Source organism: Aegilops tauschii, chromosome 6, assembly GCF_002575655.3.
Source record: "Aegilops tauschii subsp. strangulata cultivar AL8/78 chromosome 6, Aet v6.0, whole genome shotgun sequence".
Taxonomy (NCBI): Eukaryota; Viridiplantae; Streptophyta; class Magnoliopsida; order Poales; family Poaceae; genus Aegilops; species Aegilops tauschii.
This window is the reverse complement of record NC_053040.3, coordinates 157,775,221-157,847,161: the sequence shown is the minus strand read 5'-3', so window position 1 is coordinate 157,847,161 and position 71,941 is coordinate 157,775,221. Positions and strand designations below refer to the sequence as shown.

The window sequence follows — 71,941 nt, the reverse complement described above, 5'->3', positions numbered from 1 at the left end:
TTTACTGTTTCTTCCCCCTCTTCTCTCCGGTAGACTACGAGACCGACACTGCTGCTGCCCAGTTCGACTACGGAGTCGACGACCCCTCCTACTTGCCAGAGCAACCAGGCAAGCCCCCCCCCCTTGATCACCAGATATCGCCTATTCTTCTCTATACTGCTTGCATTAGAGTAGTGTAGCATGTTACTGTTTTCCGATATCCTATCCTGATGCATAGCCTATCCTTGCTACTACTGTTGATACCTTTACCTGCAATCCTACATGCTTAGTATAGGATGCTAGATTTCCATCAGTGGCCCTACATTCTTGTCCGTCTGCTGTGCTATACTATCGGGCCGTGATCACCTAGGCGGTGATCACGGGTATATACTTATATACTACATACATGACACATGTGATGACTAAAGTCGGGTCGGCTCGTAGGAGTACCCGCAAGTGGATCTTTGTGGCGGAGCGACAGGGCAGGTTGAGACCGCCTAGATGAGAGGTGGGCCTGGCCCTGGTCGGCGTTCGCGGATACTTAACACGCTTAACGAGATCTTGGTATTTGATCTGAGTCTGGCCATTTGGTCTATACGCACTAACCATCTACGCGGGAGTAGTTATGGGTATCCCGGCGTCGTGGTATCAGCCGAAGCCTTCTTGACGTCAGCGACTGAGTGGCGCGCGCCGGATTGGACTGGAACGCCACTAGGCTAGGTCTGCTTCCGGCCGCGTACGCAACGTGCAGGTGTGCATAGGGCGATGGGCCCAGACCCCTGCGCGCATAGGGTTAGACCGGCGTGCTGACCGCTCTGTTGTGCTTAGGTGGGGCTGCGACGCGTTGATCTTACGAGGCCGGGCATGACCCAAAAAAGTGTGTCCGGCCAAATGGGATCGAGCGTGTTGGGTTATGTGGTGCACCCCTGCAGGGAAGTTTATCTATTCGAATAGCCGTGTCCCTCGGTAAAAGGACGACCCGGAGTTGTACCTTGACCTTATGACAACTAGAACTGGATACTGAATAAAATACACCCTTCCAAGTGCCAGATACAACCCGGTGATCGCTCTCTAACAGGGCGACGAGGAGGGGATCGCCGGGTAGGATTATGCTATGCGATGCTACTTGGAGGACTTCAATCTACTCTCTTCTACATGCTGCAAGATGGAGGCTGCCAGAAGCGTAGTCTTCGACAGGACTAGCTATCCCGCTTTTATTCTGGCATTCTGCAGTTCAGTCCACTGATATGCCCCTTTACACATATACCCATGCATATGTAGTATAGCTCCTTGCTTGCGAGTACTTTGGATGAGTACTCACGGTTGCTTCTCTCCCTCTTTTCCCCCTTTCCTTTCTATCTGGTTGTCGCAACCAGATGTTGGAGTCCAGGAGTCAGACGCCACCATCGACGACGACACTTACGACACTGGAGGTGCCTACTACTACGTGCAGCCCGCTGACGACGATCAGGAGTAGTTAGGAGGATCCCAGGCAGGAGGCCTGCGCCTCGTTCGATCTGTATCCCAGTTTGTGCTAGCCTTCTTAAGGCAAACTTGTTTAACTTATGTCTGTACTCAGATATTGTTGCTTCCGCTGACTCGTCTGTGATCGAGCACTTGTATTCGAGCCCTCGAGGCCCCTAGCTTGTATTATGATGCTTGTATGACTTATTTATGTTTTAGAGTTGTGTTGTGATATCTTCCCGTGAGTCCCTGATCTTTGTCGTACACATTTGCGTGCATGATTAGTGTACGGTCAAATCAGGGGCGTCACAAGTTGGTATCAGAGCCGACTGCCTATAGGAATCCCCCTTTCCACACTCCTTGGCCGAAGTCGAGTCTAGACATTACAAAACCTTTACTAACATGGCTGTGTGTCTTATGGGCCCACGTCGCCATTGGGTGGTACTAGTATCTTTTACTCCTCGACCTTTACTCTGGGACTCTGAACTCTCTTCTACTCGGGTTAAACGAATTTACTAGCTTTAACACTAGGATCCCGTGACCGCATTCACCCCAAAGTTGGATAAGCCATAGTTGTTTCTTAGAATAGTATTTTGAACAATTCACACACTGTCATTTGACTCCTTTGAAACGTCTTTGCTTTCAGATGGAACCCACGAGGCAGGTCGTTCGCCACACGACGGCCATTGGTGCCTCGGGATCACCTACGGTGCTAGCTGAGATGATGACCTATCTGGGTTATCGCTGGCACCCTGAGTACACCGTCTACGAGGAGTACCAGGACTTTAACCAGGAGCAGTACCATGCCATCGTCCACCTCTACTCTCGGGAGTACGACTCCACTACTGTGTTGCACACCGCACATGGTGTTGGTGTGACCATCGATATGGTTGTCCACGATGCTGCCTATGCTGCTCTGACACGTCTTCGTGGAGAGTATCAGGAGTTGGACACCTCCCCTTTCAGGCACATTGCTATCGCATCTGATGTTGGTGCGGAGGGATACTATACTGCTGCCTACTCCACTGTCACCCGAGAGCCCTTCTACCATCAGCACCTGGTTCTGCTTGCTGATGGGCTGGATCGAGCTAACCGAGCTCTTCGCCACGAGATGTACACCACCCGTCAGCACCTTTACCGTGCTCTGACGCTGCTGCACCCCTTTGTCCGATCTGGACAGGTACCGCGTACTGCGATCTACCCAGCCAGGACCGTGATGCCCCACGGTGTCGGTTGGCCAGAGGTGGGAGGCTACTCTCCCGCACTTGGCCCTCTTCTGCCACCTGAGCGTCGGGCTCTACACCTGAGTATCCGCGGCCCCCAGTCTGCTGACGTCGAGGGCTATTCGTTGCCTCACTACCAGCTGTCGGGCTACGACTACCTCCACAGTACCTCTTGGGACTGATGTAGGCTTGCTTGTAGTATTAGTTGCAGTCGCCGCGAGCCTGTGTGCCGCCTATGATGTTTTAGTCTATGTACTGAACTCTATGCATGACCCCTTTTGTAAGTTATGCCGACTACTATGTAGTAGCTATCGTGCTCCTTTCATTATGCATGTTTCATCATGAATGATTCTTGTCATTGCAAATTTCTCAATGCTGAACTACCCCTGTTATATAATAGCAGGATGGTTAGACCAGGTGGTCGTGGTCGTGGTGGCGATGCCCCACCACCACCTGAGTACATGGCTGGTATGATCCAACAGTTTGAACTGAACCGCCAATTCATGGAAAATATGATGGCTCAGTCTCCTCGCCCCAATATGAATCAGCAGCCAGCTCAAGTGACTCTTCAAGATTTCATACGCCTCAACCCAACCATCTACCGCAGCTCAACTCAGCCTCTGGATGCTGATGACTGGCTCCGTGACATCACCTATGAGATGGAGTCTGCTGATGTAGCCCCTGCCAGCTATGTCACCTTTGCTTCCTTCTTCTTGAAGGGACCCGCAGCTCAATGGTGGGACAGCCACAGGCGTACTCTGCCAGCTGGAACAATCATCACATGGCCAGACTTCCAAGCTGCTTTCCGTGCCCGCTTCATTCCTCAGGGAGTCATGGACCGGAAGAAGCGTGAGTTCCGCAACCTCACCCAAGGCAACAAAACTGTCGAAGCTTATCAGCGGGAGTTTCTGGACTTGTCCCGCTATGCTGAAGAAGACATTGCAACTGATGCACGCAGACAGGAGAAGTTCCGTGATGGCCTTCAAGCTGACATCAAGCTCGCACTTCTAGTGCATGCCTTTGCTGATTTCTCCACCTTGGTGAACAAGGCCATCAATGTCGAAACTGGTCTGCAGGAATACCAGAGCTCTCACAGGCGCAACCGTGACACGGGCTCATCTTCGGGCCCGCCCTCACAGAAGCGTAAGATATGGATCCCGAACAGCATGTACCGTCCAAATGCATCTGCCCCAAGGCAGACATATGCTGCACCTCGTCTGCCTCCACCACCATCTAGGCAGTCAAGACTTCCAGCTCCACCATCCCAAGCTCCTGTTCCCACTCCGAATAATGGCTTGTGCTTCAGGTGTGGTCAACCAGGACACCGTGCTAGAGAATGCAACCAGAACCAGAATCAACTGGCCCTTCCAGCAACTGGCCGTGGTAACAATCAGCCCCGCAACAACAATGCTAAGTCTTATGGTCGTGCTCATGCCAACCACGTTGATCTCAACGAAGCTCAAGACCAGCCTGCTACTGTGATGGGTACACTCCTCGTAAATTCAGTACCAGCATCCGTTTTATTTGATACAGGTGCATCGCATTCATTCATGTCAGAAGATTTTGCATACAAGCACGACGTTAAATGTGAGGAGATGAACACTTCGGTACTGGTCAAAACCCCGTGGGACAGTGTCAAACCTCCTTGGTTGGCATCGATGTCCCCGTGGAAATCGAAGGGCTGGAATTCTATGCCTCTCCCATTATCCTGAAGTCGTCTAACATCGACCTCATTTTGGGTATGGATTGGTTGAAAGCGCATACTGCTTCTATAGTTTGCGCCACTAAGACCGTCCATCTGCTACACCCTTCAGATGAGATAGTTACTTACCAAGCCCATCTGGTGCAAAACGCCGAGGCAAGGCTCTATGCATTGAATGCATTGAACGCTGCACCACTCGAGGGCATTGAAAACATTCCCGTCGTGCGTGAATTCCTCGACGTCTTTCCTGAAGAACTTCCAGGGATTCCCCCTACTAGAGCTGTCGAATTCATCATCGACTTGAAACCAGGCACCACTCCTATAGCCAAGCGACCCTACAAAATGCCGCCGCATGAACTCCTTGAGCTTAAGGAGGAAATCGACAAATCTCTTCGCAAAGGATTCATTCACCCAAGTTGCTCTCCTTGGGGAGCACCTTCTCTCTTTGTCAAGAAGAAGGATGGGACAAACCGGTTAGTTCAAGACTACCGTCCTATAAACCAAGCTACCATTCAGAATAAGTACCCTCTTCCTCGGATCAATGATCTGTATGATCAACTGGCGGGTTCGTCAGTGTTCTCTAAGCTCGACTTGAGGTTGGGCTACCATCAGATCCGTGTTCGCGAAGAGGATATCCCAAAGACCGCCTTCGTGACTCGCTATGGTTCATACGAGTACACCGTCATGTCTTTCGGTTTAACCAATGCTCCAGCCACCTTCTCTCGTCTGATGAACTATATATTCATGGATTACCTCGACAAGTTCGTCGTGGTTTATCTGGATGATATCCTGGTATTTTCCAAGAACAAAGAAGAACATGCCGAACATCTTCGACTTGTGCTGGAGAAGCTACGAGAACATCAACTATATGCCAAGTTCTCCAAATGTGAATTCTGGCTACCGGAAGTAACCTATCTTGGGCATGTCATCTCTAAGGATGGTATTGCCGTCAACCCCGAGCGAGTTCAGGCTATTCTTGATTGGACTCCTCCCAAGAACGTTAAGCAAGTCAGAAGTTTTCTCGGTCTCGCCAGCTATTGCCGTCGATTCGTCGAGAACTTCTCTAAGATCGCCAGGCCTCTGACTGACCTGTTGCATAAGGGTGTCAAGTTCCAATGGACAGACAAATGTCAGGAAAGTTTCCAAGCACTCAAAGACAAGTTGACTTCTGCTCCAGTTCTAGCTCCACCTGATACTAAGAAGGACTTTGTCATTTACTGCGACGCTTCCCGTCAAGGATTAGGCTGTGTCCTAATGCAAGACCGCAAAGTGATTGCTTATGCCTCTCGGCAATTGCGCCCTCACGAAGAGAACTACCCAGTTCACGACCTCGAACTTGCTGCTGTCATTCATGCGCTGAAGCAGTGGCGACATTACCTTCTCGGTAATCGTTGCGAGATCTTCACTGACCACCAAAGTCTGAAGTATCTGTTTACTCAGCCAGATCTGAACCTCCGTCAACAGAGATGGATGGAGCTTGTTGCAGACTTTGACTTGGGTATTTCCTATATGCCAGGCAAGGCTAATGTAATGGCTGATGCCTTGAGCCGCAAGTCTTACTGCAACCACCTCCAGGTTCACAAAGTTCAGCCCTCGCTTGTTGAAGAATTCAGGAAGCTGAACCTCCATATTGTTCCTTCAGGTGCACTCACTCCCCCTCCTAAGGAGTTTGGCAAGGTGAACCTCCACGTTATTACCCAGGGTTCCCTCAATACCCTAGTTGCTAAACCAGATCTCGTGGATAGCATCAAAAGGCTACAGAAGTATGACTCTGAAGCCCACAAGATTAAGCGCTACCTCGCAGAAGGAAAGCCCTCATTCTTCACCATTGCTGAAGATGGCACCCTATACTTCAAGGGCCGCCTAGTGGTGCCATGTGTAGAGAAAAACCTGGATATGACACAGGAAGTTATGAAAGAAGCTCATGATACACCTCTGTGTATCCATCCTGGTAGTACAAAGATGTACCAAGACATCCGTCAGAGATTCTGGTGGTCTAATATGAAACAAGCCATTGCTCGTTATGTTGCTGAGTGTGACGTTTGCCGTCGTATCAAAGCAGAACATCAAAGGCCTGCTGGAACTCTGCAACCTATCTCTATTCCTGAATGGAAATGGGACCATGTTGAAATGGACTTCGTCACTGGATTTCCCAAATCACAGAAAGGTAATGATGCTATTCTTGTCGTCATTGACCGGCTTTCCAAAGTTGCACATTTTCTGGCAGTCAAAGAAACGATCACTGCTAGCCAGTTGGCAACGCTCTATATGTCCAGGATTGTTTCACTCCACGGTATTCCATTGGTTATCAGCTCAGACCGTGGCAGCTTATTCACTTCAAGATTCTGGGCAAGTTTCCAAGAAGCTATGGGAACTCATCTGTCATTCAGTACTGCATTTCATCCTCAATCGCAAGGGCAAGTTGAACGCGTCAATCAAGTTCTCGAAGACATGCTTCGAGCTTGCGTTATTTCCTTCGGCAAGAAATGGGAGGAATCTCTCCCGTATGCTGAGTTCTCTTATAATAATAGCTATCAAGCTAGTCTGAAGATGGCCCCCTTCGAAGTGTTATATGGATGAAAGTGTCGAACCCCTCTGAACTGGTCAGAAACTGGGGAACGTCCACTCTTCGGCCCGGATATTATCCAAGATGCCGAAGAACAAGTCCGCATTATTCGCGAGAATCTCAAGACTGCTCAGTCACGTCAGAAGAGTCAGTATGACCGTCATCATAAAGACATGGTCTATCAACCTGGCGAAAAGGCTTATCTTCGAGTCACACCTATGAAGGGTGCTCACCGCTTCGGGATCAAGGGCAAACTAGCTCCTCGCTATATTGGCCCATTCACTATTCTCGAAAGGCGTGGAAAAGTGGCATACCAACTGGAGCTACCGCCGAACCTTTCTCAGGTTCACGATGTGTTCCATGTGTCACAGCTCCGCCGTTGCTTCAAGGATCCAATCCGAGCTGTGGATCATGAAGTGCTCGAATTGCAGCAAGACCTCTCCTATAAGGAACATCCGGTCCGCATTCTCGACCAAGCTGAACGCCGCACACGTCAGAAGGCGATCAAGTTTCTCAAAGTCCAGTGGTCGCACCATTCTGAAGATGAGGCCACTTGGGAACGAGAGGATCGTCTGCGCGAAGAATACCCCGCACTGTTTCCTTCTACCTCCTAAATCTCGGAACGAGATTTCTTGTAGTGGAGGAGATTTGTAACACCCCGAGAATCATGCTACAGTAACTCTCTGAGATTAAGCTAATCATGTTGTTAAACAGGGCTTGATCACAATTGCATCAAATTTCTTTTCAAACTCCTAGTTCAAACTTCAATTAAAATCAAAGTGGAAAATAAAAGTTTTCAAAAATTTAAACAAAAATGTTCGGTGGGTGCCAAATAATACACTGGTAATTATGGTGGAGAAAACACATTTTTATAAAATTTCTAAATACTTTTAAATGAAATAAAACAGAAAAGAAAATAAACAAATAAAAAGAAAAGGCAAAAGAACACAGAACAGACAAAGAAAAAGAAAAAAAATTGGGAGAAGGCCCTCCCCCCCACTGGACCCCTGGCCAACTGGGCCGACCCCCGGCCCAGCCGGCCTAGCCCATCTCCCACCCCCCCTCGCCCCCTTCCCTGTTCCCCCGACCGGGGTCGGAACAGGGGCCGTCCCCGCCGCACCCCCTCTTTGGCGACGGGGAGGATAAGGACGCCAGCCCCCCCGCCTCCTCGGGCCTCTCTCCCACTCACCCCGCTCACCTCTCGGCCCCTGTGCCTCCCTCTCCCCCCCCCCCAGATCCGCGCCGCTCTCTTCTTCCCCACGCCCGACGCGCTCGCCGCCGTTCCTGTCGTTCACACGGCCACCGTGCCCCAATCGCCACCTCGCCGTGTCATACGCCGTCGCCGCCCTCGACTACACCACCTCCGCCTCTCCGTTGAAGCTCGGAGCCACTGCAATGGCCTCCCCGAGCTCGTCTTCAACTTCGGACGCCGGCGACCCCCTTCTTCCCCAGCGCCGACCTACTGCTCCTAAGCTCTCACCGGCCTCCGTGTGCCGCGCGGTGAGCCTCTCCCCCCTCCTCCCCTGTCCTTTCTCTCTCGCGCGCCCCCTAGCTTCTTCCCCGCGCGCGCCCGAACGCCGCGCCGCGGAGCTCGCCGCCGGCGGGTCTCCGGTGACCTTTTGGTCATGGGCTCAAGCCCGCAGCACTCCCCACCGCACGTAGATGCTCCCCAGCTCCTCCGCTTGCCCGATCTCGCGCCGAACCAACGTTGCCGTTGCTCGCCCGAAGCACCTCGCCGCCGGCGAGCTCGAAGCGCTCGCCCCCGCCCGTTCCAGCCCCTCCGGCCACCACCGTTGGACGCGCGGCGCCGAGCCGCGTCGAACGCGCCCCGCCACGACCCCGCAGACCCCCTGTGCGTGAAACCCGCGCCCCTCCCGAGCCGCGCCGCCGCGTTTGGCTCGTCGGAGTCGCTCCGGCGCCGGCCGCCGACGTGGCTGGCCTGGGCCCCCCCCCCAGTGCCACTGCCAGTGGGCCCGTGGGCCCTGTTGACTGGGTCCACCCAGTCAACGTGCTGACTGGGCAGGCCCAGGCACTGACATGCGGGCCCCGCCGCAAAAAGAAAAAAAGAAAGAAAAGGAAAATGTTTTATAAATAAAAATAATTAATTAATCTAATCACTCACTGACAGGTGGGCCCAGTAGTTAATTAACTAAATATTAATTAGTTTAATCTTCTGTTAACCCACTGTCTATGACAGGTGGGTCCCCCGTGTCAGTTTTGACCAGTCAACCGGACTGTTGACCGCTGACGTCACTCATACGTCATGCTGACGTCATATCCCTTTTTTGTTAATTAAATAATTCCAGAAATTCAAATAATCTTTGAAAATTCATATCTTTTAAACCGTAACTCGGATGAAAATGTTTTCTATATGAAAGTTGCTCAGAACGACGAGACGAATCCGAATACGCAGTCCGTTCGTCCACCACACCTCCCTAACCTATCAAACTAGCAACTTTCCCCCTCCGGTCCGTCTGTCCGAAAACGCGAAACATCGGGAATACCTCCCGGATGTTCCCCCCCTTCGCCGGTACCACCTACTGTCGCGTTAGGGCACACCTAGCACCGCTCATTGTCATGTCACGCATCGTCATGCTTATGTTTGCATTGTATTTACTGTTTCTTCCCCCCTCTTCTCTCCGGTAGACTACGAGACCGACACTGCTGCTGCCCAGTTCGACTACGGAGTCGACGACCCCTCCTACTTGCCAGAGCAACCAGGCAAGCCCCCCCCCCTTGATCACCAGATATCGCCTATTCTTCTCTATACTGCTTGCATTAGAGTAGTGTAGCATGTTACTGTTTTCCGATATCCTATCCTGATGCATAGCCTATCCTTGCTACTACTGTTGATACCTTTACCTGCAATCCTACATGCTTAGTATAGGATGCTAGATTTCCATCAGTGGCCCTACATTCTTGTCCGTCTGCTGTGCTATACTATCGGGTCGTGATCACCTAGGCGGTGATCACGGGTATATACTTATATACTACATACATGACACATGTGATGACTAAAGTCGGGTCGGCTCGTAGGAGTACCCGCAAGTGGATCTTTGTGGCAGAGCGACAGGGCAGGTTGAGACCGCCTAGGTGAGAGGTGGGCCTGGCCCTGGTCGGCGTTCGCGGATACTTAACACGCTTAACGAGATCTTGGTATTTGATCTGAGTCTGGCCATTTGGTCTATACGCACTAACCATCTACGCGGGAGTAGTTATGGGTATCCCGGCGTCGTGGTATCAGCCGAAGCCTTCTTGACGTCAGCGACTGAGTGGCGCGCGCCGGATTGGACTGGAACGCCACTAGGCTAGGTCTGCTTCTGGCCGCGTACGCAACGTGCAGGTGTGCATAGGGCGATGGGCCCAGACCCCTGCGTGCAAAATAGGGTTAGACCGGCGTGCTGACCGCTCTGTTGTGCTTAGGTGGGGCTGCAACGCGTTGATCTTACGAGGCCGGGCATGACCCAGAAAAGTGTGTCCGGCCAAATGGGATCGAGCGTGTTGGGTTATGTGGTGCACCCCTGCAGGGAAGTTTATCTATTCGAATAGCCGTGTCCCTCGGTAAAAGGACGACCCGGAGTTGTACCTTGACCTTATGACAACTAGAACTGGATACTGAATAAAATACACCCTTCCAAGTGCCAGATACAACCCGGTGATCGCTCTCTAACAGGGCGACGAGGAGGGGATCGCCGGGTAGGATTATGCTATGCGATGCTACTTGGAGGACTTCAATCTACTCTCTTCTACATGCTGCAAGATGGAGGCTGCCAGAAGCGTAGTCTTCGACAGGACTAGCTATCCCCCTTTTATTCTGGCATTCTGCAGTTCAGTCCACTGATATGCCCCTTTACACATATACCCATGCATATGTAGTATAGCTCCTTGCTTGCGAGTACTTTGGATGAGTACTCACGGTTGCTTCTCTCCCTCTTTTCCCCCTTTCCTTTCTATCTGGTTGTCGCAACCAGATGTTGGAGTCCAGGAGTCAGACGCCACCGTCGACGACGACACTTCCGACACTGGAGGTGCCTACTACTACGTGCAGCCCGCTGACGACGATCAGGAGTAGTTAGGAGGATCCCAGGCAGGAGGCCTGCGCCTCGTTCGATCTGTATCCCAGTTTGTGCTAGCCTTCTTAAGGCAAACTTGTTTAACTTATGTCTGTACTCAGATATTGTTGCTTCCGCTGACTCGTCTGTGATCGAGCACTTGTATTCGAGCCCTCGAGGCCCCTGGCTTGTATTATGATGCTTGTATGACTTATTTATGTTTTAGAGTTGTGTTGTGATATCTTCCCGTGAGTCCCTGATCTTGGTCGTACACATTTGCGTGCATGATTAGTGTACGGTCAAATCGGGGGCGTCACATGTAAGTTATTTCTAAGTCGTAGTCTGAGATCAACTCGACCCAACGTCTTTGCCTGAGATTCAAATCCGGCTGGGTGAAGATGTATTTCAGACTCTGGTGGTCGGTGAAAATCTCGCAACGATTACCGAGAAGGTAATGTCGCCATGTTTTGAGTGCAAGGACTACGGCTGCAAGCTCTAGATCATGTGTGGGATAATTATCCTCATGTGGACGCAACTGTCGGGAAGCGTAGGCAATCACATGACGGTCTTGCATGAGTATGCAACCTAGTCCTTGTCGCGAGGCGTCGCAATAGATAACAAAGTCCTTAGAAAAATCTGGTGGTACGAGTACGGGGGCAGATGTCAGGCATCTTTTCAGTTCCTGAAAGCTGAACTCGCACTGTGGGGTCCACTCGAACTTTTTATCTTTCTTGAGGAGTTCGGTTAGAGGTTTAGCAACCTTGGAGAAGTTCTCGACGAAGCGACGGCAGTAGCTCGCTAAGCCAAGGAAACTCTGAACTTGTTTAACCGTTTCAGGGGGAGTCCAGTCAAGGATGGCTTGAACTCGCTCGAGATTGACAGCAATACCTTTACCAGAGATCACGTGGCCTAGGTAGGTCACTTCTGGCAACCAGAATTCACACTTGGAGAATTTAGCATAAAGGCGATGCTCTCGAAGTTTCGTTAGTACTAGCCTTAGATGCTCGGCATGTTCTGCCTCGTTCTTGGAGTAGATGAGTATATCATCGAGGTATACTACGACGAATTTATCCAAATACTCCATGAAGATTGAGTTCATTAACCGAGAGAAGGTGGCTGGAGCATTGGTTAACCCGAAGGACATGACTGTATACTCGTATTGGCCATAACGAGTAACAAAGGCCGTTTTAGGAATGTCCCCGTTCTTGATTTTGATTTGATGGTAGCCCAACCTCAAATCCATTTTAGAGAAGACTAAGGATCCAGCGAGCTGATCATACAGGTCGTTGATCCTGGGAAGCGGATACTTGTTCTTGATTGTGACTAGGTTGACAGGTCGGTAATCTACAACCATCCGATCCGTACCATCCTTCTTCTTGACGAAGAGGACGGGGCAAGCCCACGGAGAAGAACTAGGACGGATGAAACCCTTTTTCAAGGACTCATCGAGTTGTTTCTTAAGCTCGGCTAGCTCTAGGGGTGCCATCTTATAGGGTCTTCTAGAGATTGGGACGGTTCCTGGAACGAGGTCTATCACGAACTCAACATCCCTGTCAGGTGGGATACCTGGCAGTTCTTCAGGGAAGACATCCGGGAAGTCACGGACTACCGGCACATCTTCGAGGTCTGGAAGAGGGTTGGCATTTAATGAGTAGAGCTGACGCTTAGACACTCGGATCAAAACATTGACTGTCTTGCCCGACGGATGGGTAAGTTGAACAGTGCTAGTAGAGCAATCAATTTTAGCATAATGGGCTGACATCCAGTCCATACCCAAGATGATGTTTATGTCCGAGGACTTGAGAGCTATTAGTGATGCAAGGAAGACCAGTCTGTCAACAAGAATTTCATTGCCATGGCTTATCTTAGAGGTTTGCCACTTAGAACCAGGGGTTTGGATTACCATGGAAGTGGGCATGTCGCAGAATGTGGTGTTGTGTAATCGAGCATAGCTCTCAGAGATAAATGAATGAGATGCTCCAGTATCGAAAAGAACAGTTGCCGGATGGCAATTAACAAGGAGCGTACAAAGGACGACGTTGGGATCCTCATGAGTTTCTTCAGCTGAAACATAGTTGACATGGCCACGTGCAGTGGTGGCTAGCTTGGCGTAGTAAGTCTTTCCTGCTGGCTTACCACGGCCAACGGACTGTCCAGGTTGATTGAGGTTGTTTCGGGGGCACTCGCGCAGATAGTGACCCGTTTCTCCACACTTGAAGCATGTCACAATATTGGGGCGTGGAGCAGCATTAGCAGCGGGGCCACCATAAACCTTGGGCGGTGCATGCTGCTGGTTGGGGCGAGGCGCCTCGAAGGATGGCCTCGGAGTGAACCTGGGTGGCAGAGCAGTATTTGGAATCCAGACCCGGCGCTTCTGGGGTCCGGAGCCAGATGAGGAACCAAAATCACGAGAGTGCTTGCGTGTAGCGTCATAGTCAGTTTGTCCTGTCTCGGCACTGATGGCCTTATTGACCAACTTCTGGAAAGAGGTGCACTCATGCAGACGGAGATCACGGCGAAGCTCGGGGCTAAGTCCCTTGCGGAACCTTGCCTGCTTCTTGGCGTCGGTGGATACCTCTTCAGGAGCATAGCGTGCTAGATTTCCAAACTCACGGCTGTATGCATCCACGGTCAGTCTGCCTTGGGTGAAGTTGCAGAATTCCTCCCGCTTACGATCCATGAGACCCTCCGGAATGTGATGCTCACGGAAAGCCTCACTGAATTCAGCCCAAGTAGTGATTTGGCCAGCCGGGCGCATAGCCTCAAAGTTCTCCCACCAAAGGCTAGCAGGGCCTTCGAGGTGATAGGCAGCGTAGGTAACCTTATCAGCTTCGGCTACGTTGGCAGAACGTAGCTTGTGGGTGATGTTGCGAAGCCAATCATCTGCATCAAGGGGCTCGACGGAGTGGTTGAACTTCGGTGGGTACAGCTTGATAAAGTCATTGATGGACACCAGGTCGTTCCTCTGGTGACGTGCAGTATTCTGCTCAATTCGCTCTAGCAAGCGGTTAGTCTCACGCTTGTTTCTTTCTGCCTCCAGCATAACTTCGGCTAGTGAAGGCGGTTGGGGCAGATCCTCCGCCCTGGCTGCATTGGCTTCATCCTGCGCCTGGACAGCAGGGTTGTTGCGGGTGTTAACCATCCTAGGAGAAACAAAGCAGCGGTTTAGACGAGGATGGCTAAATCTTGATAGGGAAAAGCGGAATGTAATGGATAACACGGAATGCAGAGATGACCATCAGTATGACATGGTAGCATAGCTACATACATACACCAATGGTCATACACGCCATACATAGTTTAGTACAAGCCCAGGCTAAGGTACAACTACGATGAAAGACGATACATCTCATCAGAGGCATTCCAAGCTCCTATACATTATTTTTTTCTACACCTCCGGAACGTGATACACACCAAGTCGTATCCCACAAGACACGCAGGACTGTGGAGATTACAACTGTTACATTACTAGTAGAACTACTACCAACTCAGACGTCCCCGTAGTAATCCTCATAGAAGTCACCGCCATGTCCTGGGAGCTGAACATGATCATCCGGAAACAGACGGTCCTGTGGAGCCTGCGGTCCATAGGGACTCGGGTGTGGCCTTGGTCCAACAAATGGTGGCAGACGGGGTCCACGAGGAGGGGTGATGCCTCCTACATCACGCCATTCCATACATTCTGGCAGACCAGATCGCACGGGGTATATGTCCCTCATGTCCATAAACCCAGCTTGCACGGCAGGTGCAAACCGTGTCAGGGTGGCCCAGTGATCAGCACGAGCATTAAAGAGCTCCATTCGCAAGGCACGATTCTCACGGTCCTTATCCTCAAGCATCTCGGTGGTGGTACAGAGTAGTGAGCCCTCATGGGTAGAATCACAGTAAGTGGCCTGATAGTACCCCTGTGCCCCAGGGAGTGCTGCTGGCATATAGCAGAAGTCGGTGTTCTGAAGCAAGGCAGTTCTGGCTCGCATGATAGTCATCATTGAGTAAGCTGCGTCCTGCACGGACATCTCGACAGTAACCCCAAGTCCATAAGAGCAATGGAGGGGTTCAGTGGCTCCAGGGTAGGATGGGTAAATCCTGACGGTGCAAAGATATTGACTTTGATTAAAGTCTCGGAACTGCTCCTCGACGGTATACTCGGGATACCAACGATAGCCTGTCTCAACCATCACTCGGACCAACATGGCCGTGTGACCAGGTACGCCGATGCACCGGGTCAGACGAACCACTTGGTTCTGGGAACGGGTGGCCATCTGAAAGCACGAAATAATGCAAGGCATTAGTATTTCTAGGAGAATTTGGACAACATAACGGTTGTAAATGCTCGAAAAAGGATTTGAGACATTCGCAACAGTTTGCAATACCACTCAACAACATCATGTCAAGGTTCTGGTTCAACCGACAACATACCAAGGTAATAGAAACTGAACCGAAGCATGGAACCAACAATCCTATAAGTTACTACGGACTAGTAACACGTGAACCTGATAGAGAGGAGAGAGCCTAGTCCTTAACCCGCGTAGAATGAGAAGAGTATGACTCAGATCAGAGGGCATGAGGTAAAGGAGTAAAAGCACCTTACGTTCCCTCCCACAATCAATTCCCCTACATATAACTAAAGCATTTCTAGACTCGACATCGACCAGTTTGGCTTATCGCACCTACAGGCAGTCCGGCTCTGATGCCAACGCTGTCAGGACCCCGATTCCAAATCACACCGATCTAGCCTGTAACACCTCATATAACATTGCGGCCTCACGCACGGTACTCCCACGGGTGTCGCCTTACCATGGCCCGGGACCGTTTGTGCCTTTTGGCTCACGTATATGATAATGTCGCTAGCATCCATATGACAGAGAACCTGGGCCGACATGGCTAGTCGTGAACCCAAAGCGGCACTAACGTATGGGGACAGGCATACATGAATCAACATCGAACATGTCGGTCAGCAGCGTGTGAGTCCGGGCTGTAGCACTGGGCTAACAGGACTCCGGGAACCCGGGCTGTAGCAGGCTAGGCAGGACTCCGGATGTCACCGCGTGACATTTCCCCAAAGGGACAGACACAGGAACGATATGATTCACATGCCGGCCAGTCAGGTGTCCAGAGCAGTAGTGCTGGGCTAGCAGGACTCCGGTGAACCGGGCTGTAGCGGACTACTATGGCTCAAGGAGGCACCAGACTACATTTCCCCATAAGAGAGGCTGCTAAAGATAAACAACTAGATTGTCGGATCCCACACATACCAAGCATTTCAAACATACACACAATATGCTCGATATGTGCAAATACAACATGGCATCACAACAAAACTCTACAACTCAAGTACTTTATTTAAAGGGCTCCGGAGAGCCTTACATAACTTGTTCATACAGATAGGGGTCACATGACCCGACACTCAAGTCATACAATCATACAAGCACATGCGGAAGCAAACTGTCTGGGTACAGACACTAGAAAGAAAGAAGGCTTGACAAAGCCTGTCTATCTACATAGGCCCTTCACAAGCCTAGATCACCACCTGGGTGGCGCGTCACTCGTCGTCGTCGAGTTCTACGTAGAACCCGTCAGAAGGGGCGGTGTTGTCGTCTGAAAACAGTAATTAAAGCAACATGAGTACAAAGGTACTCAGCAAGTCTTACAACAGATCCTACTATACATGTTCATTCTCAAGAAGGTAGTGGGGTTATTGCAGCAAGCCAGCTTTGACTCTTGGCTAAGCTATCCTACGATACACCACTTGTGAAATAGTTTTCGCACACGAGTCCACTAATCACCATCTCAATACTCCACCGTGGATCCTCCCTCGTCATCCAACGAGAGGGCCATCCGCGGTACTCACACTTATCTTGAGGCTTTTAGTAGTATCCATTTACTTGTCTATGAACTGCATAAGCGACCAAGTAGTCCTTTACCGCGGACGCGGCTATTCGAATAGTTTCATACCCTGCAGGGGTGTACTTCGTCACACACGCTCTCACCACTTATCGTCGCTACACGACGTGTACTCGGCAACCTTCAAGCGGAAGCCCAACGTGGGTGTCGGCCACAGCCTACCTAAACACTCGAGTCTCTAGTCCAGGTTTATCGCCTATTTAGGTTCCATCTGCAGGGAGTCCGGCCGAGGTTTCCACATACGGCCCCAAACGATGTGTGCAGGGTTCCCGGACACCAAATGGGCGACTCGGTACACCGTGCCACGAGCCTACCACATCACAGCCCACCCCTTGGTCAGCGCTGTCCATGGCCTCCAGCTTACTACAAACACCAGAAACTACGTGCAACTCCTGGACAGAGGACAAGGGTGAATAAGAAGCCGAGGGGGTCCATTGGTTTCGGGCCCAATGTGTAGTAGTAGCTGAATCTTAAATCACGCATACAGATCTCAGTTCTTAGGGACGGTCTCAATGAAACAACCCACCATGTACTCCTACATGGCCTCCCATCGATACCTTTACCAAATCGTATTCAACACTTTACTCCCTTTACCGACACACACACTTTCACTCTAGTTCATCACCCTGATGAGCCAGACCTGACACAACTCTAAGCATAGCAAGCATAGCATTGTAGGAACACACAACATGGCTCAATCAACTCCTACACATGCTAGTGGGTTTCATCTAGTTACTGTGGCAATGACAGGTCATGCAAAGGAAAGTGGGTTCAACTACCGCAACACACAGCAGTTTGAATCGTGTTGTCTTAATGCAGTAAACGAGAGCAGAAGCGAGAAGATGGGTTTGTATCGAAATGATCAATGGGTTGCTTGCCTGACGGAGTGGTGGTGGGATACTGCCCTTCAGTTGGATACTCGTGAATATCCTCGGAGGCAGGACCTACCACGATGAGCATACCGAAGCACAATCAACACCAAGCAAGTGCAACAATATGATGCATGCATGAGACATGGCAAGATGGATGTGTTGGGCTAATGCAACTAAGACCAGATGGGTTTGGACTAATTTGAATCAAAGATTCAAATTCCAAGTTCATGAATGGCCCATATTAATGCTTTATCTTGTTCTGTATAAAACAGTAGGTTAACTTGCTTAATCATGCATGAAACCAGTACAGATGGATAGAATGGATTTTTCTGATCATTTTTCATATATAAATCTTTTCATTCTGAGCTATAGATTATTTTCTATGATTTTTTGAAGTTTGTGATAATTTCTGGAATTTCAGCCTGACGTCAGTGTGACGTCAGCAAGTCAACGGGGTCGTCCAGGTCAAACCTGACGTGTGGGTCCCCTGTGTCAGTGTCACTGTTAGGTAATTAGTTATTTAGAATTAGTTTTAACTCTAACCCAGATTTATTTAGCAGGCGGGCCCCACTTGTCAGTGACCCTGGGGGGTCAACCCGTGGTCAAACCACGCTGACTCGCCGGCGTTTAGCCGCCGGCGACGTCCAGACGCGGCGGTGGAGTGCGGGTTCCCTCCTCCGGCGACCAAAAGGACGGCGGAGAGTACCTACGTGTAGCTGGGGGCGAGCCGCGTCGACTGGTGGTGGTAGTGGAGCTCGGGGTCGCCGGAATCGACGCCGGCGACGAGCCGTGCGGCTGCCGGGGTACGGGCGTGGTTGAAACCGTAGCTAGAGAGCACGGCGAGGAACGTGCGAGGGTGCTACGGGTTCCTGGCGTTGCGGTGAAGCTAATGGCTACGGTGGTGTGGCCGTTGGATGGCTGGAGCCTCGTCGGCGACGAGCTCGTGCGGCGGCGCGTATGGGTGAGCTTCGTGCGGTGGCTACAGAGCTCGAGAGAGAGAGAGGAGAGGATGGGAAGGTGGCCATGCTCACGGCGATTGCGACGGAGCAGGCGGCGAGGTCGGAGACGAGCTGTAGCAGTGGCGACGGCGGAGGGGATCTCCGACGGTGAGCGGTGAAGGCGAGGTCGGTGGCGGAGCTTCGGGGCAACCGAGCGCTCGGGGCTCGGCTTGCTCGAAGGAGTGGGCAACAACGGTGCTGTAGGACACGGTGGTACGGCGCGAGGTCGACGGTGGGCGCGGCTACTCCGGTGAGGTGGCCGCGGCGGCGTCGGCCATGGTGGGAAGAAGGCGAGGGAGAGGCGATGGGGGAGAATGGCGATGTCCAGGGGCTCGGGGCGCGTCGAGGGAGGTCGGCCAGGTCATCCGCGGCGAGGGCGGCAAGCAGGTGGCGCGGTGGCGAGCTCGCGCTCGCCGGCGTCACCTCTCTGCCTGCTCTAGCGAGAGCAGGCAGCTGACTGGCGCGGGCCAGCACAGTGCTGGGCCGCCAGGTGGGCTGCCAGGTAAGTTTCTCTGCCTTCTATTCTTTTCTCTTTTTATTTATTTCTGTACTGTGTTTTGAAATAGTAAAAATACTATTTCATTTGGAAAAATCCTGAAAATATTCTGGGGCACCTTTGAGATTATTCCCAACAGCCTAAAAATACCTTCAAGATTATTTGGGCATTTGAAAATATTTATAGCATTTAAAATGCCCAAATGCAAATACTTATGGCTTGTGCAAAAATCCAAGATGGCCTCCAAAAATATGAAACCATTTTTGGCAGAGGTTTTAGCCAAGACCAAAGGTGGTGAACATTTATGGAGGGCATTTCAGGTTCATTGAAAAGAATTTTAGTAAACCCTAGTTGTTCCAGGGGGGTGCTGGGGGTTTCTGGCATCCCCATTTCAGGTTTCTGTGAAATGTAGACATGATGCAACACTCTAATGCATGAACTAACTAGGATGTGACAACAGTATCAAGATCTGAAATTCTTAAATGTTAGAGATTCTTCACATAGTTGCATAATTATTTGACTACTCATTGATCTTCACTTGTATCTTTCGGAGTAGTTTGTTGTTTGCTCTAGTGCTTCACTTATATCTTTTAGAGCACGGCGGTGGATTTATTTTGAAGAAATATATGAACTCTCATGCTTCACTTATATTATTTTGAGAGTCCTAAACAGCATGGTAATTTGCTTTGGTTATGAATTTAGTCCTAATATGATGGGCATCAAAGAGGGATATAATAAAAACTCTCATATAAAGTGCATTGAATACTATGTGATTCTATATGATTGTTTTGAGATATGAAGATGGTGATATTAGAGTCATGCTAGTTGAGTAGTTGTGAATTTGAGAAATACTTGTGTTAAAGTTTGTGATTCCCGTAGCATGCACGTATGGTGAACCGTTATGTGATGAAGTCGAAGCATGATTTATTTATTGATTGTCCTCCTTATGAGTGGCGGTCGGGGACGAGCGATGGTCTTTTCCTACCAATCTATCCCCCTAGGAGCATGCACGTAATACTTTGTTTCGATAACTAATAGATTTTTGCAATAAGTATGTGAGTTCTTTATGACTAATGTTGAGTCCATGGATTATACGCACTCTCACCCTTCCACCATTACTAGCCTCTCTAATACCGCGCACCTTTCACCGGTATCATACACCCACCATATACCTTCCTCAAAACAGCCACCATACCTACCTATTATGGCATTTCCATAGCCATTCCGAGATATATTGCCATGCAACTTTCCACCGTTCCATTTATTATGACACGCTCCATCATTGTCATATTGCTTTGCATGATCATGTAGTTGACATCGTATTTGTGGCAAAGCCACAGTTCATAATTCTTTCATACATGTCACTCTTGATTCATTGCACATCCCGGTATACCGCCGGAGGCATTGATATAGAGTCATATTTTGTTCTAAGTATCGATTTGTAATTCTTGAGTTGTAAGTAAATAAAAGTGTGATGATCATCATTATTAGAGCATTGTCCCAGTGAGGAAAGGATGATGGAGACTCTGATTCCCCCACAAGTCGGGATGAGACTCTGGACGAAAAAAAGAGGCCAAAAAAAAGAGAGAGAAGGCCAAAAAAACAAAAACAATGAGAGAAAAAGAGAGAAGGGGCAATGCTACTATCCTTTTACCACACTTGTGCTTCAAAGTAGCACCATGATCTTCATGATAGAGAGTCTCCTATGTTGTCACTTTCATATACTAGTGGGAATTTTACATTATAGAACTTGGCTTGTATATTCCAATGACGGGCTTCCTCAAATTGCCCTAGGTCTTCGTGAGCAAGCAAGTTGGATGCACACCCACTTAGTTTCTTTTGTTGAGCTTTCATATACTTATAGCTCTAGTGCATCCGTTGCATGGCAATCCCTACTCACTCACATTGATATCTATTAATGGGCATCTCCATAGCCAGTTGATACGCCTAGTTGATGTGAGACTATCTTCTCCTTTTTGTCTTCTCCACAACCACCATTCTATTCCACCTATAGTGCTATGTCCATGGCTCGCGCTCATGTATTGCGTGAAGATTGAAAAAGTTTGAGAACGTCCAAAGTATGAAACAATTGCTTGGCTTGTCATCGGGGTTGTGCATGATTTAAATATTTTGTGTGATGAAGATAGAGCATAGCCAGACTATATGATTTTGTAGGGATAGCTTTCTTTGGCCATGTTATTTCAGAAGACATGATTGCTTTGTTAGTATGCTTGAAGTATTATTATTTTTATGTAAATATTAAACTTTTGTCTTGAATCTTATGGATCTGAATATTCTTGCCACAATAAAGAGAATTACATGGATAAATATGTTAGGTAGCATTCCACATCAAAAATTCCGTTTTTATCATTTACCTACTCGAGGACGAGCAGGAATTAAGCTTGGGGATGCTGATACGTCTCCAACGTATCTATAATTTTTGAATGTTCCATGCTATTATATTTTCTGTTTTGGATGTTTATGGGGTTTATTATACACTTTTATATTATTTTTGGGACTAACCTATTAACCCAGAGCACAGTACAAGTTTCTCTTTTTTCCCTTGTTTCAGTGTTTCGAAGAAAAGGAATATCAAACGGAGTCCAAACGGAATGAAACCTTCGGGAGAGTTATTTTTGGAAAGAAAGCAATCCAGGAGACTTGGAGTGCACGTCAGGGGATCAACGAGGAGAGCACGAGGCAGGGGGCGCGCCCTCCACCCTCATGGGCCCCTCGTGGCTCCCCTGACTTACTTCTTTCGCCTATATATGTCCATATACCCTAAAACCTTCAGGGAACAGAATAGATCGGGAGTTCCGCCGCCGCAAGCCTCTGTAGCCACCAAAAACCAATCAGGACCTTGTTCCGGCACCCTGCCGGAGGGGGGGGAACCCTCACCGGTGGCCATCTTCATCATCCCGGCGATCTCCATGATGAGGAGGGAGTAGTTCACCCTCGGGGCTAAGGGTATGTACCAGTAGCTATGTGTTTGATCTCTCTCTCTCTCTCTCTCGTGTTCTTGAGGTGATACGATCTTGATGTATCGCGAGCTTTGCTATTATAGTTGGATCTTATGATGTTTCTCCCCCTCTACTCTCTTGTAATGGATTGAGTTTTCCCTTTGAAGTTATCTTATCGGATTGAGTCTTTAATGATTTGAGAGCACTTGATGTATGTCTTGCGTGGGATAACCGTGGTGACAATGGGTTATTCTATTGATTCACTTGATGTATGTTTTGGTGATCAACTTGCGGGTTCCGCCCATGAACCTATGCATAGGGGTTGGCACATGTTTTCGTCTTGACTCTCCGGTAGAAACTTTGGGGCACTCTTTGAAGTACTTTGTGTTGGTTGAATAGATGAATATGAGATTGTGTGATGCATATCGTATAATCATACCCACGGATACTTGAGGTGACATTGGAGTATCTAGGTGACATTAGGGTTTTGGTTGATTTGTATCTTAAGGTGTTATTCTAGTATGAACTCTATGATAGATTGAACGGAAAGAATAGCTACGTGTTATTTTACTACGGACTCTTGAATAGATCGATCCGAAAGAATAACTTTGAGGTGGTTTCGTACCCTACAATAATCTCTTCATTTGTTCTCCGCTATTAGTGACTTTGGAGTGACTCTTTGTTGCTTGTTGAGGGATAGTTATATGATCCAGTTATGTTATTATTGTTGAGAGAACTTGCACTAGTGAAAGTATGAACCCTAGGCCTTATTTCAACGCATTGGAATAGTGTTTACGCTCACTTTTATCATTAGTTACCTTGCTGTTTTTATATTTTCAGATTACAAAAACCTTTCTCTACCATCCACACTACTAGAAAAAGGCCTACTAGTGGCGCACCAGTTTTGCCTACTAATGGCGCACTACTGGTGCGCCACTAGTACCACGCCACTAGTATTTTTTACTAATGGCGCACCACTGGTGCGCCATTAGTATCTGGTATACTAATGGCGCACAAGTGGTGCGCCATTAGTATATGCCATTGTGCGCCATTACTATCTGACTTAGTAATGGCGCACCACATAGAAGTGCGCCATTAGTAACAATTTTTTTTCAAATATTTTTTCAGAATTTTTTTTTTCAAATTTTTTTTTCAGAATTTTTTTTCAATTTTTTTTCATTTTTTTCTTAATCTCGGGTCACTATGGCTTAATTTCAGGTCAATATGCTTAATCTCAAGTCAAATCGCACTAAGTGGTCAAACTTTCCGGAAGGTCACCCATCCTCACACTACTCCAGCCCGAGCACGCTTAACTTCGCGGTTCTATCCAACCCCAGCACCACCTCACTTAACAGCCACTTATTGATATATCTATCATATCAATCCTATTAAACCTTGTTGATGTCTAGGACTTTGTTCATATTCATGAGTATGATAAAATTTTGAAAAATATTTCAAACTTCCCTGTCATATTACGAATCATTTTTTGAAAAAAAATTCCAAATTTTTTTTTCAAAACCAATATTTTTTCTGTTACTAGTGGCGCACCTAGCAAACGGTGCGCCACTAGTAAGTTTGAAATTTTTTGAATTTTTTTGCCTCTAGATCTTGAAAGCCCCGTATCTTTTTTTCTGTTAGGTTTTTGAGGATGTAACTTTTCGAGTAGATGATTTTTCATATAAAAAACTTTTTCATCCGAGTTCGTATGCAAAAGTTATGCCCATTTTAAGAAATTCCAGAGAGATTTTGCAAATAAAGTCGAAATTCATATTTGTTAATTTTCCCAACAACTAGACCACATATCACATGGGAAACTTATTTTATTTTATTTTTTTGACATTTCCATCATTTTCTTTTAATTTTTTTTAAAACTGAAAAGGCGGTCCAAGGAGGGGTGCATTCGGTGGAATGGGCCAAGTTACTAATGGAGCACCGTGGGGGTGGTCCGCCATTAGTAGTTCAACTAGTAATGGCGCACCACCCCAACCGTGCGCCATTAGTAGTTTTTTTTAAAAAAAATTGAAACAAAATTTGTAACAAAATTACTAATGGCGCACCTGTGAGTGGTGCGCCATTACTAGTTCAACTAGTAATGGCGCACCGTGGGAGTGGTGCGCCATTAGTAGTTGAACTAGTAATGGCACACCGTCCCATGGTGCGCCATTAGTAGTTTAAAAAATAAAAATAAAAAAAATTTGAAAAAAAAATTGAAACATAATTACTGATGGCGCACCGTGGGATGGTGCGCCATTACTAGTTGAACTTGTAATGGCGCACCATCCCACGGTGCACCATTAGTAGTTTTGAAAAAAAAAATTACTAATGGTGCACTGCGGATGTGGTGCGCCATTAGTATTTGCACACTAATGGCGCACCAACACATGGTGCGCCATTAGTATTTAGTAATGGCGCACCACATGTACAGTGCGCCATTAGTGTCCATATTGGCTATAGCTGTTTTTGTAGTAGTGCCATATTGCACTTGTATCACCATCTCTTCGCCGAACTAGTGCACCTATACAATTTACCATGTAGGGTGTGTTGGGGACACAAGAGACTCTTTCTTATTTGGTTGCAGGGTTGCTTGAGAGAGACCATCTTCATCCTACGCCTCCCACGGATTGATAAACCTTAGGTCATCCACTTGAGGGAAATTTGCTACTGTCCTACAACCTCTGCACTTGGAGGCCCAACAACGTCTACAAGAAGAAGGTTGCGTAGTAGACATCATGTATCTTTTGAGTGGGCCCTAACCCACAGGTCTTTTCCCAGGATCTTACCTGACTCTTCTAATTTTCTCGGAGCTATTCCCAAATTCTTTTGGAAGTTTGACGTAAGAATGAATTTTCATCAATCATGTCTTTCTCCAAGATCTTTCAAATTCTTTTTACCCTTCGCTCAACCTTTCTTTATTCATTGCCCCGGAGTATCTCAACAGTTCATGGTGGTGGTTTCTCATCGTCATTCTCTGCATTTGAAGACCGAAGAAGAGTTCCTCTTAAATCCTTACCCGTTCTTCCAAAGATGCGAAGTTCAAGCTTGATGCCATCCTCTCATAATTGTTCTCGATTGTGAGAATTCTTTTCACCCATCCGGAGCAATTCAGGAGTCTTTTCAGTTTGATTCTCCGGAGCCCGTAATCTCAGAATTATTCATTCCAGCTTTCAGCTCTCGTTCTCCAAATCTTACCAGGGCATCATTCAAGTATTCTCTAATCAGCTCGGGATCTCTTCGTTCACTTGTATCTAAATTCTCTCAAGTATATTCGTTAATTTTCTAACTCTTCCCAGTGTTTCGCTATCTTTTCTTTGTTCATTTTTAATTCTTACGGCGGTTTGTTCAAGATTCCTCTTCCTATGTTCTCATATTAATGTATTCGTTGTTTCAATCCTACCGGTAGTCCGTTGATGACCTTCCCAAGTTTGCGCTATATCTATCTTAATCCTTTCTACGAGAATAAGTAGTATGCCAAATCCGTTGCTTGTCATCAATCTAAATTGGTGAAGGATACGCATAATGTAATTCTTATTATTGTTTCATCCAAGTGATATAATTTCTTCTTTCCAGAGTTGTTCATCAGGTCACATTCTCGGTTTGAGATGCTTCATCTTTTCTTTTCCGGAGTTCCAAGTTTTCTGCATTATCTCGTCGCGAAGCTCCATCTAAATCATCGCAAGGCTTCACCTTGTGTTTTCAACTTCTCTTTCTTTCTATCATCCTTTTATTACCGGAGTTCTTTTCAGCTTCCCTTTCGTTTGATCATTCTTTACAGGAGTTCTCACGAAGGCTCTACATGGTGGTTCGTCCAAGATTCCTTTCATTCTTCAATTGTTCTTCAAGATTTCTCTCGAAGTTACGATCCGCCAAGCTTACTGAAAATTAAACAGGGTGCTCAACACATGTTTGTTTTGAGGAGTTCAAGTATTCTTCATCTTGCATTCCGAAGTGCAATTCTTTCTACCTTATCTCTTGAGATGGTGTTATGTCACTCTTGAAAATTTCTCCTCGTGTTTCATGATTCACAAGTCGTCAGGAATGAGATATTTAAATCCATCATTTTCTCTTCGTTCAAGAGATCTTTTCGACCAATCAATCTCTTTGTTGGAGTTATCTTGGGTTATATTTCACCTACAACCTTTCCTAAGGAATGTTGCTATTGTGGTGCTTAACAATGATCCAAGTTATCTCTTTATCATCTTGGTGGAAGAAGTTTTTCATCTCTTTGGTGCTCTCAATCAAATCAATTGTTTCCGTTTGTGGCAGGATTTCACCTCAAAGTTTTGAGATGTTTTCCATAAGCCCACAACAAGTTTATTCTTTTCGTTGTTGATAATCCAATAACTCCGTTCTAGCATTTCTTGTAAGCTTGCTCTTTCAAGATCTTGTTTCCCTCCGTTCATTCCATTCCATTCTTCCATTTCATCCGGAGGCATTGTGATGTTGCTCTCTTCGACCCATCATCTTGTTTTGTCAAGATCATGTTCTTTTCCTTGCTTATCCGTTTAGCCGGAGTGTCGTGTCTTCATTCGAGTTCTCTCATCTTATCAAGTTTTGCCTCTCTTCTCAACCGGAGTGCTGTCTGAATTCTTTCATTCTAATGCCTTCTCTATCTCGTTTCAACCAGAGTGCTTTCAGAGTCTATATTGTCCCTTGAGCTCTTGAGTCATGTGTTTGCAACCTACAAGGTTCTCATAATGTTCCTTGTTCCTCTTTGCTAACGGAGTGTTCGCAATCTCGTTCACCTCCATTTTATTCTTTCTTTCGATTTGTTAAACCTCTCAAGGTTCATGGTTTCACTCGTTTGTCAAAGAAGCAACTTTGTTTTACCTCTTCCTCTTTCGCTTCTCTCCGATGCCATCCTTAGATCTCGAGACGAGATCTCTTGTAGTGGTGGAGTATTGTAACGCCCCGGATGTAACTTTCCATATTTGTAACTCCAACTCTTGCCATTTTCGGCTATGTGATATGATACTTCCATCATGGTTGGGTTTTTGTCTTCGTTTTGCATTTTGTTCATGTCATGCATTTCATCTCATGTCATCATGGGCATTGCATCTACATATTTTCATAAAATTCGTAGTCATTCATAGTTGCCATGCCCCCCTTGCCTCCGTTGACCATTCCGAGACCAACCTTGTTCTTCGTTTTCCCTCTTGCCTAAACCGGAGTCTCTCTGTACAGTGCTCAAACCTCTCGCGCACGTCCGAAAGCTGTCCCGAACCCGACCCGGGCAGTCGTCACCGTTGGATTCGGATCATCCCCAAACATCTCTAAAAGATATCTGTTTCTTATTTAGACTTTCCTAGCCTATCTATTCTCGATCGTCGGATTTTGATCGGATGATCCAACTCCCCTCTTTTCCCATATATATAGTCTACCCCTAGTCCATTTTGGACCAAACCCTATTTTCTAGGGATCCTCCTCCCCGCCGCCACTCTCTCTAGTTCCCCTCGCGATCACCAGCGAACCAACCAGCGCCTCCCCTGGTCTCCTCCTCGTTTTCCCCATCGACCCAGTCCCCTAGCGCCGCCACCTCTCCCTCGGGATCCCTCTCGATCCCCTCGAATCCACCAACCAAACGCCACCACCCACTCCAGATCGAGAGGAGCTCGATCTCGACCTCTCTCCCGACCAGTGCCTCCCCTCGCGTCCGGCCCATGTCGGAGCTCGTCGTCGCCGGCCACCCAAACAGCAACGGCAGCCCCGCCGCCGGCTGACCGAACCAGCATCCTGCACCAAGCCTCCTGCCCCCAGGGACGCGAGTGTCACGACCCTAGATCATAAGGTGACAAATCGATACTGAACAACACCAAATCCATGGATACAAGTGTTCCCAGTGTATGAATATATTCACCAAACAAAGGTTCACAACAGGATACAATTCAGAGAAAAGAATCAAGGATGGGAAGAGCACAGATCAAGGTAGAGTAGCAGGAGAATTAGAGAGATAGGAGACACTCGTCTGGCACGAGAGGGAGGAGGTAGCTGGGGGAGGAAGAAGGCCAAGCTTTTGTTCTGTTCGATACTCTCTCTCATTGTCGACCTTTGTCTTTTGTAGCTGCAGGTTAGGCCTACTGGCCCAAAGTCCATATGACCCACGACCCAACATCCCATGGCCCAATCTGGACTAGGTGCGGGTGTTACACTACCGCCCCCAGAAAACATTGCTTGTCCCCAAGCAATGGATGTTGATAGCAGTTCAGTACTAGAGCTCCCACAATGACATAGAACATTCTTGCTCAGCCCAGAAGTCAGACAACAAGCGCCCCTCAACATTAGTGTGAAACATCCCCCAGGATCCCAGGCCATTCCATCAAGCGTTAGCACACAACATAGTTGAGGAATCTTGAACCCAAACAACCTGTACTGTAGGTGGAAGTAGTATTCTAAGCTGATTGTTTTTGAGCGAGCACTACTAGTCATCCACTGCACCACTTCAAACAGTTCCATTTCTTTGATCAGGCAAGTGCAAACACGAGCCCCGGGACTGAAACCGCCTCTGCTCCGAGGTGGCATAATGTCCATCACAGAGCGAGCACTTGCAATCAATTTTAGCGTGCAAATTGAATGCACAAGGGTTACTTGCCAACCTCCAGGATACCACAATTGTTCCAACCTGGAAAAAAATTCCAGTTGTAGGAATTCTATCGGAAGTAAGCTCTGACATCTCTTTTGAGGTCCCACATATTGTAGACTGCAGTACGTCGGGATGCCAATGCCAGCACATTTGCATATAAGCCTTCACTTTCAGTTCCAGAGTCATGAGATTTCCATGCATATTCTGATCATGCAAAATGACCCAGCTGAACAATTGTTTTGTAGTTGCAGTGGCCACATTATTCAAATTGAAGTCAACTTCGAATGTATGACCTGATACGTATGTTGGCAACACCTCAAGCAAACACAAGGAAGAAAGAATCTGCATAACTTGATCCGTAAGCTGATTGGTGAACTCCATCAGAAAAACAATAGAAAATGAGCATCTGCACCTAAGCATGAAATGGCCGTGTATCTGGACTGCACACTGGGATGTCACATCAAAAATGCATTTGTCTGCTTTGTAGTCAACAACTACCATGCATAAGGATCCTTCATAGATGTGTATATTGTTGCCGAGATACAACTTATGTATCATGTCATCAGGGTTCACTGCGAATCTGAATCTCTTTTGTATGATGCACGTGACATCTCCCAACACGAGGTTTAGCAGTATGCGCACCACAGGTTTGCCAACCTCCACAGTGCACTTGTACAAAGCCAACTGCTTCACTGAAGATGCGTCCAACCTTGCCAGAATAATGGAAATACAATCAACTTTTGCCTCCTTTCTGTACGTTACGAAAAAATGAGCGCTACTAACGAACACCAAGACTTTCTTGAGAGAGCCCTTGATCCAAAACTGTGAGAAAAACACCCTTTCCTCAATTATAAAAGCAAGGATAAGAACACCAGGACAGAAAGCATTGTTGCGCCACACATGAGTGGGAGCAACTGAACCATATTCTTGAATTGCAAAGCAGTTGTACCTAACTGTAGGATCCTTTAGTGTTTGTTGGAACTTCCATATGGCAAATTCTGATGAGCTAACAGTAGCAAGAGTGACCAATATCAAAGTTAGCATGGCTATGCCTAGATCCCAAAGTGGCGTAGCACCCATGGTTACCTGATGCAACACCCATGGTTCCTCGGATGGAGTTGCAAGGCGTAAAACTGATTCCTTGATCCCATAATATTTGCTTCCCTTCCCAGGGTCCCATTGTTTTGTAGCAACATACTGTATCAAGGAAGTGTAGTTCCAACCCATCTCTGAATAAGTCTTAACTACAAGAAGTATTCCTGGATCCCATTTCCTAAGAGCATCTAGGCTAAGTGATAGAAATAGAGGTGGGCCAGTGTCATAACTGCATACCTTGTGGATGACAGACATGGTGTGATAATTCTGTGGCCACATTTTGTTAAACACACAGCGAACTTCTGCCATACCACCTTTGCCAGGACTGAAACCATTCCTTTCCCATGAAGGTGTTATATCCCATACTAATCTGCTCATCACTACTGATTTCCATGAACTGAAAGCTCTACTTCCTGACTGAATCCTCTGATAGATGTGCTCTCCTCCACTGCAGCCATGCAAAGTAATGGTTGGAAAATATGGCCAAGGTTCAACATGTGATCCAGACTCAGCTTGGTTGGGCACCGTACCTAGTTGCTTCATCATACCATTGACGGCATCTGCATCTAGCTGATGCTTAATGTCATATGACATGGTATCTCTTCCATTAATCTGATGATCATCCAGGTGCTCATCCTTGCTACTCAAACTTTGAGCAATGTTTGTTGCTCCCAACATGACAACATCACCACCTTGACCATGATCAACAAGGGCCACGTCTGTGGACACTTGGGCATCCCCACATAGCTCAATGATCAGTGGTGACGATGCTCCTTGCAACGCAGCCTGTACTAGGGAAAGTGGTGCCATCTCACAATCAAAATCAACAACAATTGTCTTTAAGTGGGGCAGCCTGATGACGCTGATGGACGATGGGACGTGCTGGACGTCCAGAAGGCAGCACTCATCATAGATGCAACGTCCATGCAGTGCACCCCTAGCTTGGCTCGCCTCCAACCATGATTGAAACTCCACGAAAACCTCCATGTGTGTGGATTTATGCGACACACACAGATCATGCACCCCATAGGCCCCGAAGAGTTAACCTAGTACCTCCTCTGTTAACTCGTGAATCAAGTGGGTGATGGTGATATGCAAAACGCAGCTACTGGTCGCCTCTGGTTGTATTGACATTCTGTCGAACAGGTGGTGAGCGGTCGAAAGGGGCACAAAATTTGGTGAAACTTTTCTGGGATTTGTGGAGAAAACAACGGGTGGATCGAATGGCTTTGAATACCAATTGTCACGACCCTAGATTAGAAGGTGACAAATCAATACCGAACAGCACCAAATCCATGGATACAAGTGTTCCCGGTGTATGAATATATTCACCAAACCAAGGTTCACAACGGGATACAATTCAGAGAAAAGAATCAAGGATGGGAAGAGCACAGATCAAGGTAGAGTAGCAGGAGAATTAGAGAGAGAGGAGACCCTCGTCTGGCACCAGAGGGAGGAGCTAGCTGGGGGAGGAAGAAGGCCAGGCTTTTGTTCTGTTCGATCCCCTCTCTCATTGTCGACCTCTGTCTTTTTGTAGCTGCAGGTTAGGCCTACTGGCCCAAAGTCCATATGACCCACGGCCCAACAGCCCATGGCCCAATCTGGACTAGGTGCGGGTGTTACAGCGAGCTGCCTCCCGAGCTCGTCCTCCCCTGGATCCCCTCGATCTCCTGCCTTGCCGCGTCTGCCTCCCGCTCCAACCTCGTCCACGAGCAGCTCCGGCCGCCGCAGATGAGCCCCGTGCCGTCCCTTCCCTTCCTTCTCCTGCCTTTCTCTCTGTCTCTCAAATCCCTCTCTCGTCTCTGTCTCGTCTCGCAGGAAGCCCGAGGAGTTGCGCTCATCCCCGACGCCGGCAAGCTCGCAGCCGCCGTGGATCCTCGCCTCCGCGCCCTAGATCCGGCCCCTCCGTCGGATTCCGTCGTCCTAGTCCCGTTCGCCTCCACGCCGTCTCCGCCGCATCTGCCTCGCCGGAGTTCCTCCGCCTCGCCTGTTGCCGACCTCTGCTTCCTCTGTATCGACCCGTTACAGACGCAGAGGAGGACGAGCGTTGACCTCGCCCGCTCGAGCCCTGCTTTCAACCACGCCTGGGCCAGCAGCCTAAGGCCCAGCCGCAAGCCCTGTGCCCCAGCTGCCCCCTCCACCGACTGGGCCGAGGCCCATGGTGAGAACTCTCACCCCAGCGCCCAGACCACTGTTCTGTTTCGGCCCATCATGTTTTTTTTTTCGTGGAACGATCTTGCTATTTATGCCGAGAGCGCCTGTTTTGCAGAAAAACCCTCCATGTTCATGCATACCATATGTCACTAACCCTGCATCGCATTAAAAGGAATTATATATGTAAAATGCCTAGAATTTCATCTAGTTTCATAATACCCAACTTTCATCCATGTTTAAAATGTTGTTTGATTTATTTGCTTAAATGACATGTTAAAATGATTTATTTCATAACTAAATAACCGTAGCTCCGAATTAAATAAATTATATAAGTAAATTGCTTGGAAAAATGCATAGCTTAACATGGTGGTATTATTTTGCATGTTTAACAACAATAAAATATGATTTAGGGCAGAACAGTACCAAATTCAAAATATGCATATGGGGATTTTTCGGAATTGTTGTTTGTTGTTTCGGCCTCATTTAAATTGCCTAGATAGGTAGTTTTATTATGTTTCACCTCTTGCCATGTTAACCAACATTTAATATTGATGAGTAGCATAAACAAGAGCGAACTAAATAATTGAACGTGGCGTTTCGTCAATATGCAACTCGTTGCATATTGAGCTCCATTTAATGTGTAGTGTTGTTTGTTACACTTTGCCTTTCCATGCTCTTTAAACCGGACATGCATCATACTTGATTGTGCATCATGCCATGTTTATGTGATGGTTGTTTACCATGTTGTTTGCTTCTTTCCGGTGATGCGTCTTCTTCATAGTTCCGGTTATGTTGCGATTGTGAGGACCCGTTCGACTACATTGGTTCGTCCACTTCATGGCCTCGTTCTTCTTCCTAGCGGGATTTCAGGTAAGATGACAATTACCCTCGATATCACTTCTATCTTTGTTTGCTAGTTGTTCGTTTTATCGCTATGTCGCGCTACCTACCACATGTTTATCATGCCTCCCATATTGCCATGTCAAGCCTCTAACCCACCTTCCTAGCAAACCGTTGTTTGGCTATGTTACCGCTTTGCTCAGCCCCTCTTATAGCGTTATTAGTTGCAGGTGAAGTTGAAGTTTGCTCCATGTTGGAACATGATTTTGTTGGGATATCACAATATCTCTTATTTAATTAATGCATCTATATACTTGGTAAAGGGTGGAAGGCTCGGCCTTTGGCCTGGTGTTTTGTTCCACTCTTGCCGCCTTAGTTTCTGTCATACCGGTGTTATGTTCCTTGATTTTGCGTTCCTTACGCGGTTGGGGTTATGGGACCCCCTTGACAGTTCGCTTTGAATAAAACTCCTCCAGCAAGGCCCAACCTTGGTTTTACATTTGCCTAACAACCTATAACTTTCCCTTGGGTTTTCGCGAGCCCGAGGGTCATCTTTATTTTAACCCCCCGGGCCAGTGCTCCTCCGAGTGTTGGTCCGAACTGGGCGATGTCCGGCGCCCCCTGGGCAACCAGGGTCTATGCCAACCCGACGTCTGGCCCATCCGGTGTGCCCTGAGAACGAGATACGTGCGACTCCTATCGGGATTTGTCGGCACATCGGGCGGTCTTGCTGGTCTTGTTTTACCATTGTCGAAATGTCTTGTAACCAGGATTCCGAGTCTGATCGGGTTGTTCCGGGAGAAGGAATATCCTTCGTTGATCGTGAGAGCTTGTGATGGGCTAAGTTGGGACACCCCTGCAGGGTATAAACTTTTGAGAGCCGTGCCCGCGGTTATGTGGCTGATGGGAATTTGTTAATATCCGGTTGTAAAGAACTTGACACTTGACTTACTTAAAATGCATCAACCGCGTGTGTAGCCGTGATGGTCTCTTTTCGGCGGAGTCCGGGAAGTGAACACGGTTTGTGTTATGGTTGTACGTAAGTAGTTTCAGGATCACTTCTTGATGACTTGTAGCTTCACGTCTGTTGCGTAGCTTCTCATCTCACTCTTATTTGCGTATGTTAGCCACCATATTTGCTTACTGCTTGCTGCAACTCCACCTCATTACCCCATCCTACCCATAAGCTTAAATAGTCTTGATCTCATGGGTTTTGAGATTGTTGAGTCCTCATGACTCACAAATACTACCAAAACAGTTGCAGGTGCCGATGATACCAGTGCAGGTGACGCAACCAAGCTCAAGTGGGATTTCGACGAGGACCTTGGTCGTTACTACATTTCGTTTCCTAATGATCAGTAGTGGTGCCCAGTTGGGACGATCGGGGATCTAGAATTTGGGGTTATCTTCTTTTCTTTTGGTTTCGACCGTAGTCGGTCTATGTGTGTATTTTAGATGATGTATGAATTTATTTAAGTATTGTGTGAAGTGGCGATTATAAGCCAACTCTCTTTATCCCATTCTTGTTCATTACATGGGATTGTGTTAAGATGACCCTTCTTGCGACAAAACCACAATGCGGTTATGCCTCTAAGTCGTGCCTCGACACGTGGGAGATATGGCCGCATCATCGGCGTTACACATAGCCGCTGCCAGAAACCCTAGACAATTCGGTCTCACCGATCGGGATCTCGGTCTCACCGAGATGGCCCTGCAAACTCTCTGTTGCCTGTTGCAATCATTTCGGTCTCACCGAAATATGCAACCGGTCCCACTGAGTTTGCCTGACCAACTCTCTGGTTTGCTCCTTGTTGAAATCGGTCTCACCGAGTTCATGCAATCGGTCACACCGACATGAGGTTTTTCCCTAACCCTAGCGCATTGGTCCCACCTAGTTGATCATGCCGGTCCCACCGAGAATCCTAACGTTCACATTTTGAACTGAATCGGTCTCACCGAGTTCATCTACGGTCTGACCGAGTTGGGTCAAATGTGTGTAAGGGTTAGATTTTGTGTGGGGGCTATATATACCCCTCCACCCCTTCTCTATTCAAGAGAGAGCCATCAGAACGTGCCTACACTTCCACTACTCATTTTTTGAGAGAGAACCACCTACTCATGTGTTGAGACCAAGACATTCCAATCCAACCACAAGAATCTTGATCTCTATTCTTCCCCAAGTTGCTTTCCACTCAAATCATCTTTCCACCATACTCAAATTTGTGAGAGAGAGTTGAGTGTTGGGGAGACTATCATTTGAAGCACAAGAGCAAGGAGTTCATCATCATCACACCATCTATTACCTTTTGGAGAGTGGTATCTCCTAGATTGGTTAGGTGTCACTTGGGAGTCTCCGACAAGATTGTGGAGTTGAACCAAGGAGTTTGTAAGGGCAAGGAGATCGCCTACTTCGTGAAGATCTACCCAAGTGAGGCAAGTCCTTCGTGGGCGATGGCCATGGTGGGATAGACAAGGTTGCTTCTTTGTGGACCCTTCGTGGGTGAATCCCTTCGTGGACTCGCGCAACCGTTACCCTTCGTGGGTTGAAGTCTCCACCAACGTGGACGTACGATCACTACAAAAAAAGACACATCCGTGACATTTTGGGCCGAACGAAAAAATTTCTGTCATACTTATGACACTTCTATGACGATAATTGTGACAAAACCCGGTATCATCATAGATGTGGTGGGCTCCTACTTCTATGACAAAAAATCATGACAGAAAATGGGCTTTTCGTCCTGGACGGGCCGGAGACGCAGCTGCATGACATTCTTTGGGCCGTCCATGATGGAAAAAACCGTGGTAGAAGCGAGGGTGAGGAAAATATCGGGGTGTTCCCGGTTACGGTGGGTGGTCGGGGCCGAACGATGCGCGTTTCTCTCGTACACGCACGCGCGTGGGTGTGAGGCGTTGGGCTCTAACTGAACCCGAGCGAGGCGTTGGGCTCTAACTGAACCCGAGCGATTGCACTACAGGCTACGCGTTACTGAACCCGAGCGATCGATCGATGGCTGTTAACTGAACCCGATCGAGCGTTTCCTTCGCTACTGCTGCTAACTGAAGCCGATTGATGATGCCTCTGGATGAATAGTGAGTGTTGCTGGGGGAGGGGTTGGATGAACAGTTCCCGGTAGGGGTGGATGAACAGGACCCCATGGTGTTGCCTCTGGATGAACAGGACCCCGATCGATCGAGCCGGTTGGGGCTGGATGAACAGGACCCCGTGGAGGGCTGGATGAACAGGACCACCCCGTGGAGGGCTAGATGAACAGTAGACGGTGGAGGGCTAGATGAACAGTAGCCCGTGGAGGGGTGGTTGAACAGGAGCCCGTGGAGAGGGTTGGTTGAACAGTAGCCGGTGGAGTAGCACGCGGTGGAGGCTGGATGAACAGGAGCCCGTGGATGAACAGTCGCACGTGGAGGTTGGAGGAGGTCGACGGTGGATGAACAGTAGCCCGTGGAGGCTGGAGGGGGTCGACGGTGGAGATGAACAGTATCCCGTGGAGTCCCATTTTGCCGTACGCCACACCCCTCCCGATGAACAGGACCCCCGTTTCGACCGTAGCGCTCCAACACAAGTCCGTTTTCTCCGTTTTGCGGTACGCCACACCCCTCCAATCAACAGGACCCCCGTTTAGACCGCAGGAGGTCCGTTTCCTCCGTTTTGCGGTACGCCAGACCCCTCCCGATGAACAGGATCCCGTTTCGAACGTGGCCGGTCGAACACAAGGCCGTTTCCTCCGTTCTGCGGTACGCCAGGCCTCGTTTCCATCGGCTGTTCCGTCCAAGCCGGTTGGATCCCACGTGTTCCGTTGCCTCCCGATGAACACGATGCATTCCGTTGCCTCCCCATGAACACGACGACGACGCAGTTTCTCCGTTCCGACCCAGCCATGTACACGAGCCCTAGCTGTACGTACGCGTGAGTAGGCGTTCGAGACCCCGCCCGTATGTACGTACGTGGCCGTATTTTCTTTCTTGCACACTGGCCGTTGTACGTACGTATAATGCTACATGCACGCCTCTACTATGATACGTGCGCGCTCTACATCAACTAGTATGTACATACACGTTCGCGACCAGAATGACAACGCTATGTACGCTTCGATCAGGTGGGTCCCGACTGTCAGGCACTTCCTTGCGTGCGAAGATATAGCTGGTGGGTCCCAGCAGTCAGGGGGGGCGAATCGTTTTTTTTTTGCCCGGACGCACTTCCTTGCGTGCGAAGATGTAGCTGGTGGGTCCCAACAGTCAGGGGGAACGGTTTTTTCACGAAATATGGTGGCCCGTGCGGTGGGTCCCTGCTGTCAGGTGGAGGAATAATTATTTTACGTGTAATAAGGAGGCACTTCCTTGCGGCCGCCGTGGACCCAGCTGTCAGCCTCTCCACGTACAGTACTCTTCCGATGGAAGTCGTTCCTTGACCACGTTGACCACGCCGCGCCGGGAGCACCAGGTCGGTGGACGACGGTGAGGCCTAGGAAGGGGACGACGCGGAGTCAGGGAAGACACGATAGTGGAAGCCCGCGCGGAGAGGAGTACGAGGGTTCACTGGTTCGGCTACAGTGTGAGGCTGCCGTCGCCGTAGAATAACAGGGGGTGTGGGTGAGTAGAGGGATGGCCTGGCCAGCGGTGGGAGTAGTAGGGGGCGGTGAGGCCTCCGCGGAATCACAGCCGGCCACGGGAGGCAGGAGCACGCGGCACGACCGGCGCTGGTTTGGGCGGCTGGAGCAAGAAGACCAGAGGTTGAAGAAGCACTACGGCCGTTGGATGGACATCGTATGGTCACTGGAGCTAGAATCATTCATATTGACTAAGTTGACGAAGTCCTCCGTCCCCATCAACTTAGTAGGCCCACAAGTCAGCCTCCCACCAAGGTGGGTCCCAGCTAGCGGGGGGAGTATTCATTTTTTTCTGCGTAATAAGGAGGCACTTCCGGTGGGTCCGAGCTGACAGCGGGGGGAACATTTTTTCGCGAAATACGGTGACCCGTCTGGTGGGTCGCAGCAGTCAGGGGGGAAACATTTTTTTTGCAAAATACGGTGGCCCGTCCGGTGGGTCCCTGCTGTTAGGTGGAGGAATCATTATTTTCCACATAATAAGGAGGCACTTCCTTGCTGCGGCCGTGGACCCAGCTGTCAGCCTCTCCACGTACAGTACACTTCCGATGGAAGTCGTTCCTTGACCACGTTGACCACGCCGCGTTCCATTGCATGCATGCGTCCATGGGCGTGGTGCGTCCCCACTGCCAGCCTCTCACATACAGTCATCTTCCGATGACTCTCGGTTGTTGACCACACCGTGCCGAGCGCACCAAAGGCCGGTGGACAACGGCGAGGCCCCAGACTGGAACGACCCGGAGATGGGGAAGACGGGGCAGTGGAGTCGCAGATGGAGAGGAGTGGGAAACTTGACTGGTTCGGGTGCGCGGCAGCACAGCCGCGGTGCCGCCCACGGGAGACATGAGCAAGAACAGAGGTTGAAGAAGGAGCACGACTGTTGGATTAACATCCAATGGTCCAGCTGCTAGAATCATTTGTTGATTAAGTTGACAAAGCCCTGCATACACGTCCGCTTAGTAGGCCCACAAGTCAGCCACCAAATCTGACGGGTCCCAGCTGTCAACGGGAGGAATAGTTTTTTTCGCATAACAAGGAGGCACTTCGTTCCATACGAAGATACAGCCGGTGGGTCCCAGCTGTCAGGTGGAGGAAACATTTTTTTCAGCTTAATAAGGAGGAACTTTTCTTGTGTGCGACCATGGACCTCGTGGGTCCCAGCCGTCAGGCTCTCCACGTACAGTCATCTTTCGATGACTCTCGTTTGTTGACCACGCCGCACCGAGCACAGCGAGGCGGTGGACGACGGCGAGGCCCCGGACGGGAACGACTCGGAGATGGGAAGATGCAGCAGTGGAGTCGCAGATTGAGTGGAGGAGAAGGGTTATAACTGGTTCTGGTGCGGCGTGGGGCTGCAGTCAGTGGAGAATAACAGGAGGTGTGGAGGGGTGGAGGGATAGCCTGGCCGGTGGTGGGGTAGCGCTTCGCAGCGATGCGTGCTAAGCAGAGCCGCTAGCTGCCGGAGGCCGGACCAGGCGATCCCGGCGATGCTGGAGGAAGAAGATGAGAGATTGAAGGTGCATGCCGACCAAGTTGACAACGCCCTGCGTAGGCTTCAACCTATTGGCCCACATGTCAGCCTGCAAAAATGTGGCATATATTTAACCCATGTTTTCTAGAATGTACAGTCCATTTGCTGGGCTGGGTGAACAAATAATTTCGCGTCAATGCGGCCCATTTATATTATCTAAGAAATCCCAGCCCATTTGCACTTCCTTCAAATACATGAATTAGCTGGGCTCGTTATATATATAATGTTATGTTAGAAGGAGTAATTAATATAAAAAATAAACCGGAGAGGCACATTTTTTATATACATAATTAACAAATTAGCGAGTTATTACTCAAAATAAAAATGAGCGCGTTATTATTACATTGGTCCTTAAAATCTTCGCAAGCTTTTGTACGCAATCACCAGGATTTTCCTTGCCTGTGAGTCAAAAACAACCAGGATTTTCCTTGCCAACTTCTGTTAAACATTTACTTTTATAAGTTAATAACACATGGAATGTTTTTATAATGTATATATAAGTCTCTATAAAATATATGATAATAGTAATAATATAAATATATATAATGTGGTTAAAAAATACATTGGGCTGCCGATCCTTAAGAAAAAGCCCATAGGCCAGTATGGACCTCAAAAAATAAATTGAAACCACTGTCACTGTATGTCGTGGGCTACGCATGTTAAAATACAAAACCTAGGCCTAGCTGATACTTGTTCGCCCTCTGGAAAAAAATGATACCAGATCCCCGAGCGAACTGGATTAAAGAGGGGGCCGGCGGCACGACTGAAGAAGCACATCAGGAGCATTTTTTTCTTCAGTGGATGGCTCTCGATGGCGTTTTTTTACTTGCCTCTGCACCATACAACTTGTATTTTTAGCCTCCCAGTCCGTGGTGGACCAGCAACCCATTTGCTGGGTGGGCCAACCTATAGAAACCAGCACTCGATTTTTCGTCAAGCCCCCAAAACAACGCAGTACTATGTTTGTTTTGAGGCCGAAAACATTACGGCAGGGGTTGAGCGGGGGAGGGGGCAAGACAGAGCAAAAAGATTAAAAAGAGCTGATGCGCCGTTGCTACCCTAACAAAGCAGGTGCAATTCTTCTCGGGAAGAAGGTGTGCCGTTGACACCCACACGTCACATACCCCAAAGTAGGCATACTAACAAGTTCACACACAAGCACAACAGAAATGCTAAACATTCGTATCAAACTCAGGTTCACAGGACACGTTCATATTCATAGCCAACATTCACTATCAACAACTCAAAAGATTCATATATACACAAGTTCAGCATGTCTATGGATCCAAATGATTGATAGATCACACAACAATATTCATAGATAATTCACAAAAAGATTCAGATATACACATGTTCAGTATGTTTATGCATCCAAATGATTGAGATCACAACCAATATGATCCATGGACAAACTTTAATTACCTAGGGTACATACTAGTAAATGGTGTTCAGTCGGAGGTACTTCTTGCTAAAATTAATGCTTGTACGAGTAAACTTTCAAGTACATAAGAGGCAGCACGGACAATCTGAACTTTGCTTGTAGGTTTATCCTCAAATAGTGAACTCGTGCCGAGGGAGGCTTGAGCAACTTGGCCACTACTTTCATCCAACTAGTTTACTGGCTCATCTTGGTCCTGTAGCTCGCCAAAATTCTACATTGCAGACTGGTAAATGGTGTTCAGTCGGAGGTACTTCTTGCTAAAATTAATGCTTGTACGAGTAAACTTTCGAGTACATAAGAGGCAGCACAGACAATCTGAACTTTTCTTGTAGGTTTATCCTCAAATAGTGGCCTCGTGCCGAGGGAGGTTTGAGCAACTTGGCCACTACTTTCATCCAACTAGTTTACTGGCTCATCTTGGTCCTGTAGCTTGCCAAAATTCTACATTGCAGACGAGAAAGGAGACGGTTGAGAAAATGAACCACCCAAATTTTTTGTGCAGTTCAACTGAAATGGAGCATCCCTGGCGTGCAGACTGATGAAGTGCCAGATGAATATACGCATCAACCAACTTGTATGGAATCTTTAGACTCCATGTCATACAGTTCGCTACCATATGTGCCGATAACCAAAAGGCACAAGTTGGGACCAAAGACTGGACTGCGTTTTTCTGGGCTATGCGCCAAGCAATTTGGCTTTCACTCTCCTAATACTTGGAGTTTGACAATTGGTTGACGCCGGTTGATACTCGAATGAATATAGGCACTTCTTCTTGTCAACAGTGTGCTTGTCTGAGTGAACTTTGGAGTACATAGCAACAGCATAAGTACCTGTCCATCTGATCTTTTTGTGCAGTTCTACTGAAATCACCCAATGTAATGATTTGCCTGCGAGTTCAGGCTCCAAGTTACTCCTTTATGAAATCGGCAAACAGTAGCACAATACCAAATTACCAATACATATGACAAGCACAATAATCAGGAAAAAGACCAGTACCAACCTGTGTGAGGTAGCATATCAATTACTACTTCCTTTGACTGGAAGCCGAGATAAGCCAAGCGACTGATAGCAAAGGAAGAATGCAAGCCGAGATTAGCGACTAATAGGAAAGGAAGGAAGCTGTCGAGGCAATGAAGCACCCAAAGTTTTTGTGCAGTTCCACCAAAATCGAGCATTCCTGTTGGCACATATATTGAGAGAGTGAGATTACTGTAATAGTGGGACTAGTTGATGAAACATACACTAACAAATAGAAGCACCCTGATTATCTTAATGGGTAAAGTAAGCATTCCCTCCCTGCTCCACCACATGATTCACCTCCATAGACAAACATACACACGTACATGATTCCGCATAGGGTGCTACTAAAGATTTGTTTAACTCCGACAGGAAAATTAGGCAGCAATAAATTAGTGGTACTTAAGTACTCCTAATTAATTAAGTGAGACAACAGAAGTGGAAGGGCTCCCTGGAGGATCGTCTCACATGTAAGGTAGTCATTGCCGAAGCCCTTGAATGGCCTCGACTGAGGCCTCTGGCTTCAGCAAGATCGCCTTGGCACTGTTTACTCTTCTTCTTCTTCCTCTTCATGCTCTGTTTCTCATTGTCCTCACCAGTTGGTGAAACCAAGTACATGATTGGCCTTCTATTTCATAATTGGTTTTTTTAATGAGGGAGTATAAGTGTACTAGTAAAAAATAGCATTATTTTCTCATGGCGGTCGCAAAATAGAGATGAACACATGCATTAAATATCATTCTTACCTAAAGGAAGGTTATGGTGCCAATATGGATCATGATGATTGGAACACAGATCTCCCTTTGTGCAGTTCCACTGAAATGAACCAACTGTTCCATTCTGACATTCTAGTTAAATAGCACAAAAGTCACTTCTTTTAAGAAGAGTTTTGTGCAGTGCACCAAAAGGTCACAACAGCAACCAGGTGAAATGGATATCCCTGTTAGCACAAAAAGCTACAGAGGAAACAGTCAGAGTCTCAAACAATTACAGGCAAAAACATTTGGCTAAACTTGTCATGGCTTATAACAGTGGCATGGCTTCATTTTTAACAAGGGCATTAGATTAAGAACAGCTAAATATTTGGTATAAGGGCATGGGACAGTGGGTGCACCAGCGGTCCAGCACCATGTACCTAAACAGGGGCATAAAGTGGTGATTCATAGTTTGTTGCCCCGAGAAACAAACATCCAAGAAACATATCTGGGTTGGTCCCATTTTTGTTCACTCTAGCCACCTACTCCTATGTGTGGATAGCAAATCTAGTCCTGGTCATACCACTGTGTACAGCGTTACCCCTATATTTCCCTTTTCGACCAAGAGACCGGTTAGATGACCAGTCTGTACTACTTTCACCCCCTTTCCTTCCTGTTTGTACTAAGTCTGATGTACTACATACTAAATTCCCCCACCCCCACTTTATTTCTTGTTTGAACCAAGTACAAGATTCGACTCCATGAAGTAGCTTTACCTCTAACAATAGAAGAAAAAAATAGGTGACGTTGGACCATCCGATCGAGAGGGGCTGAGAGGTAGAAAATGATGCACATGCAGCGACGTAGCGACCTGGGGAAGTAGAGCTAAGGCGGTTTCGAAGGAAGATATACCTGAAGGTCGTCGGGATGTGGATAGGTGGGCAGCGGGAGGTCGGATCCGCCCACACTAGGGCAACGACAAAGGGATCGGAGTATCTCCCACGCCGGCGCTCGCCAGAGATAACGGTGCGGCCGGCAGTGGGTCTCCTCCCTTGCTGTCGACGACAGCCTAAACGCTGCCCCTCCTCCCCTTCACCGGCGGAGGGGGATACGTCCGGATCTGTAACCAACGGTGAGGATAGAAAGACAGTGTTTTTTGAAGGGAGAAAGACAGTGTTACCACCCCTATCTTGTTTAGACCTGAAGAGGATGAGAGTGTGTGAATAGAGCAACCCTAGCAAGCAAGCGCGGAGGCTCCGGCCTATATATACGTAGTGGGGTAGTTTTCCTTTTTCACTCCATCAAAACAATCATTTAAAATTGTGTACTACGTGCCAGGTCGCCTTTTTTTAGTTGTTGATTGTTTTTTGAGATAGCTACCCGCTTGTTCCAAGTGGTGTTACGGTGTGCCAGGTCGCACTTTGTATCGTTCAAGTCTGGTACAAGTCCCTCCATTAAATGAACAACCACCCCCTCGTAAAAATTGTGAACAAGCCCACGACTAAAATTATCGGAAACGTGGGTTGCCCAACATGCATTATTATTTATATTTTCTACTCCCTCCGTTCCTAAATATAAATCTTTTTTATTAGCCACACCTAAGACAAGAATTTTTTTATTAGCAGTGAACCCCACATGTCATAGACACAAAAAGTGTGGCAAGATTCCCTTAGGCAAGCCAAAGTGTGTCTAACAATTTGAGCAACTCAATTTAGGCAAGTGTGGGAAAAATAATGTGGCAACATAAGACAAACATAGTCACAATCCAAACAGCCCCGTAATTTTTTGTGACATGCATGAAAATTTGGTTAGTTAAATTTATAGTCAAAATTTGGCAAGGTGCATCAAATCAACACATGCAAGTATCAAAAGGGAAGTCACGGCATGCATGCATGCGTTGTACTCCCTCTGTTTCCAAATATAAGTCTTTTTAGAGATTGCAACAAGTGACTACATACGAAGCAAAATATGTCTACATATATCTGTATGTAGTAGTCCATTTGAAATGTGTAAAAAGACTTATATCAAGTGCAGTGCTTTGATGTGTCGCGTCAACTCGTACAAGACCGAGAAGTTTGATTACTACAATGCCCTCTCCCTCGCGGACTGAGCTCCGGTGCCTTAACTGCACCTGCCTTTGGCTGCATGACAGGTGGGCCAACCACCTGTTGGGCCCACCTGTCATAGACGCAAAGGCAGGAGCAGTAAGTCAATCAAGCTACGTCCCTCCCTCGCGCATGAGCGTGGTGGCTGGCAGGACTAGTAGGAGCTTTCGCTACATGCTTCTTGACGGCGACGAACTTGCGGATGGAGTTGACCATCATGTCGTCCATGCGAGAGGCGAAGCTGGCGTCGGCGAGGTCTACGACGCCGGCGGTCGCCAGCACCATCTGGAAACGCTGCACGGTGCGGGGCCGCAGGCTGGCGCCTTGGATGATTTGGCACAGCGGACTGCCGCTCGCGACCATCGCCTCCATAGGTGCTTCTGGCTGATGGTCACTTGGTCTTGGATTGGAGTGAGCAGTGTTGCGCAGAGACTGAGGAGTAGATGGATTGGAGTGGTGGGGAGCCTTTATATGAGAATCCAAACTATGTTGCATTCACATCGTGCTGGCTCTATTCTGCTTCTCCAATTAATTCCCTCTGCATGTAGAGTAATTTGAGGATGCATCATTGACCGTTCAACGTCTCGGGAACCGCTACCCTCTCCCTCCTTGGCATTCAAGCACCTATGGAGGCGACTGCCGCTCGCGTCTATCGCGTGTTAGGAGACGTTCCCGTCGACGATGAGGTGCCTATGGTGACTTCATAAATTTCAAGATGATAGTACTAGTATACTCAATATTGTGCACCGCGACCAAGCCGAGAGGAAAACGAGAGAACTACGTATTTATTTACGGTGTAGATTCGCTCATTTTGCTCCATATGTACTCCGTCTCGGTGTAGTCTAGTCACTTGTTGAAATCTCTAGAAAGGCAAATACTCCTTTCTGGTTTACAGGGCTATACTAGCAAGTACTACTACAATAGTGGGCTCACATAGCAATTTTATTGTCGGGTGGTTGGTGCGACATATGCCAAGGGATGGCTTATCATTGTGGGAGCCAATAAAACGTCGCCGGTGCCCGGAAACGGGATGAGGCGAAGACATGCACGCCGGCGCATCTTACCCAGGTTCGGGGCTCTCCGAGGAGATAACACCCCTAGTCCTGCTCTGCGGGGTCTCCGCATGATCACTAGATCGATAAAGGGTAGCTACAATCGCTCCTAGAGCTGTTGAGATCAAGGGAGAAGAAGAACAAGGCTAGCTCTTGCTTCTCTCTATCTAGGTGTGTGTGCTATGCGTGGGTGTTAACCTAGAAGCCAACCCTTTGCATGGGTGCTCCGGGGGGTTTATATAGGCCTACCCCCCGGGGGTACAATGGTAATCCGACCGGGAACTGGTCCCAGCCGTCAGTGTCTACGCTCGCCGGCTTCTCCGCCAGCTGCTGGGCCCCGCCGGCTGGTGGGTCCCGCCGGCTGCCGGCTACTTGGTCGACAGGCCGACCCTACCGCCTAGGGTCTTGTCGGCGGCTGCTTACTGTTGCCGCGCCTCTGATGATGAGGGCTTTGTCGAGGTAAGCGTGGCTACAGTGATCCGCCTCGGGGGCTATCACTGTAGCCTCACCTCGTCTTGTCTCCTTAATGGGGCTCCTGCTTCGAGGAAGGGAGTAGCTGGCTTCTGGAGGCCGGCTATACTCTTGGCCGACTAGGAAGAGCCAGGCCCCCTTCGCGCCTCTCTCTGGCTGAAGGGGCCCGCAGTCCTCAGGCCGTACAGGAGTGGGTCGTGGATGACGTCGAGGCTAGCGTGGCTACAGTGCCGAGCCGCACGGGAGACGTCCCTCCCGTACGGCCTCCTGTAGCCATGCCCGCCTCGGGCTTCGGGGGTCGTGGGCCGCACTGTGGCCACACCCCGTCACGTCGCCGTTATGTAGGAGTGGTTGTGGTCTTGGCCGGCTCCTAGGAGTCGGCGTCCTTCTTGGCCGGCTTCTTGGAGTCGGTGAGGCTGGGTCGCCTTCCGGGAGTCGGCTTTAGTGGTAGCCGGTCGGGGAAGGCGGCCCAAATGCTTGGAGTGCTTGAAGGCCCAAAGGCCTGATAAATTTTCCGAAGAGCCAGGGATAGTCGGTTAGGCTACCCGTGGCCATTTACTCCGACAGTAGTCCCCGAAGCTGGTTGGGCTTCGAGGTGGAGTGGGGTTCAAGAAGCTCGATCAGCTTCCTATCGTGACAAGCCGGCAGCTGGGAGCCGGCCTTGGTCAGGCGCGCCGCCTTAGTCGAATTCTTCTGGAGTCGGGGGGCGGGAACCCGCAGGCACACGCACCGGGCCGCGGGCCGGCCTCGGGCCGTTGGCGTGCCACGTGGCCGGAAAGCCTGCCAGCCCACGCGCGTGACGGGACGTCGCCGCAGGGAGGGGGCCCGCCACGTCTGCGCCCCGGCCCAGGCGCGGATCCTTTGTATCCCGAAACCGCCCGCACGTTCCGTGCGGCAGTTTTGGCTCGCACTTATGCGTAATAAACGCGAGACGTGGGGGGAGTGGGCGCAGTTAATCCCACGTCTCCCCCCACGTCCGGCCTCTTCGGCCGCGTGAGGCTATAAGTAGGGGGAGGTGGAGGGCGGCAGGCCCTCGCTCGCTCCTCCTACTTCCACCGTCTTCTTGCCTTGCTCGTTCTCGCGACAGCGCCTCGCCGCCGCGCTCTTCCTCCGCACGCTCCTCCGCCGCCATGCTAGCTTCCGCTATGCCTCCCCACGTAGAGCAGCTTGGCGGGGATTGGGACGGCTCCATCGTCCATAACGACCACATCGACTTCCTCCGCGACACCCGGCGTCTGCCCAGCGCGGACAAAGTGGAGGTCCGCCTCGCGCCAGAGAAGGAAATCAGGCCGGCGCCGCGGGAGGGCGAGCGGGTGGTCTTCCGCTCGCACTTCCTGTGCGGCTTCGGCCTGCCAGTGAGCGCCTTCTTCCGCTCCTGGCTGGAATTCTATCAGCTCCAGCCGCACCACCTCACCCCCAACGCGGTGGTGCTGCTGTCGGCCTTCGTCACCCTGTGCGAGGGCTATCTCGGCGTCCTCCCCACCCTTGAGCTCTGGGGGGAGTTCTTCCAGTCGAAGCTGGGCACGCGCAGTAAAGGCGTGCCGGCTCATACTGGCGCCTTCATCGCGTCGCGGAGATCGGGCGCCGACAACTCCTTCCCCGTTATCACGCTGATCCAATCGGTGAAGAAGTGGCAGAAGTCGTACTTCTACGTGCGGAACATCGCTCCACGGGGCGACTACATCAACCTGCCGGCTTACGTAGCCGGCCCACCGGCGGGGAGGCTGCCCCAGTGGTCCTTCCGGGCGGTGACGCTGTCGCAGGGAGGAAACGCCGCCATCACCCGCCTGTGGGTGATGGTCCAGTCGGAGGGCCTGACGGGGCCCGACCTCCTGGCCGCGTTCGTCACGCGCCGGGTCCTTCCGCTCCAGAGCCGGCCTCATCTGATCTGTCAGATGAGCGGCCCGCTCGATCCGAGCCGGATGTGCACCAAGGAGATGCCGCAGCCCGACGCCGCCGACATGGTGAATTACCTCGCCAACTGCCAACTTTCCGAAGACTGGCAATTCGGCAAGGAGCCATATAGCCGTGCCAATCCTCCGCCTACGGTACGCTCCCCTCGTCTCTTTTTTTCTCTCTCTCTCTCTCTCAGCTTTGTCGCCGAGTTCCTCTGGGCCGACTCTAACTCAGTCGGCTTGCTCTTTTGACAGTCCTCTGCTTCGGCCGGCCGGCGGGACAGACGTGGAGCGCCGCTTCGTCCCCGACCGGACCGAACACGATCAGGAGGACCCCGACCTGGGGGCGGTCCATCTGGAGGATGCCGTCGAGCCGGCCGGTGGCCAAGCCGGCGGCGAAGCAGGCGGCTCCGGGTTCACCGCTACCTTCGACGACTGGCCGGACGAGGACGAAGCCGAAGTCGTCCCGCACCGCCAGCCGGCATCCGGACGCGGCACGGGCTCCTCCGGCGCGCAGCCTGCTCGAGGTAGAGGCCAGAAACGTCGCGCCGCCCAGGGCATGTTGGCAGCCGGACAAAGAAGCCCAGGGGTGGGGCGGCAGCCACCAGGCGGGAAGAGGCGGCCGCGAAGGCGGCTCGCTTCCGCAAAGTGGTGAAGCAGCCGCAGACTGTGTCGGCGTAAGTTCTCTCTTTCTATGTACTCTCCTTCTTTCTTTCCTTTGGTGGTTCTTGAATCTTCGTCTTCTTTTTCAACGGTCAGAGCTCCGCTGTCACTTGAGCGGGCAGCTGCCGGCTCCGTCGTCGAGTCGCCAGGGGGCTCTGGGAGCACCACCCGCCGTGTAGACCCCCGCGCCGCCCTCCTGGAGGCGACGGAATGGAACGCGCGGGAGGTGCGGGAGGAGCAGGAAGCGCGGGAGGCGGAGGCACGGAGGGCAGCCGCCGCCCAGGCAGCTCGGGAGGAGGAGGCGGCGAAAGCGCTCGCCGAGGCCGCAGCCAAGGCCCAGGTAGAGGCCGAGGCCGAGGCAGCGGCAGGGGAGGCTTTGATGGTCACCCCCCTGCGCACCATGGCGCCCGGGGACGTGGATCCCTCGCCAGGGGGAGCCAGCGGTTCCCAGCCGGGGCTGGGAGGGAGCGGTGACGATGTCATCATCTTGGGGGAGGCGCCGGGCCGACTCCTCCGACTAGGGCGGCCCAAGATGGGCAGCCTGAGCCTGCGCCCGCACAGTCGGCGGAGGGCGAGCCGGCCGCGGGAGCTGAGGTGGCGGTCCGGGTTCCGCCAAGCCGGCGTGCTGGGAAGGCCGCGTCGGAGCCGCAGAAGGCTGCGTCGGAGCCACAGCCGGCCGTGGGCTCCAGCTCGTCGGCCCGAGACGCGGAGGCGGCCAGCGCTACCTCGGGGTGGACGCCGGGCGGAGGAACAGCCGTGGTGAACGTCGTTGCACAAGACGTCCGGACCCGGCTCCAAAGCCAAGCCGCGGCGCTGAGGCAGTTCACCGACGAATTCATCGCAACGCGGGCAGCCATCCGGGTTAGCATTCCTATCTTGTTCTTTCTTGATGTTGATTTCTCTTCTTGATCTTGATTTCTCTCGTGGGGGCGCGTCAGCGCACCCTCTGGGTGTAGTCCCCGAGTTCCGAGTCGGCTGCTGAGCAGGCGGCTTGGAACTTCTTGGAGATTTTCTCTTTGCTGCTTTTGTTCTCACTTCAGTCTTCTGTCCGTCTTGCAGGACTACCACAACCTCCGAGCGGCCGCCTTCAACTCCCAGGCTCGGGAGCTGACTCAGAAGACCGCCGATCTTACTGAGAGCCGAGGTATGTGACTTGATCTTTATCTCATGTGGGGGCGCGTCAGCGCACCCACTAGGTGTAGTCCCCGAGATTCGGGCCGACTGCTGAGCAGTCGGCTCGGATCTTCCTTGATGATTCCTTATTGTTCTTCTTCTTCTTCTATCTCTGCAGCGGCCAACGCCAGTCTGAGGGCACAGCTGGGGGAATCCCAGACTGCTCTTCGTGCCAAGGACGCAGAGCTCGCCGCCTTGGTGCAGGAGCGCGATCGCTTGGTCAAGAAGCTGGCCGACCAGGAGGAAGGCCACAAGGCTGCGCTGAAGGCTGCGCAGGATCGCGAAGCCACCCTCCAGGCCGAGTTCGAAACGAAGGCGGCCGGCTGGGCAGAGGCCAGGCAGACTCTGGTCTCCGGCTATGGTCAGATTGAGGATCTGGTTGACGGTAAGTCGTCTACCCCTTCATCCTTTCCTGCCATCTGCTACTTTGACTTGCTTTTCTGATTTTGGTGTTCTTCTTTTCTTTTCTTCTTCGCGCAGAGTACTTCCCTGGCTATTCAACTACCGCCAACCAGGCCATCGAAGCCCGTCGCCAGGCGAAGAGGCAAGCCGGCTTCGAGATCTCGCCAACCGCCGGCCGCTCGCTGGAAGAACAGCTCCTGGCGATCCAGGCTCGCATCCAGCCGGCTCACAGGCTGCTCCGCCGGCTTCAGCGCGCGGGATCACAGGTCTTGGCCGCCCTCTGGCCCGGCCAAGTGGTCCCTCGCACCCCCAGTCGGACCGCCGACTGGCTGGAGGTGGCAGTCGGCCGCTTCGAGGCTTGGAAGGCGTCAGCAGCTCGCTCCGGCGCCAGGCGGGCGCTGGAGTTCGTCAAGGCCTGGTATCCCGGCCTGAACCTGGACCAGCTGGCTACCTGGCGGCAGCAGGCCGACACGGAGCTGGAGCCGGCGCGGCCGGCCATCATTCGGCGGGCTTCAGCGATCGCCGACTACACCGACACCAACGTCTTCGCCCCCGAGGTGGACGACAATGGAGTCGCCAAGCCGGAAGATTGGTTCGGGCTGGACCCGGCGTACGGCGAGGACTCGGCGGAGGAGATCGACTCCAGCGACGAGGGCGAAGAGGAGGAGGAGGAGGGTGAAGACGCCGAGCCGGCTGGCGGAGTAGCCGGCCAGCCTGACCGCGCCTCCAGCACTACGTCGCGTGCGAGTGCGTTTCCTGCCGCGGGAGGTGGTCAAGCCGGGACCAGCTAGGCGGCCACTCCTTCAGCCGGCGAGGCCGCCTTCACCGACCAGCTCGGCCTTCCTGTCGCGCCTTAGTCTTCTTTCTTTTGTTTTCCTGTCTTGTTACTTTTGAACAATGTTTGGTTAAGTCTGCACAATTCCACCCACTGGGTGTATTCAAACTCAAGTCTGTTGCCAGCCTGTGGGCGGCTTTATGTATATAAGTTATGCAATTGGTCTTTCCTTGTACTTTCACTTTTTGTCCTTCTGCTTTTTTCCTTTGCCGCCCTCCCTTGGTTGCCGCCTCCCTAGTCAAACAGTTGCTCTGCAATCTATAGCCGGGGAGTGCCTGGCCGATTGGGGAGGGGGAAGTACTTTTAGCTTTGCCGGACTTAAGCTAAGTTTTTTAGGAAGCCGGCCAGCCGGCTGTTTTGACAGCCGGCAGGCGTATTTGGAGGCCGTCTCTTTGCTATATAGGTTAGTTGTTCCTTAGCCGTTTTTCGTGTGGGCGTCCTTTCTGTCTTCTCTCTTGCTAGTCGGACAGTCAGTTCTTTGAGCTGCGACTTTCAACAAGAGAGGACTTGAGGGCCGGCGCACTACTTTGCTGACTTCGGGAAGAACTTTGAATATAGCTCAAGGCGGCCAGTCCCCGGGCCGACTAGTCGGACCCGGTGCCGGACAAGAATTCAAAATGTAATAATATTTCATGGATATGATACTCGTCATTCATAGATAAATAAAAGGCAGTCCCCGAGTACTGGTCGGGGGGCCTGTTGGTTTGTACTTAATACAAAAGGGGTAGCGTGATACATACTGCTTTTCAGCTGTAAAATCGTCTTAGGAGGTTTGCGTTCCATGGTCGCTCCGACTCCTTGCCGGAGTCGTCTCTTTTGCGTGCTCTTGGCTTTTGCGCGTCGATCAAGTAGTAGGAGTCGTTGCCGAGTGCCTTGCTGACGACGAAGGGGCCTTCCCAAGGGGCCGAGAGCTTGTGCTGGCCGGCTGTTCGCTGGATCAGCCGGAGCACAAGGTCGCCCTCTTGGAAGGATCTTGGCTTGACCTTGCGGTTGTAGTAGCGGCGCAGGCCTTGTTGGTAGATGGTGGACCGGCTGAGGGCTAACAGCCGGCCTTCTTCCAGTAGGTCGACGCCGTCTTCTCTTGCTTCTTTGGCTTCCTCCTCCGTGTACATGGTGATCCGAGGCGAGTCGAACTCGATGTCTGTTGGGATGACAGCCTCGGCACCGTACACAAGGAAGAATGGAGTGAAGCCGGTTGACTTGTTGGGTGTAGTGCGCAGACTCCAGAGGACAGCCGGCAGCTCTTCGAGCCAGCAGCCGGCCGATCGCTCCAGTGGTACAACCAGTCGGGGCTTGATGCCGGAGAGGATAAGTCCATTTGCTCGCTCGACCTGGCCGTTTGACTGCGGGTGGGCAACGGACGCTAAGTCCAGTCGGATGCCCTGCATCGCGCAGAAACGTGCCAGTGCGCCTTTGGCGAAGTTCGTGCCGTTGTCGGTGATGATGCTGTGCGGCACGCCGTACCGAGTAGTGATGTCGGTGATGAATGTCACGGCAGTCGGCCCGTTCAGCTTCTTAATTGGTTTGGCTTCAATCCACTTTGTGAACTTGTCGACCGCAACGAGTAGATGTGTCATGCCACCGCGGGCTGTCTTGAAAGGGCCCACCATGTCCAGTCCCCAGACGGCAAAAGGCCAGGTGAGGGGAATGGTCTTGAGGGCAGAAGCCGGCAGGTGTTGTTTGGAACTGAAGACTTGACACCCTCTGCAGCTCTTGACTATTTCTTTAGCATCCTCCAAGGCAGTCGGCCAGAAGAACCCATGGCGGAAAGCCTTGGCCACGAGGGATCTTGAGGCGGCGTGATGGCCGCATTCGCCTTGGTGGATGTCTTTGAGGATTGCCACTCCTTTTTCTGGCTCGACGCAACGCTGGAAGACTCCAGTGACGCTGCGCTTCACGAGCTCCCTGTTGATTATTGTGTATGCTGCGGCTCGTCGTTGCACTAGTCTTGCTGCGATCTCATCAGCCGGCAGCTCTCTGCTGACTAGGAACTTGAGGATGGGCAGGGCCCATGAGGGAGCTGTGACTTCTTCTGCTGTTAATGTGGCCACCATGACTCGGGTGGGTGGGTTGGGTGTTGCATTGGAGTCGACCACCGCCTCTTGTGTCGTTGCAGTCCCCGGGCCGACTGCTGCAGTCCCCGGGCCGGGTTCTGAAGTCCCTGGGCCGGGTGCGACTACGTCAGTCCCCGGGGCAGTCGTCGAAGTCCCCGTGCCGCCTGCGGGATTTCTTGAGCCGTATCCGGCTGTTTCTGGCGCAGGCGGTACGAAGATGGAATCCGACTCTGGAGACGGCTTGATGGACGGCTTGAGGAGGCGCTGGAGGGAGACGCCAGTCGGTATGGCTTGTCGGGTGGAGCCGATCCGTGCTAGGGCATCTGCTTGGTCGTTGTCGGTCCTTGGCACGTGAAGGAACTCGCACCCTTCGAAGTATCCGCTCATCTGCTGGACGAGGAAACGGTAGCTCGCCATGTTCGCGTCCTTGGCGTCCCAGTCGCCAGATGATTGCTGGACCACCAAGTCTGAGTCGCCGTAGCACAGGATCCGGCGTATGCCGAGTTCTTTGGCTAGCCGGAGCCCATGTACGAGCGCCTCGTACTCGGCCACGTTGTTGGAGGCGGCGAAGTGGATCTGCAGCGTGTACTTGAGCTTGTCGCCTTTGGGAGAGGTGAGGACGATGCCGACTCCCAAGCCGGTGTGCATCTTGGACCCATCAAAGTGCATCCGCCAATGGGTAGAGTCGGGAGCCGGCGGTAAGTACTGGGTCTCGGCCCAGTCGACGAGGAAGTCGGCCAATGCTTGCGACTTGATGGCGGTGCGGGGTTGATAGAAGATCGTGTAGGGCGCCAAGGCAATGGCCCATTTGGCCACCCGGCCGGATGCGTCCCGGCTGCCTATGATCTCGGCGAGTGGGGCAGTGCACACGACCGTGATGGGGTGCTCTTGGAAGTAGGGCTTCAATTTCTTGGCAGCGAAGTACACCCCATAGCACATCTTCTGGTAGTGCGGTTAGTTTTGCTTTGAGCTGGACAGTACTTCGCTGAGATAGTAGACCGGCCTCTGGACCAGCTGGGCTCGGCCTTCCTCCGGGCGCTGGACCACAACAATAGTGCTGACGACTCGGCTTGTCGCGGCGATGTAGAGGAGCATGGGCTCCTTCTCAGTCGGCGTAGCCAGGACAGGCGGAGTGGTCAACATTTTCTTCAACTCATGGAAGGCTCGGTCGGCTTGATCATTCCACTCAAAGTGAGTGGACTTCTTCATGAGTCGGTACAGGGGGAGAGCCTTTTCTCCTAGTCGGCTGATAAAACGGTTCAGTGAGGCTAAGCAGCCAGTGAACTTCTGCACATCTCGCAGCTTGGTGGGAATCTCCATCCTCTCGATGGCCTTGATCTTGACAGGGTTGCACTCAATGCCGCGTTCGGAGACTAAGAAGCCTAGCAGCTGGCCGGCTGGCACTCCGAACACGCACTTCTCGGGGTTGAGCTTGATCTGGAATCGGCGCAAGTTGGCAAATGTTTCCTTCAGGTCTTCCAGCAAGGTACCGCGCTTCTCTGTCTTTGCCACAATGTCGTCTACGTAGACGTGGGCATTTCTGCCGAGTTGTTTCAAGAGACATTTCTGCATGCAACGCTGAAAAGTGGCACCGACATTTCTCAAGCCGAATGTCATTGTCAGGTAGCAGAAAGCTCCAAAGGGTGTGATGAAGGCAGTCTTTAGGCGGTCAGCCGGGTCCAACTTGATCTGATGATACCCTGAGTATGCATCCAAAAAACTTAACAGCTCGCATCCGGCTGTGGAGTCTATCACTTGGTCAATCCGTGGCAAAGCAAACGGATCCTTTGGGCAGGCCTTGTTCAAACTTGTGTAGTCTATACACATGCGCCACTTGTTATTCTTCTTCAAAACCAGAACTGGATTGGCAAGCCATTCTGGAAAGAACACTTCCATGATGAAGCCGGCTGCAAGGAGCCGGGCTATCTCTTCTCCCACGATTCTTCGCTTCTCTTCTGATAGTCGGCGGAGGGGTTGCTTGACCGGCTTCGCATCAGCTCGGACATGTAACTTGTGCTCGGCGAAATCCTTCGGGACACCCAGCATGTCCTTTGGGGACCATGCAAAGATGTCTCGATTCTCACGGAGGAAGTCGACGAGCTCGCCTTCCTATTTACTGTCCAAGTTCGCCCCAATCACGGCGAACCTCTCCGGGTGCTCCGGGTCTAGAGGTATCTTCTTCGTCTCTTTTGCAGGCTGGAAGGAGCCCTGCGCATCACAATCCTTGGGATTGGGGGACAAGGCCGGCTGCTTGCCGGCCATGGCCACGACCCGCTCCAACATCTTCTTCTCTTCGACCACCACGAGGGACTCGGCCAGCCGGCTGCTGGCCATGGCACACTCGATGGACTTCTTGTAGTCGCCGGCTACCGTGATGATCCCCTTCGAGCTCGGCATCTTCATCTTCAGGTAGGCGTAGTGGGGCACAGCCATGAACTTGGCCAACGCAGGTCGGCCAAGCAGTGCATGATAGGGGCTCTCCAAATCCACCACCTCGAACCATATTGCTTCCCGGCGAAAGTGATCTTTGTCTCCGAAGAGAACATCCATCTTGATCTTGCCGATTGGGGAGCAAGATAGGCCGGGTACGATACCATGGAAGACAGTGCGGCTCGGCATGAGCCGCTTCGCTTTGATGTTCAGCTTATCCATGGTGTCGCGGTACAGTATGTTGATACTGCTTCCGCCGTCCATCAGGACGCGGGAAAATCTGGCAGCTCGCCTCTCCGTCGCAAGGGTGACGTCCAAGACCATAGCATAGGAGCCAGGCGAAGGCATCACCTCTGGGTGGTCGGCCTGGCTCCAGCTAATGGGCTTTTCCGACCAGTGCATGAACTCGGCGGTGCTAGAGGCGACTGCGTTTACTTCTTGGTGCTGCCGGCGTCGGCTGCGCTTGTCGTCGACTTGACTTGTGAAGACGACGTAGGCGTCGTGCGCTTCGGGGAACTCGTCTTGGATGGCGCCGACTGCCGGCCGGGCCGCCGGCTGCTGGGGAGCTGGAGGCGGCGGGCCGGGAGGCGGAGGCGGCACCATCCCTTCGCCCTTGGTGATGCGGGTGAGCCAGTGGCATTTCCGTGTCGTATGGTTGGACGGCTTCGCGCCGCTGTGGAATTTGCAGGGAGCATCGAGTGCTTGTTCGTAGGAGAAAGACGGCTGCCAAGGCGGCCGGCCACCCTTCTTCTTGGGAGCAGGCCGCTCTTCGGGCTGCTCGTCTTCAATTGTGGCCACCTGCCGACTAGAGGAAGTCGACATGGGGCCCTTGCGCTTGTGGTCGTTCTGGTAGGGGCGCCGGTTAGGGTCGCCAGCCGGCGTCTTGGGAGCCAGAGCAATTACTTTCCCCGAGGCGTCTACTCGGAGCTCGGTCTTCATGGAGGAGTCGGCAGTGGCATACTTGTCGGCGGTGATCAGCAACTCATCGAGGGTGGCCGGCTCGTCGCAGAGGAGTCGGTGCTTGAGGAGTGTGCCCTCTCGGCACCCGGCGGTGAAGTATTCGATGGCCTGGACCTTGTGCACTCCCTCGCAGGAGTTGCGGAGCTCGGCCCATCGCGTGAGGTAGTCACGGGTCGACTCGTTGGGCCCCTGGACGCAGAGGGAGAGCTGGCGAGGCTTGGGAGGCCGCTTGTAGGTGCTGGTGAAGTTGCGGACGAAAACTTCGGTGAAGTCCAGCCAGCTGTTGATGCTGTAGGGCTTGAGGCTGTTGAGCCATGTGCGCGCTGTGCCTTGCAGCATCAAGGGGACGTACTTCACGGCGACGCGCCGATTGCCGTTGGCGATGCTAACGGCTGTGGAGTAGTCGATGAGCCAATCTTCCGGCTTCACCGAGCCGTTGTACTTGGGCATGTCTCTGGGGAGCGAGAACCCTTTGGGAAAGGGCTCGTCGCGGATGTGGGGGCCAAAGCATGGCGGGCCGACATCGTCTTCTTCTTCTAGCGCCAGGGATCGAGCAAGGCGGTCGATCCTGTGGCGGGCGTCGTTCTCGCCGACTCCTTCTCGGCGGCCAAGTCGGTCGCCAAGAGTCGGATGTGTGACAGGCGGTGGAGTGAGGCGTCTTTCTCTTCGAGGCGGGGGAGGGGGCAGGTTTCCTTGGTGCTCTACAGCTCGAGGGCGGCCCTCAGCGTCGCGCTCGATGGTGATGCGAGTCCGGCTGCGGCTGGCAGCCGGCTTCTTGTCTTTCTTCTGGCGCGCGCCGCTCGCAGTCGGCGAGCGGGACGTCGCGGCGTGCTCCCGGCGCAGGGGATGGCTATCAGCTCGGGCGCCGGCTTCGTGCCGTTCTGCAGCCGCGTCGATCAGCTGCTGGATCCGTCTTGTCATGTAAGGGAGCTCATCGGCTCCCAGCCCATTGAGCTCCTCTGCAGCCGCCTGAGCGGTTCGCAGGTTCTCGAGCGGGGTGGCGTAGACGGGGCAATCTGCGCCCAGCATGCTGGCAACGGCTGCACCGCGCTTCTGGACGAAGCCGGCTCGGCTCGGGCCGCTAGGCGGCGGCGTCCCGAAGGCGGCGCGGTCGACTTCGCGCTGGTGGGCCTCGGTGAGGCGTCTCATCGAGGCTATCTTCTTGCTCTCCGCGATGAGGGCAAGGCGGCGTGCTTCCAGGGTCTCGGCGTCGGCGTCGGCTGGGATGGGGACGGAGAGGTCGTGCATCGCCGCTTGCTGAGCGTCGCGGGCGTTCTCGCCCGAGTTGGAGACGTGGCTGATGACCAGCACCTCGATGACAGCGCTGCTGCCGCTGTCAGCTCGAGGGAGGGGGTCGTCGAAGACCACCACGTCGGAGGGGTAGGCGTCGAGCGACGCGGTGTCGGAGTCGATGAGCATCGGGTCGGTGGAGCCGACCGACTCCATGTCCGCAGCGGGCTCGTTGGAGACGTCAAGTTGGTCGAGGAGGCTGATGAGGCGGCTCTCGGGGTAGTCGGTGCCTGCGTCGGACACAGGCTTGTCGGAGATGCGAGTCTCGCCGAGCAGATCGGCGAGGCGGCTCGCTGCGCAGGCATCGTCGACGCCTTGCAGCGCGTCGGGGCAAACGCCATCGGGCGCAGCAGGCTGGCTGCGCTCGTGGGGAAGGAAGAGGGTTCCCGTCCAGAACAGGTCTCCGGACGACGGTGCACCTGGCCCCACGGTGGGCGCCAAATGTCGGGTGGTTGGTGCGACATATGCCAAGGGATGGCTTATCATTGTGGGAGCCAATAAAACGTCGCCGGTGCCCGGAAACGGGATGAGGCGAAGACATGCACCCCGGCGCATCTTACCCAGGTTCGGGGCTCTCCGAGGAGATAACACCCCTAGTCCTGCTCTGCGGGGTCTCCGCATGATCACTAGATCGATAAAGGGTAGCTACAATCGCTCCTAGAGCTGTTGAGATCAAGGAAGAAGAAGAACAAGGCTAGCTCTTGCTTCTCTCTATCTATGGTGTGTGTGCTATGCATGGGTGTTAACCTAGAAGCCAACCCTTTGCATGGGTGCTCCGGGGGGTTTATATAGGCCTACCCCCCGGGGGTACAATGGTAATCCGACTGGGAACTGGTCCCAGCCGTCAGTGTCTACGCTTGCCGGCTTCTCCGCCGGCTGCTGGGCCCCGCCGGCTGGTGGGTCCCGCCGGCTGCCGGCTACTTGGTCGACAGGCCGGCCCTACCGCCTAGGGTCTTGTCGGCGGCTGCTTACTGTAGCCGCGCCTCTGATGATGAGGGCTTTGTCGAGGTAAGCGTGGCTACAGTGATCCGCCTCGGGGGCTATCACTGTAGCCTCACCTCGTCTTGTCTCCTTAATGGGGCTCCTGCTTCGAGGAAGGGAGTAGCCGGCTTCTGGAGGCCGGCTATACTCTTGGCTGACTAGGAAGAGCCAGGCCCCCTTCGCGCCTCTCTCTGGCTGAAGGGGCCCGCAGTCCTCAGGCCGTACAGGAGTGGGTCGTGGATGACGTCGAGGCTAGCGTGGCTACAGTGCCGAGCCGCACGGGAGACGTCCCTCCCGTACGGCCTCCTGTAGCCATGCCCGCCTCGGGCTTCGGGGGTCGTGGGCCGCACTGTGGCCACACCCCGTCACGTCGCCGTTATGTAGGAGTGGTTGTGGTCTTGGCCGGCTCCTAGGAGTCGGCGTCCTTCTTGGCCGGCTTCTTGGAGTCGGTGAGGCTGGGTCGCCTTCCGGGAGTCGGCTTTAGTGGTAGCCGGCCGGGGAAGGCGGCCCAAATGCTTGGAGTGCTTGAAGGCCCAAAGGCCTGATAAATTTTCCGAAGAGCCAGGGATAGTCGGTTAGGCTACCCATGGCCATTTACTCCGACATTTATCTCATTCAAGAGCCTGGCTATATGCGTGCTCCAAGGTTCGCAACTGCCACGTTCGGGTTGCACTTGGCTCTGCGCCTCTTCGAGAAGACGAACAATGATGTTACTACTACTGCTTCTACAGTATCAAATCCACTGCTGCATGTCCGTCCACCGCGAGTAGGAGGGATAGCTTGTTGTAGTACTATAAGACTACCCACAGTGGGAGTAACATAGGTAGTAACATCACACATATCTATATAAAATAGATGATGTGGCAAGCAATAAATTAAGAAATGGAGGAAAGTGGTAACATCGCTAGTTACTAGTTGTATGAGTAACATCATGAAGGAAATATGCCCTAGAGGCAATAATAAAGTTATTATTTATTTTCTTATTTCATGATAAATGTTTATTATTCATGCTAGAATTGTATTAACCGGGAACTTGATACATGTGTGAATACATAGACAAACAGAGTGTCACTAGTATGCCTCTACTTGACTAGCTCATTGATCAAAGATGGTTATGTTTCCTAGCCATAGACATGAGTTGTCATTTGATTAACGGGATCACATCATTAGGAGAATGATGTGATTGACTTGACCCATTCCGTTAGCTTAGCACTTGATCGTTTAGTATGTTGCTATTGCTTTCTTCATGACTTATACATGTTCCTATGACTGAGATTATGCAACTCCCGTTTACCGGAGGAACACTTTGTGTGCCACCAAACGTCACAACGTAACTGGGTGATTATAAAGGTGCTCTACAGGTGTCTCCAAAGGTACTTGTTGAGTTGGCGTATTTCAAGATTGGGATTTGTCACTCCGATTGTCGGAGAGGTATCTCTAGGCCCACTCGGTAATGCACATCACTATAAACCTTGCAAGCATTGTAACTAATGAGTTAGTTGCGGGATGATGTATTACAGAACGAGTAAAGAGACTTGCCGGTAACGAGATTGAACTAGGTATTGAGATACCGACGATCGAATCTCGGGCAAGTAACATACCGATGACAAAGGGAACAACGTATGTTGTTATGCGGTTTGACCGATAAAGATCTTCGTAGAATATGTGGGAGCCAATATGAGCATCCAGGTTCCGCTATTGGTTATTGACCGGAGACGTGTCTCGGTCATGTCTACATAGTTCTCGAACCCGTAGGGTCCGCACGCTTAAAGTTCGGTGACGATCGGTATTATGAGTTTATGTGATTTGATGTACCGAAGGTAGTTCGGAGTCCCGGATGAGATCGGAGACATGACAAGGAGTCTCGAAATGGTCGAGACGTAAAGATCGATATATTGGACGACTATATTCGGACATCGGAAAGGTTCCAAGTGATTCAGGTATTTTTCGAGGGTACCGGGGAGTTACGGGAATACGAGGAAGAAGTAATGGGCCTCATGGGCCAAATGGTGGAAGAGAGGAAGTAGGGCACGCGCCCCCCCTAGCCCAAACCGAATTGGACTAGGGGGCCGGCCCCCCTTTCCACCTTTTCCTCCCTCTCCTTCTTCTCCTTCTCCTCCTTCCTTTCCTCCTCCTAGTAGGAGTAGGAAAGGGGAGTCCTACTCCTACTAGGAGGAGGATTCCTCCTCCTGGCGTGCCCTACAGGGGTTGGCCGGCCTCCCTCTTGCTCCTTTATATACGGGGGCAGGGGGGCACCTCTAGACACAACAATTGATCCCTTGGATCTCTTAGCCGTGTGCGGTGCCCCCTCCACCATAATCCACCTCGATAATATCGTAGCGGTGCTTAGGCGAAGCCCTGCGTCGGTAGAACATCATCATCGTCACCACGCCGTCGTGCTGATGGAACTCTCCCTCAAAGCTCGGCTGGATCGGAGTTCGAGGGACGTCATCGAGTTGAACGTGTGCTGAACTCGGAGGTGCCGTGCATTCGGTACTTGATCGGTCGGATCGTGAAGACGTAGAACTACATCAATCGCGTTGTGCAAACGCTTCCGCTTTCGGTCTACGAGGGTAGGTGGACACACTCTCCCCTCTCGTTGCTATGCATCACCATGATCTTGCGTGTGCGTAGGATTTTTTTTGAAATTACTACGTTACCCAACAGTGGCATCCGAGCCTGGTTTTATGCGTAGATGTTATATGCACGAGTAGAACACAAGTGAGTTGTGGGCGATACAAGTCATACTGCTTACCAGCATGTCATACTTTGGTTCAGCGGTATTGCTGGATGAAGCGGCCCGGACCGACATTACGCGTACGCTTACGCGAGACTGGTTCTACCGACGTGCTTTGCACATAGGTGGCTGGCGGGTGTCAGTTTCTCCAACTTTAGTTGAACCGAGTGTGGCTACGCCCGGTCCTTGAGAAGGTTAAAACAACACTAACTTGACGAACTATCGTTGTGGTTTCGATGCGTAGGTAAGAACGGTTCTTGCTCAGCCCGTAGCAGCCACGTAAAACTTGCAACAACAAAGTAGAGGACGTCTAACTTGTTTTTGCAGGGCATGTTGTGATGTGATATGGTCAAGGCATGATGCTATATTTTATTGTATGAGATGATCATGTTTTGTAACCGAGTTATCAGCAACTGGCAGGAGCCATATGGTTGTCGCTTTATTGTATGCAATGCGATCGCCCTGTAATTGCTTTACTTTATCACTAAGCGGTAGCGATAGTCGTAGAAGCAATAGTTGGCGAGACGACAACGAGGCTACGATGGAGATCAAGGTGCCGCGCCGGTGATGATGGTGATCATGACGGTGCTTCAGAGATGGAGATCACAAGCACAAGATGATGATGGCCATATCATATCACTTATATTGATTGCATGTGATGTTTATCTTTTATGCATCTTATTTTGCTTAGATCGAGGGTAGCATTATAAGATGATCTCTCACTAAATTTCAAGGTATAAGTGTTCTCCCTGAGTATGGACCGTTGCGAAAGTTCTTCGTGCTGAGACACCACGTGATGATCGGGTGTGATAAGCTCTACGTTCAAATACAACGGGTGCAAAACAGTTGCACACGCGGAATACTCAGGTTAAGGATCAAGCAGAAGGAAGATCTGCTAAAGATTTTGATGCCTCAGTCCTTGCAAAACAGAGTCCTAAAAAAGGAAGTGATGCTCTAACCTCTGAGCTAAGTGGGCTTACATAACGGAAATAGTGTAAAGCTTTCCTTGGCTAGGCCCCTATGAAGAAAGATGCCAATTCCCAAAAGCAGTCCTGGACAATTAGACAGCCAACCCGTAATCGCAACGACCCAATTGATTGTGAAAGTCCACGATTGGGATCGCGGAAAAGGCCGGGAGCATTTAGGTAGGCCTATCACTCAACCGGCGGCAGCCGATCGACTTATACTAACCGCGTTGGCAGAGCTACTCAATGACTCATTAGATCCACGAATTTCCCCATCTGCCATTCGGAAAAAAACAATTTCAAGTATATTTCCCTTCTCCATTCTCTGCTCGGATGATTGCCGCTTGTGTGAATTTCATTGCTGTGGGTCCCGTGTGTGCTACTTTGATTTCACGTTTCTGTAAAATATATACACGAACCATTATGTCGAGCGGGTCCCTTTGGATCCATTTCACATCGATACGTTCGGACTTGGTAAAGGTTGTCGCAGCACCTGTAGTAGGACAGAGGACTTATCGCGATGCCCGCGGTAGAGCATTGGGCTTTTAACCTAATGGTCGCAGGTTCAAGTCCTGCTATACCCAAAACAAAAAAAACCACTCTTGTATTCGTAAGGATGCATAGTAGCCTTCAAAGAGCACTCTTTGGCCTTGAGAAAAGCCCCTTTCTCATCAACATCTCGACTTCGCTCGTTGTTTGAGGTAAGTATAAAGGAGATCAGATCTGTCCCGGGAATCGAAGGATACAGAAATATGGAATCGAGCACAGATTATAGGAAACAAGCAAACAGAACAGGTTGGATCCCATCTTTAACTGCACAGAGCAGCAGCCTACTATTGATTGATGATCTTACCTTCCTGAGAGTCGAGGAACAGCAGATGAGATAGCCGAAAGGGGGGACCCCGGGTAATAGGTTTCCTTTTCCGGTTTAGGCTTGAGATAAATCAGGAACTGAACTGAGCACTCCACAAGTATGGATTGGATTGTTTCATTCTGATACCAACTTTCATGCTGGAAGATAAGGTTGCCATACTGGGAAAGGGGGAAAGGAAATAGGATCCCCTCTCTTCTCTACAGGAATGAACTTCTCCTCGCCGACCACTGGCACTATACTTAGGTTAGGCGCAATAGGTGACTTAGGTTGGCTTGACGAGCCTAGCATATGCAGATATGTCCTCGGAACACTGAGACTGAAAGGTCGAGCGTGAATCATATAGTAGATATGATCAACATAGTGATGTTCACCATTGTAAACTACTCCATCTCATGTGATGATCGGATATGCAGATATGTCCTCGGAACACTGAGACCGAAAGGTCGAGCGTGAATCATATAGTAGATATGATCAACATAGTGATGTTCACCATTGTAAACTACTCCATCTCATGTGATGATCGGATATGGTTTAGTTGATTTGGATCACGTGATCACTTAGATGATTAGAGGGATGTCTATCTAAGTGGGAGTTCTTAAGTAATATGATTAATTGAACTTTAATTTATCATGAACTTAGTCCTGGTAGTATTATCATATCTATGTTGTAGATCAATAGCTCGCGATGTTGCTCCCCGTTTAATTTTTATATGTTCCTAGAGAAAACTAAGTTGAAAGATGTTAGTAGCAATGATGCGGATTGGATCCGTGATCTGAGGTTTATCCTCATTGCTGCACAGAAGAATTATGTCCTTGATGCACCGCTAGGTGACAGACCTATTGCAGGAGCATATGCAGACGTTATGAGCGTTTGACAAAGCTCGGTACGATAACTACTTGATAGTTTAGTGCAGCATGCTTTACGGCTTAGAACCGGGACTTCAAAAATGTTTTGAACACCATGGAGCATATGAGATGTTCCAAGAGTTGAAATTGGTATTTCATACTCATGCCCGTGTCAAAAGGTATGAGACCTTTGACAAGTACTTTGCCTACAAGATGGAGGAGAATAGCTCAGCTAGTGAGCATGTGCTCAGAATGTCTGAGTACTACAATCGCTTGAATCAAGTGGGAGTTAATCTTCCAGATACGATAGTGGTTGACAGAATTCTCTAGTCACCATCACCAAGTTAGTAGAACTTCGTGATGAACTATAGTATGCAAGGGATGACGAAAACGATTCCCGAGCTTTTCATGATGATGAAATCGATGAAGGTAGAAATCAAGAAAGAGCATCAAATGTTGATGGTTGACAAGACCACTAGTTTCAAGGAAAAGGGCAAAGGGAAGAAGGGGAACTTCAAGAAGAACGGCAAGCAAGTTGCTGCTCGAGTGACGAAGCACAAGTCTGGACCTAAGCCTGAGACTAAGTGCTTCTACTACAAAGGGACTGGTCACCGGAAGCAGAACTGCCCCAAGTATTTGGCGGATAAGAAGGATGGCAAAGTGAACAAAGGTATATTTGATATACATGTTATTGATGTGTACCTTACTAGTGTTTATAGCAACCCCTCAGTATTTGATACTAGTTCAGTTGCTAAGATCAGTAACTCGAAATGGGAGTTGCAGAATGAACATAAACTAGTTAAGGGCGAGGTGACTATGTGTGTTGGAAGTAGTTCCAAGATTGATATGATCATCATCGCACACTCCCTATACTTTCGTGATTAGTGTTGAACCTAAGTAAGTGTTATTTGGTGTTTGCGTTGAGCATGAATATGATTTGATCATGTTTATTGCAATACGGTTATTCATTTAAATTAGAGAATAATTGTTGTTCTGTTTACATGAATAAAACCTTCTATGGTCATACACCCAATAAAAATGGTTTGTTGGATCTCGATCGTAGTGATACACATATTCATAATATTGAAGCCAAAAGATGCAAAGTTAATAATGATAGTGCAACTTATTTCTGGCACTGTCGTTTAGGTCATATTGGTGTAAAGCGCATGAAGAAACTCCATGCTGATGGGATTTTGGAATCACTTGATGCTTGCGAACCATGCCTTATGGGAAAGATGACTAAGACTCCGCTCTCCGGAACAATGGAGCGAGCAACTGACTTATTGGAAATAATGCATACTAATGTATGTGATCCGCTGAGTGTTGAGGCTCACGGCGGGTATCGTTGTTTTCTGACCTTCACAGATGATTTGAGCAGATATGGGTATATCTACTTAATGAAACATAAGTCTGAAACATTTGAAAAGTTCATATAATTTCAGAGTGAAGTCATCGTAACAAGAAAATAAAGTTTCTACGATCTAATCGTGGAGGAGAATATTTGAGTTACGAGTTTGGTCTTCATTTGAAACAATGCGGAATAGTTTCTCAACTCACGCCAGCCGGAACACCACAGGGTAATGGTGTGTACGAACATCGTAACCGTACTTTATTGGATATGGTGCAATCTATGATGTCTCTTACCGATTTACCACTATCGTTTTGGGGTTATGCATTAGAGACAGCTGCATTCACGACTAATAGGGCACCATCTAAATCCGTTGAGATGACACCATATGAACCGTGGTTTGGCAAGAAACCCAAGTTGTCGTTTCTTAAAGTTTGGGGTTGTGATGCTTATGTGAAAAAGTTTCAACCTGATAAGCTCGAACCCAAATCGGAGAAGTGCATCTTCATAGGATACCCAAAAAGAAAATATTGGGTGCACCTTCTATCACAGATCCGAAGGCAAGACATTTGTTGCTAAATTTGGATCCGTTCTAGAGAAGGAGTTTCTCTCGAAATAAGTGAGTGGGAGGAAAGTAGAACTTGATGAGGTAATTGTACCTTCTCTCGAATTGAAAAGTAGCTCATCATTGAAATCAGTTCCAGTGATGCCTACACAAATTAGTGAGAAAGTTAATGATGATGATCATGAAACTTCAGATCAAGTTACTACCAAACCTCGTAGGTTAACCAGAGTAAGATCCGCACCAGAGTGGTACGGTAATCATGTTCTGGAGGTCATGTTACTAGACCATGACGAACCTGCGAACTATGAGGAAGCGATGATGAGCCCAGATTCTGCGAAATGGTTTGAGGCCATGAAATCTGAGATATGATCCATGTATGAGAACAAAGTATGGACTTTGATGGATTTGCCCGATGATCGGCAAGCCATATAAAATAAATGGATCTTCAAGAGGAAGACGGACGCTGATAGTAGTGTTACTATCTACAAAGCTAGACTTGTCGAAAATGGTTTTGGCAAAGTTCAAGGTGTTGACTACGATGAGATTTTCTCACTCGTAGCGATGCTTAAGTCTGTTCGAATCATGCTAGCAAATTGCCACATTTTATGAAATCTGGCAAATGGATGTTAAAAGTACATTCCTTAATGGATCTCTTAAAGAAGAGTTGTATATGATGCAACCAGAAGGTTTTGTCAATCCTAAAGGTGCTAACAAAATATGCAAGCTCCAGCGATCCATCTATGGACTGGTGCAAGCATCTCGGAGTTGGAATATACGCTTTGATAAGTTGATCAAAGCATATAGTTTTATACAGACTTGTGGTGAAGCCTGTATTTACAAAAAGGTGAGTGGGAGCACTACAGCATTTCCGATAAGTATATGTGAATGACACATTGTTGATCGGAAATAATGTAGAATTATTCTGCAAAGCATAAAGGAGTGTTTGAAAGGAGTTTCAAACAAAGACCTCAGTGAAGCTGCTTACATATTGAGCATCAAGATCTATAGAGATAGATCAAGACGCTTGATAAGTTTTTTCAATGAATACATACCTTGACAAGATTTTGAAGTAGTTCAAAATGGAACAGTCAAAGAAAGAGTTCTTGCCTGTGTAACAAGGTGTGAAATTGAGTAAGACTCAAAGCCCGACCACGGCAGAAGATAGAAAGAGAATGAAAGTCATTCCCTATGCCTCAGCCATAGGTTCTATAAAGTATGCCATGCTGTATACCAGATCTATTGTATACCCTACACTGAGTTTTGCAAGGGAGTACAATAGTGATCTAGGAGTAGATCACTGAACAGCGGTCAAAGTTATCCTTAGTGGAATAAGGATATGTTTCTCGATTATGGAGGTGACAAAAGGTTCATCGTAAAGGGTTACATCGATGCAAGTTTTGACACTGATCCAGATGACTCTAAGTCTCAATCTGGATACATATTGAAAGTGGGAGCTATTAGCTAGAGTAGCTCCATGCAGAGCATTGTAGACATAGAAATTTGCAAAATACTTACGGATCTGAATGTGACAGACCCGTTGACTAAAATTATCTCACAAGCAAAACATGATCACACCTTAGTACTCTTTGGGTGTTAATCACATAGCGATGTGAACTAGATTACTGACTCTAGTAAACCCTTTGGGTGTTGGTCACATGTCGATGTGAACTATGGGTGTTAACCACATAAAGATGTGAACTATTGATGTTAAATCACATGGCGATGTGAACTAGATTATTGACTCTAGTGCAAGTGGGAGACTGAAAGAAATATGCCCTAGAGGCAATAATAAAGTTATTATTTATTTCCTTATTTCATGATAAATGTTTATTATTCATGCTAGAATTGTATTAACTGGGAACTTGATACATGTGTGAATACATAGACAAACAGAGTGTCACTAGTATGCCTCTACTTGACTAGCTCATTGATCAAAGATGGTTATGTTTCCTAGCCATAGACATGAGTTATCATTTGATTAACGGGATCACATCATTAGGAGAATGATGTGATTGACTTGACGCATTCCGTTAGCTTAGCACTTGATCGTTTAGTATGTTGCTATTGCTTTCTTCATGACTTATACATGTTCCTATGACTATGAGATTATGCAACTCCCGTTTACCGGAGGAACACTTTGTGTGCCACCAAACGTCACAACGTAACTGGGTGATTATAAAGGTGCTCTACATGTGTCTCCAAAGGTACTTGTTGAGTTAGCATATTTCGAGATTTGGATTTGTCACTCCGATTGTCGGAGAGGTATCTCTGGGCCCACTCGGTAATGCACATCACTATAAGCCTTGCAAGCATTGTAACTAATGAGTTATTTGCGGGATGATGTATTACAGAACGAGTAAAGAGACTTGCCGGTAACGAGATTGAACTAGGTATTGAGATACCGATGATCGAATCTCGGGCAAGTAACATACCGATGACAAACGGAACAACGTATGTTGTTATGCGGTTTGACCGATAAAGATCTTCGTAGAATATGTGGGAGCCAATATGAGCATCCAGGTTCCGCTATTGGTTATTGACCGGAGACGTGTCTCGGTCATGTCTACATAGTTCTCGAACCCGTAGGGTCCGCACGCTTAAAGTTCGGTGACGATCGGTATTATGAGTTTATGTGATTTGATGTACCGAAGGTAGTTCGGAGTCCCGGATGAGATCGGAGACATGACGAGGAGTCTCAAAATGGTCGAGACGTAAAGATCGATATATTGGACGACTATATTCGGACATCGGAAAGGTTCCAAGTGATTCGGTTATTTTTCGGGGGTACCAAGGAGTTACGGGAATACGAGGAAGAAGTAATGGGCCTCATGGGCCAAGTGGTGGAAGAGAGGAAACAGGGCGCGCGGCCCCCCTAGCCCAAACCGAATTGGACTAGGGGGCCGGCCCCCCTTTCCTCCTTTTCCTCCCTCTCCTTCCTTCTCCTTCTCCTCCTTCCTTTCCTCCTCCTAGTAGGAGTAGGAAAGGGGAGTCCTACTCCTACTAGGAGGAGGACTCCTCCTCCTGGCGCGCCCTACAGGGGTCGGCCGGCCTCCCTCTTGCTCCTTTATATACGGGGGCAGGGGGCACCTCTAGACACAACAATTGATCCCTTGGATCTCTTAGCCGTGTGCGGTGCCCCCTCCACCATAATCCACCTCGATAATATCGTAGCGGTGCTTAGGCGAAGCCCTGCGTCGGTAGAACATCATCATCGTCACCACGCCGTCGTGCTGACGGAACTCTCCCTCAAAGCTCGGCTGGATCGGAGTTCGAGGGACGTCATTGAGTTGAACGTGTGCTGAACTCGGAGGTGCCGTGCATTCGGTACTTGATCGGTCGGATCGTGAAGACGTACGACTACATCAACCGCGTTGTGCTAACGCTTCCGCTTTCGGTCTACGAGGGTACGTGGACACACTCTCCCCTCTCGTTGCTATGCATCACCATGATCTTGCGTGTGCATAGGAATTTTTTTGAAATTACTACGTTACCCAACACAACACACATATCAAGGCAAAATGAGTCTATAGCCTCATAAATGAAGTGTTGCATGTTACCACTCATATGTTACTCCACACTATAGAGGTAGTAACATAGACTAGTAACATGTGCATGTTACTACTCTATGTTACTACCCATTGTGGCCAGTCTAAGCAAAAGCCTGTCCTCGTCTGCGAGCCACCGCGCGCATGGGCGAGGGAGAAGGCGTGTAGTAGTAAAATCAAGCTTCTCCTCGTTGTATGAGTTGACGCAACACATCATAGCACCGGCCCCACATGGTTGCCTCTAAACTTGGCTGAAAGACCCGCAGTGTACAATACTCCATTTGCTGCAACCTCTAACATTTACCCCACCACAAATTAAAATATATATTCCTGTCTTGACCAGATGAGCGTGCAAACTAGAATCACCAGGATGACAGGTAGGGCCAGAAGATTATTTTAATCAAAAAATATAGCATGGAGCCGACCCCAACGATTTTAAGCTTACAGGCATGGTACACGCTATCCTAGACTACTCTACACATGAAACAGCCACACGAGCGTCCGGGCTGCGCTTGGCTCTTCGCCTCTTCGGGAAGTCGAACAATGATGGAGTACTACTGCAGTGGAGGAGTACTATAGTATGCTTCTCGCCATCTGACACCGATTGAACTGCTGCATGTCCACCTGGTACGGGAGGGAGAGTGTGTAGCGAACGAAAGCTTCTCCTAGTCCTGCCAGCCACCACGCTCATGGGCGAGGGAGGGACGCAGCTTCATTGACTTACTGCTCCTGCCTTTGCGTCCATGACAGGTGGGCCCAACAGGTCGGTGGCCCACCTGTCATGCAGCCAAAGGCAGGTGCGTTTAAGGCGAGAGGGCGTTGTAGTAATAAAACTTCTCGGTCTTGTACGAGTTGATGCGACACATCAAAGCACTGCACTCGATATATTTCAATAATTTGCATTTACTCATGCATTAATTACAACGCATGCATGCATGCCGTGACTCTCCTTTTGATACTTGCATGTGTTGATTTAATGCACCTTGAAGTAGTATGAATATGTGACGGTAAAGCTTTATAATGCCCCGGCCCTAATAAAGCGAGAGATGGTTGTGCACGAGGAGGGCGAGATCATGCAAACGGAATAGGACCCGACGATGGAGCTCTCTACGGTCTCGATGGACCTCCCTTGCTCCACTGCCCCTTGTGCCTCTACCCCTTGAAGCCTCCAGTGTATGAGGTTCGAATACACCTCGTCCGTTCGGTTGATCGAGCAAGGTGCAGGTTTCTTGATTGATATGTTGTTCGATTGATTTGTGCAGTGCAAGGGAGGGCACTTGGCTTGCGCGGACTGCCGCTTCGAGCGCCCCGGGAACCAGCGGCGGTGCCAGAAGTGCGAGCGCGGCGGTTGCTTCGACGTGCAGAACACGGCAGTGGACGTCGTCCTCTCCTCGGTGAGGGTGGAGTGCCCGCACGAAGGCTGTGGGCTCTACGTCACTTACCACAAGCTCGCCGATCACCAGAGCATGTGTCCGCTCGCGCCCTGCAAATGCCCCGTGCCCGTCTGCGGCTACGAAGGCCCGCCGCCGGTGCTCTCCCACCACATCAGCACCGTGCATCCCATGCCCGTGCACAGGATCTAGTACGACAAGGGGCTCCAGCTGCAAGTGCCACTGTCGGAGCCATGGCTCTTGCTGTTCACGGAGGAGGACGGCCACGTGTTTTTCTTGGTCGGCGGCGTGCTCGACATCGGCGCGCCTATCGCCGTGTCGATCGTCTGCATCAGAGCGGGGGCGTCCCCACTACCGCACTACGTGGCCAAGCTGTGGGCGAACGGCCCGTTGGGGGAGCCCAAAGGCAGGACCGACGCCGTCAAGGTGGAAATGGAGGTGACAAGTAGCAGGGATCCCGGCAACGTCGCCGTGTAGGAGCTGACCTTCTTCACAGTTCCTCCCAAGCTGCTGGCCGGGGCTAAGCTGGTGCCCCTCCACATTCAGATTGACAAGCTCACGTCCTAAATGATTCTACAGTGCCTTCTGTTTATCTTAGTAATATGCTAATATAGGGGTTAGCCCGGTCTACTTTAGCTTAAGAGATGGTGGGTTTTGGTGGCGATGCAGCAATTACCTCGACATCAGATCAGCAGTGAAAGTAATTTCGAATAGTCGAATGGATATTTTGTGTCTGTTGGATATAAAGATCCTTTGGGTAAGAAGTAACAGCTTATATGCTTTTTTTCGAAACGGAACAGCGATACTAGTATAATTTTTGTTGACATGCACTAATATTTTCGAAACGGACGTCGGGCTGTAGCTAGAAGGGCGGTTGGGACGCGACATCGGCCCATACCGCGGTGACCCCCGATTGGGATGCACCGACTATTGATTTTCTCCCTCGCCAATGTCGACCGCGTCTACGCAAAACATTGTTCCCTTCCCCCGGCTACGGGATCAGGCCGGATATGTGACCAGCGGTGTGGCCACTGTCGTTCTATGCTTGTGAAGAGAGCAACCCAAGCAAGTAGGCTTGTAGCTTAGGCTCCTGCTAGTGTATATATAGTGGTTTTCTTTTTCTCTCCATATCAACCATTTTATATTGCGTACGTGTCATTGAAGAGTGAAAT

The 71,941-nt window shown here is 50.1% G+C and overlaps 1 protein-coding gene across 2 annotated transcripts; it reads left to right on the top strand.

Moving 5' to 3' along the window:
• The first annotated feature begins 31,766 nt into the window (after positions 1 to 31,766).
• Positions 31,767 to 50,959, top strand: LOC123494343 (uncharacterized). 2 transcript variants are annotated; one of them, XM_073501241.1, is made up of 5 exons: positions 31,767 to 32,049; positions 32,824 to 32,912; positions 49,434 to 49,518; positions 49,666 to 49,932; positions 50,028 to 50,959. In XM_073501241.1, the coding sequence occupies exons 2-5, from the start codon at positions 32,880 to 32,882 to the stop codon at positions 50,738 to 50,740; spliced, it is 1,098 nt and encodes a 365-aa protein (XP_073357342.1). In that variant the 5' UTR covers positions 31,767 to 32,049; positions 32,824 to 32,879; the 3' UTR covers positions 50,741 to 50,959. The 2 variants fall into 2 exon arrangements, 1 of the variants encoding a protein (XP_073357342.1); XR_006665221.2 differs by lacking the exons at positions 49,434 to 49,518; positions 49,666 to 49,932; positions 50,028 to 50,959 and adding an exon at positions 34,141 to 34,397 and having other exon boundaries at positions 31,904 to 32,049.
• Positions 50,960 to 71,941: the final 20,982 nt, after the last annotated feature.

What these genes read in the sequence shown, in the direction of transcription:
- LOC123494343 (XM_073501241.1), top strand. Translation starts at nt 32,880, where the DNA reads ATGGCCTCGTTCTTCTTCCTAGCGGGATTTCAG. An exon ending in CGATCTTACTGAGAGCCGAG is followed by an intron (nt 49,519 to 49,665) that starts GTATGTGACTTG and finishes CTATCTCTGCAG; the next exon opens with CGGCCAACGCCAGTCTGAGG. An exon ending in GATTGAGGATCTGGTTGACG is followed by an intron (nt 49,933 to 50,027) that starts GTAAGTCGTCTA and finishes TTCTTCGCGCAG; the next exon opens with AGTACTTCCCTGGCTATTCA.